Genomic DNA, 53,513 nt, shown 5'->3' with positions numbered 1-53,513 from the left:
GAATCAGGCAAGTTTAAGCAGTGTAAGTTATAACCTCTAAATGATGTACGTATCGCCTTCAGTCAGGCACCGAAGGAGCTAGGTGACCCCCAAAAGTGGGTTGTCGTTCAAATATATAATTGTTGTTGTATATGATTGGATCTTTACAAATGTGTCCTTTATGTAATCTTATTTTATAAAGCACATATATACAAGAAGATTTTATATACAAAAACACAACCATATATCCATTTGCTTGTTGTCATTGTTTCCATACGACTTTTCCTAGTAATTTAAAAATCTGCTATGTCTACAATTGGACTTATTTAAATTCATTGAAAGTAAAAACGATACTTACACACACGCGCACGCACACACAGACACACAGACACAGACACACACACACACACACACATTATGTCGACATTGCTGATGAAAACCAACATAGTTCAAGTATTACATTGATTTAGATTTTAAACGGTATTTTCTAGATTTCTTCTTCCGTCTTTAGAAGTACACATTAAGGGAAAATTGAGACATCAAAATGCCGACATAATTAAACACTGTCGGCATCGCCTTAAGCAATACAGTTATTTTGAAGACTTTGTCTATGGATAAACCATAGATTCAATCCACAATTTATCATTTATTCCACCCCCCCCCCCATCTTATGCTTATTAACCGATTCAAACCACATTCAAGCCAATTCATGCAGTGTAAGTTGTAATAAATACTTCTTTCTAAAGCAAGTATATGTAAGTTATGTATTGCACTTCAGTCAGGCACCGAAGCAGGTGACCTCCAAAAGTGGGTTAATTTGTCGTTTTACCCAAACATTCATGTTCTTAACGTAAATCTTAGCTTATTAAGTACATGTTATACCAGAAGATTGTATAGTAAATTTATATACATGAAGATAGATAGATAGATAGATATTTATTAAGGTTAAAACATACATACATATATACATAATACAAACACTTAAGCATTTTATATAAAACTGATGACACAATTGTAAATAAAATATTTCGGAAGTTTGACAAACATAAATATCACAGACGGCTCATTAAATAATAAAATATTATAACTAAAACAAAATCTAAAACTCTTTCTTTCCTATGACTAGATATCAATTTACTAGTTTAATAAAATGTGACGACGTAAGTGGAAACATGTATAGAGTAGTGTGCAATAACCTCGGATTGCCCATGAAAGCCCGAAGGCTTATTTCCAAAGGGGTCCTTGGATATATACTTACTATGATATACAATATAAAACACAAAAACATTGAAAAATACAAAACTTTGGAAACTGGAAGATGTCATTTACGTAAAATATCAAACTTTAGTATTTCCATTAACTTTGCTAAAAGGAAAACAATAAAAATGATATCAATATCTAGTCATACTAGTGAATTTAATTATGATTTCCTAACTGTTCTAGTAAATGGGCCTTCACTGAGCTTTTAAAATCTCCTATCTTATTAATTTTTTTGATGCATGATGGCAAGGAATTCCAATCATTAATTGCTTTTTGAAAAAAAGTTACATTATCTTTTCCATAACTTCTTTGGACCCTAAAATTGTACTGATTCGCCCGAGTTGAATAAGAATGAATGTCTCTAACAGGTATAAAATTTTCTTTCATATATGAAGGGCACTGGTTATTAACAATTTTAAAACATGATTAAGACGTAATTGCTTAATTATTTCTGTTTTCTACATTTAGTAAAGACATATTAGCAAGAATAACATTATTGACACTATCTCTAGGTCCCATACCGTGTATAAATCTAACAATTTTATTTTGACAAATTTGAAGCTTATTTTTAAAACACTTGTTCAGGCTCGGGTACCAAGAAGAACATGCGTAATCAAGGTGACATTGTATTAGTGCTGAGCATAAATATTTTCTAGTCCTAAAATCTAAAACATTTGCTTGCCTATACAAAAACTTAAGACGTGAATTCACCTTTGTAAGAATACTATTAACAATAACATTTTAAAACCGCAGACCTAACATCCGTATATTGGTTGTTAACATAATTGTCACTGTTTTTATGAATTCAAAAGTTCGCTATTCAAAAACTTGCCCTTGTTTGCATTATTTGTAAAAAAATATGAGACGTGTCACGACAAAACCAACGTAGAGCGTTTGTGACCAGCATGGATCAATACCAGCCTGCGCATCCGCGCAATCTGATCAGGATCCATGCTGTTTGCTATCAGTTCCTCTACTTTTAATAGAGTTGGTTAGCGAACAGCACGGATCCTGATCAGACTGCGCGAATGTACAGGCTGGTCTGGATCCATGCTGGTCGCAAACGCACTATGTTGGTTTTGTCGTGACACGGCTCATATACATATAATGGCTATATACACGTAATATAATAAATGGAGTGAACATACATGATTTTACATTCAGACATTAAACTTCTCTACATCCATGCAGATACTGGCTGTCAGAATTGCATTTAACAATGCACTTTTCTAGGGATACATCAATCAGTTTACAGTTAACCCGGTAGCCTATACACTATAATTATAATCTATAATCTAAAGAAAATGGAAGTGGCTAGCCGTACGGGCCCGTACGGCTAGCCAAAAGTTCTAGCCGTACGTGAGTCACGTACGACTAGCCAGGACACTCTGTATTGGCTAGCCGTACGGCACTTTTCAAAAATATATGGTAGGCGAAAGTGCATATGTTAATTATGACTTTAAGCGAGGATTTTAGTCAAGATTGTTTACATTATAAAGATTAATTGACGTGTTGGCTACAGTAAAAAATGTACTTTGATATCTCAAGACGTCGAGAAAAAATAGCGTTTGGTTGCAGTTAATTAAGATCAATTGAAATAGTTTACAAAATATTGATAATAATCCTTTTTTGTTTCATTAAGTTTAATTTTTAAATTGAAAAAAAAACCAACAACAAACAAACAAAAAAACACCGAAAATAATTGTTGTTGGGCTCTGATAATTGCTTCAATTACCGACGGTAATCGTCCATCATTAAGGAAAGTTTGCATTATTAAATTATTTTTCCTTTTCATCGTTTTTTTTTAATATTCTTTTTATTTATTTATTTATTTCCCTCATTATTTATTCGATCCATGTTTTTAATTTACAGATTTAACAATTCATCTTTCATACAAATCATAAGCATGAAAATTAAGGGCGTTAATTATAACATGCAACTTTGACACTTAATTTTATTAAGATAGATTATACAACACTTACTCGTATTCATTTTTTTTGCAAAATTGCGGAGCATCTTTATTAAAGTGAACACACTAGGACAAAACTCAGAGATTTGATTAAAATTGTCGTTTAAAGACACAAAATAACATATGCATTTTCGACTTCCATATAATTTTGAAAAGTGCCGTACGGCTAGCCAATACAGTGTGACCAGGCTAGTCGTACGTGACTCACGTACGGCTAGAACTTTTGGCTAGCCGTACGGGCCCGTACGGCTAGCCACTTCCAAAGAAAATTACACCTCCATTTATTGGTTGTCGTCATTGATATATACTCTATCAGATCATGGGCGAACTGTTTTTCATGTTTAATATTTTACAGGTAACATGCCTATTAAAGGAAGTGTTAATGATGACCTACAATTACTTATTATTGGTGATACGTTCGAAAGCATGTATATCTCAAGTTTAGATTGCACTTTATTCAGGTACTGGGGCAGGTGACCTCCTAATTTAAAATACACGCGTTGTCGTCTTCATTTTACCTAAGACAAACTATTTATTGGTGTAATTGGTTGAATCCTTTTAAAAATTGTTTGCCTTCACATCAGATGACGACAATTTATGTAAATTCACTAAAAAATAGTCATGTCATTATGTGTTTTGTAAGTGCATAAATCTAAAAAAGCAACTAAAAGTATACAGTACAATTTCACAGTTAATAGTGTTATTATATAGAGACATGCCTATATTGTTTGGTGATGCTATAAGTTGCTTTGGAAACATAACTTGACCGATTTATTTTGTTTCAATTCAACGTAGAATCTAGATCTAATATTGCGATATATTTAAAAAAAAAAAATTAAAACTGATATTGAAAAATAAAAGTACATTTCGCATATATACGTCCCTTTCCATTCTCTTTAGGAGCGTTCACTGAGACGCTCTTTAAACGTTCGCGTTAGCTTATATTTACTGAAAGGGATGTCGTAAACGTCCGCCATGACGTTCAAGAAAATTGAGAAATTTTGTAACATAAACTCGTATTTCATAACAAAGAAGTAAAGATTAATACAATTATCGGTGTGCTTCGTTGAAACAGGTATTTTGTTAACTATTTGTGAAGTATTTAGGCATGACATTCAGTATTTATGTAAATATCAGCTCCCGGCGTCCCGTGTTATGTCATGATTTATAAAATTGGAAGTGGCTAGCCGTACGGGCCGGGCCCGTACGGCTAGCCAAAAGTTCTAGCCGTACGTGAGTCACGTACGACTAGCTAGGACACACTGTATTGTCTAGCCGTACGGCACTTTTCAAATTTATATAGAAGTCGAAATTATACATAGATGTTTTTTCATGACTTTAAGCGAGGATTTTAACCATGAAATAGTAATTGTCTTCGTATAGGCTATTTACTTTAAATAGAGATTAATCGCCTTGTTGGCTACAGTATCCCGAAACAACCAATTTTCAATCACAACCTAAATTCAAACACATTCTTAATTCTGTGGCACTGATGTCATGTCTGACTAAATTGCATAAAGTCCATGTTGTAATATGAAATTAGGCAAAGCCTATGAACGGGGAAGTCGTTGAAAAATTCCTTTCATTCTTTCCGTTTTAAAGGTGTCATTCGGTATTACATGCACCGCTTCCGTTTTCACTCGGAACACTCGACGATTATTATTGATCCGAAAAGTTGAGATTTATTCCGTTATTGGAATACCCCGTCTATTATCATTGATTTACATTGTAAATGGCGGCGCCGGACTAGAACTGACACTGAAAATTTCATTGATAGGTATAGAATTCTATATATTTTTTAATTGTTTTTTATTTGATTTTCTTTTAAATATACACGTGTAGTCTATAGCCGGGCAAGCCAAAGCCCGGACCCGCTTCGCGGGCCCGGTCTTTGACTTCCCCGTATTAACTTCAAAACTTGCAGAAATGCCATACTTGATTAATTGTCAGATGTTATCAGTAAAACAATAAGAAACTGTTTGTTTTAAGTGACACAATATAAATTGTCCAACTTCAACTATATCAAAATAGTCACTTGTTTAAAATAGTGGAAACATTTTTCCAAGCAAGTTAATTTTTTTTTATAAAGTATTGGCTAAAGAGTTTTACCATTTACCTCAGTCCTAGGTGTATTTAAAACATTTATTTATATGATGTACCACTAAATATTCATCAGACTTTACATGGGGTCCTTATTAATAAAATCTTATATTGTTATCAAATTCTTTCATCTGATGATTGTAGAATAATTGTTTTGTAGGCGATAGCAACTGGCAGATCTAGACAAGTTTCCGTATTTGCTAGTAATATAAAGTGGGGAAGGTAAAATGGCTGTAAAGATTGGATGCATTTATCATTTTGCACCCCAAATAGCGTACTAAGAAGTGATACCTTTAACTGCCTTTTTATACACATTAACAGTAGTCATACTAATGCATTGTACTTTACATATGTTATAACATTTAGTGTAAGTTTTTTAAAATCTTGAAAAAACTGTTGAAAATCGTTGAATAGACTGTTGTGAAATTTTCTACAATTTTAAGTGGCCCTGATTTATCTTGAACAAATTATCCATAGTGATTACCCTGCTGTTTGAATTTAGGTTAAAATATTTCTGAGAGTGACCCGAGTGGGTCATATCGTTTTTATTGAATTTCTAAGAAAGATCAAGACTTGTTGAAAATGTACCAACCTTTAAATGAAAAAGTTTTGATAGATGCATTAATAGCTAAAATAAATTTAAAGTATAATTTCTCCTTCCATTTATTATTGGCTAAAAATGGCTTAACTGATTGAATATTGGTTGTCCCGGGATAAAAGAAGTACGAATATCGATTTTTATCATTTCAAGACATCGAGAAAAAATAGCGTTAGGTCCACAGGTAAACGTTGCGTGGCCATGACTTACACTATACCCCCGTTCCCCCTCTACAACCCAAAACCCTAAAAAAAAATTATGAAAAAAAAAAAATTTTTTTATGACTAAAATATTATAAAGGTATTTTACTCTACTTTCATTTTGCATAGAAATATCACTAGCATCTAAATTATCAGCGCATATATTCATCAATTTTTCACCAATCTTAATAATCTTGGTCTCAAATCTTAGATAAATAAATACTCTTTAAGAAAACAACACTGGCACCTTTGCTGATTATACGTAGCAAGAAATATCCAAGCCCAAACTGTCAACAAATGAAACTCGGAAGAGATCTGATTGCACCGTTTCGGTAAAACTCTCACGAGTAAAACACACTAAATTCACCGTGAAAGAATATTTCTTTGTACTGCGTATTTAAATATGATAAAATTAAGTTATTATTTATAATAATTGTTCAATCAAAGCATCTTATGAAACTATAACGCACCTTTTTTCCTATATGTCAAATTCTCATTCCAAAATGAAAGTAAAATGGGCCTGCAGATTGTTTTCAAATGGAGTATTTTCATTGGTCACAGGAAAACCTCGGACCAATGAAAATACTTAAAGGGAAACAACTCTGCTGTGCCAATTTACTTTCATTTTGGATTGAGAATATTGATTAATATATAAATAAAGCCTTATGTCTTCAGTTGTTGTGTAAATAATAACCAGTACTCGGCGGGGGATATAAATTCAACGAATTTGCTTGTTTGGTATACAAATGCAACCCGGCCATTTTTGTCTTTGATCCATTTTTAGCTCGACTATTCGATAAGAATAAGTAGAGTTATTGTAGTCACCCGAGCGTCGGCGTCGGCATCTGAGCGGCGTAACCACTTATGTTAAAGTTTTTGTAATAGTTCAATTATTTTCAAAGTCCATTGACATATGGCTTTGAAACTTTGCACACTTGTTCACCATCATGACCCCAACCTGTAGACAGGAGGAGGTACCTCTATCAAGCATTTTGACAGAATTATGCCCCTTTTTTCGACTTAGAAATTATGTTAAAGTTTTTGTAATAGTTCAAATATTTTCACAGTCCATTGACATATGGCTTTGAAACTTTGCACACTTGTTCACCATCATGACCCCAACCTGTAGACAGGAGGAGGTAACTGTATCAAGCATTTTGACAGAATTACGCCCCTTTTTCGACTTAGAATTTACGTTAAAGTTTTTGTAATAGTTCAAATATTTTCAAAGTCCATTGACATATGGCTTTGAAACTTTGCACACTTGTTCACCATCATGACCCCAACCTGTAGACAGGAGGAGGTAACTCTATCAAGCATTTTGACAAAATCATGCCCCTTTTTCGACTTAGAATTTACGTTAAAGTTTTTGTAATAGTTCAAATATTTTCAAAGTCCATTGACATATGGCTTTGAAACTTTGCACACTTGTTCACCATCATGACCCCAACCTGTTAACAGGAGGAGGTAACTGTATCAAGCATTTTTTTTTTACTATCAAGCACTAAGAATAGTCGAGCGTTGCTGTCCTACCGACAGCTCTTGTTGCGTCACCTCTAAGGAGAAGTGGCAACATACAGGGATCACTTGTTGCTTGTTTTTAAAAAGAAAAATACTTATAAGAGTTATTCCTTAAGGTGAGCCATCATGGCCCTCTTGTCATTTATTTATTTATTTTTAGCTCACCTGTCACAAAGTGACAGGGTGAGCTTTTGTGATCGCTTTTCGTCCGGCGTCCGGCCGTCGTCTGTCCGTCCGTTCGTAAACTTTTATTTTAAATGACATCTCCTCATAAACCACTAAGCCAATTTCATCCAAACTTCACAGGAATGTTCCTTTGGTGGTCACCTTTAAAAATTGTTCAAAGAATTTAATTCCATGCAGAACTCTGGTTGCCATGGCAACCGAAAGAAAAAACTTTAAATATCTTCTTTTAAACAACCATAAGAGCTAGAGCTTAGATATTTGGCATGAAACATGTTCTAGTGAGTGTCTACCAAGTTTGTTCAAATAAAAGCCCTGGGGTCAAAATTGGCCTCGCCCCAGGGGGGTCATTGATTTTCCCTATATGCATATAGTAAAAACTTAAAAAAATTTCTTTTAAAGAACTCAAAGAGCTATGGCTAAGATATTGAGCATCAAACATGTTCTATAGGTGTCTACCAAGTTTGTTTAAATAAAAGCCCTGGGGTCAAAATTGGGGGGTCATTGATTTCCCTATATGCATATAGTAAAAACTTAAAAATCTTCTTTTAAAGAACCTAAAGAGTTAGAGCTAAGATATTTAGCATGAAACATGTTCTAATAAGTGTCTACCAAGTTTGTTCAAATAAAAGCCCTGGGGTCAAAATTGGCCCTGCCCCAGGGGGTCTTGATTTTCCCTATATGCATATAGTAAAAACTTAAAAAATCTTCTTTTAAAGAACTCAAAGAGCTATGGCTAAAATATTTAGCATCAAACATGTTCTAATAGGTGTCTACCAAGTTTGTTCAAATAAAAGCCCTAGGGTCAAAATTGGCAACCGCCCTGGGGGTCATTGATTTTCCTTATATGTGTATAGCAAAAACTTAAAAATCTTCTTTGAAAAAACCCAAATAGCTAGAGTTAAGATATTAAGCATGAAACATCTTATAGTGAGTGTCTACAAAGTTTGTTCAAATAAAAGACCTGGGGTCAAAATTGGCCCCGCCCCGGGGATCATTGCTTTTCCTTATATGTGTATAGCAAAAATTTAAAATCTTCTTTGAAAAAACCCAAATAGCTAGAGTTTAGATATTAAGCATGAAACATCTTCTAGTTAGTGTCTACAAAGTTTGTTAAAATAAAAGCCCTGGGGTCAAAACTGTCCTGGCCCCAGGGATGTCATTGTTTTTAACTATATGTGTATAGTAAAAACTTAAAAAAAATCTTCTTTTAAAAAGCCCAATGAGCTAGAGCTTAGATGTTTAGCATGAAACATCTACTTATGGGTGTCTACCAAGTTTGTGCAAATAAAAGCCCTTGGTCTAAAATTGACCCTGCAACGTTGGGGTGGGGGGCCTATATACAGGTGAGCGACCTCATGTTATTTTTATTTTTTTTATTTATTTAAATTATTTTATTATTTATAATTATTTTTCAATATAGAGATTTTATTATAATTTATTGATAATAAAGTGTCCCTAAAAAATAAATATGAAATTTGACTCCGCCCACTTTCATATTTTTTATTTCATATTTATTTTTAAAAAATATGAAATATATATTGACTGATTTTGCAATATATTTCATAGGTAAAATTGAATAATATGTAATGTTGAGTTACATTGTCTTTTTTAAAACAAAAAGTCCAGCTATAATAATCACTGCTGTCGAAGGCTCAGGGTGAGCTATTAGTATTAAAGGGGGATACACCGGCGTCCGGCGTCATGCATCCACAATCGCCTTCTTCTCAGAAACTGCTGGGCAGATTTACCTAAAACTTGGTCTGTAGCATCTATGTAACAGTCACACTTAAATTTGCTCATGTCATTTCAAATGGCCCCTTTTAGGGGTCAACAGAGCTAAAAATAGAAAAACTTTTAAACATCTTCTACTATAGAACTAAAAGATGGATGATCACCAAACTTTGGCTGTAGCATTCTTGGGTAGGATTTTATCAAGTTTGCACATATTTATTTGATTGGCCCCTTTTAGGGGTCGCTAGGGCTAAAGATAGAAAAACCTTTAGACATCTTTTTCTACAGAACAAAAAGATGAATGATCACCAAACTTTGTCTGTAGCATTTTTGGGTAGGCTTTTATCAAGTTTGCTCATATTAATTTGATTGGCCCCTTTTAGGGGTCGCTAGGGCTAAAGATAGAAAAACCTTTAGACATCTTTTTCTACAGAACAAAAAGATGAATGATCACCAAACTTTGTCTGTAGCATTTTTGGGTAGGCTTTTATCAAGTTTGCTCATATTAATTTGATTGGCCCCTTTTAGGGGTCTCTAGGGCTATAAAAGAAAAAAACCTTTAGACATCTTTTTGTACAGAACTAATTGATGGATGATCACCAAACTTTGTCTGTGGCATTCTTAAGTAGTCTTTTATCAAGTGTGCTCATATGAATTTGATTGGCCCATTTTAGGGGCCTCTATAGCTATAAATAGAAATATCAAAAGAAAGAAAAATGTATTTTTAGAAAAATTGTAACCAGAGTGATAAAATGAAAAATGTGATTAAAGTGATATATAGATAAAATGTAACCAGAGTGACAAAAAGAAAAAATGTAATTAGAGTGATATATAGAAAAATGTAACTTATATATATAATTGATATATATATAAAATGTAACTTGTAAATATAATATTTTGTGACTATTTATTTAAAGGAAGAGGATTATCCATCTATTGTATTGGGAGTGTTTGTGGAGCATCCAACACCATTTCTTAGAGAAGCCTTACAGAAGATTGCAGCATTAGATTATCCTAAACAGAAAATTGATTTCTTTATTCATTCATCAGTGAGTGAACATCTCTTATACTAGATAAACTTGTATTTCTTATTAATTCCATTTATGGCATTCCTGTCTGCATACTTCAACCTTGATAATTATACCCCCGTACAACGAAGTTGTAAGGGGGATATACTGGAATCAGTTTGTCCGTCCGGCCGTCGCCCTGTCCGGCCGTCCGTCCGCACTACCGAATAGGGATAGAGGGCCATCTAACTGGAAACAGAACAAAAGAGAACAATAGAGTTCATTCCGTAACAAAAGAGTAAGGGGCCATTGGCCCTCTATTAAACAATAGAAAATAACAATAACAAAATGACTCTTTATTCCATTTCGGCCGTCCGTCCATCACTAGGTCATAGGTCAAGGTCACAGGGGCCTTGACTTCGAAAAGCTTGTCCGCCAAATAACTTAAGATTCCTTTGACTCACAGTGTTCATATTTGGTATTTAGATTGGTTATGGTTAGTAGATGATCCCTATTGATTTTGAGGTCACTGGGTCAAAGGTCAAGGTCACAGGGGCCTTGACTTCGAAAAGCTTGTCCGCCCAATTACTTAAGATTCATTTGACCCACAGTCTTCATATTTGGTATTTAGATTGATCATGGTTAGTAGATGATCCCTATTGATTTTGAGGTCACTGGGTCAAAGGTCAAGGTCACAGTGGCCTTGACTTCCAAAAGCTTGTCCGCCCAATAACTTAAGATTCCTATGACCCACAGTCTTCATATTTGGTATTTAGATTGATCATGGTTAGTTGATGATCACTATTGATTTTGAGGTCACTGGGTCAAAGGTCAAGGTCACAGGGACCTTGACTCAAAAAAGCTTGTCCGCTCAATTGCTCAAGAATGCTTTGGTCAACAGTCTTCATATTTAGTATTGAGATTATTTATGACTTTAAGGTGACCCCTTTAGATTTTAAGGTGACTATGTTAAAGGTCAAGGTCACAGGGATTTTAATATAATAAGCTTGTCTGATCAAATGCTTACAGTCTTCACGAAAAACTTTAAAAAGCACAGGACATTCGGGCCAGTAAAATTTCAAATCTTACTGGACCTGTTGATTTTTAGCCGGACCAAATACATTCAGATAGGTAATAATTCGATGGGTAAAGGAAAACATTTTATCATGCTTCCCTTGATAATTTTGAAAGAAGCATAATACTTCTTGTATTCTGGGCCATACATGTATGTTGACAGCTTTGAAAAATCTATGAAGACCAAATGTTTAGGCTAAATTGACTAGAATTGAACATGAACAATGCAATTTGCTTCAAACGAATCACTTTCACACAAAATATTTACTTAACTCAATAATAACAAAATCATAGGTAAATATAGACCATAATAAACAATGGTTTAATTTCCGTAACTGTACGGTGCGGTACGGAAAATATCCAAGAAAAAAAATGGCGGTCTCCATTACTCAATAAAATTTAGACATCTCTCGCTGTATTTTGAACATTTAGGACAGAATTGATGGGTTTCATTTGCAAAAAAAACAGTATTTTAGAGAGCCCTGCTTCATTATTTTGATGAATTTTTCTTATAATATATTTGCATTGCCAAAAATCTACTGGCCTGTCGGACCACCAACCTTGCAATAATCACCAGACCAATGCTAAATTTAGTGGCCTCGGGCCTCGGACTGGCGTTAATTTCGAAGACTGTGCTTAAGAATGCCTGTCCGCAGTGTATTGATTTTAACATTTTAAGCATGTAGAATACATAACTTAGCAATGCACTGGCTTAGTTACCTCAGATTTGGCAGGGAGGTTGTCCTTGAGCTTTAAATGGCCACTGTTGATTCTGACAAAGTGGTATGCGGGGGTAGTCATGCCATGGCGGTGGCAGTTCTAGTTATATTTTATGGTATTGGTGCATTAACCATCTAATATAAAAATATTTTAAAGTTATTTTTGATATTTTTATGTGGTTGCCTTGGTTTATTGTGCCCCCACTATAGGGGGGGCATTTACATTTACCCTTCTCCATCCGTCTGTCCATCCTTCCGTCCGTCCGTTCCCTTTTTGTGTAGCACGTAGCTCAAAAAGTAATTGACCTAGAGTCATGAAACCTTATTGAAATATTGATCAGCATGTGAAGTTGTGCACCTGGGTATTTTGATGTGGATATATATAGTATTTATAGAGTTATTGCCCTTGACTTGGTAAAGTTTTCCAATTTTCAACTTGTGTCGCATGTAACTTAAAAGGTATTTGACCTAAAGTCATGAAACTGTACAAGAATGCTGCTCAGCATGAGTAGTTGTGCACCTGGGTATTTTTGTGTGGATATTTATAGTATTTGTAGAGTTATTGCCCTTGACTTTGTAAAATTTTCAACTTGTGTCGCACGTAACTCAAAAAATAGTTGACCTACAGTCATGAAATCTTACAAGAATGTTGCTCAGCATTTATAGTTGTGCACTTGGCTATTTTTGTGTGGATATTTTCAGTATTTTTAGAGTTATTGCCCTTGACTTAGTAAAAAATTACAATATTTAATTTGTGTTGCACATAATTCAAAAAGTTTATGACCTGTAGGCCTGAAAGTTTACAAGAATGTTGGTCAACATGGGTAATTTATAATGCACCTTGGGGACTTCTTGTGGCTTTATTCAGTAAAATTAGTATTTGCCCTTTACTTAATAAAATATTTTTAGTTTTCGACTTGGGCACATGTAGCTAAAAAAATTGACCTAGATACATAAGGTTGACAAATCCGTGGTGTGTGGGGGCACTTGTGTCCTCTGGACACATTTCTAGTTGGTATATAATATGTAAGCCTGATTAATTAAGCATGAACGTTTAACTAACTTGTTTTTCCTACTGCCAAACTGTTGTTGTGAAAAAGACATCCCGCATTCAAAAAATATCTTGATGTCTCTTTGACAAGTCTAAATACTAATTTTAAGACTTATTTTATGTACAGTTACAGCTCTGCATATTGATTAACTTATTTTTAATTTATTGATCTACTGTATGAACTAGTTTCATTACTTTTTTCTCATTTCGTATTTTTATTTTCAGTTAAGAAATCACCAGAATGAGATAGATTTATTCTTGAACAAGGTTGGAATATTGTACAAGTCTGTCAATACTATAGGTTCATATGATAGTATTGGTGAAGCAGCAGCCAGGAACTGGGCCATGTAATACATCTATTTATTTTATGCTTTTCAGTGGATTACTGATTTATCCGTGAAAATTATATTTGATAATTTCACAGTGAAAATTATCAAAATATAATTTCACTTTTTTCAATGACGAAACTACTTTTTTAAGATTTTCCCCATGTGGTACCTCAATTTTATTTTTACTGACAATTCTGACAATGTCAGGCTGTTAAAAGAAATAGCAAAGCTGAAATAGATAAATAACTTAAATGTCAAAAGTAACACAGAGAGAAAACTTACTTCTATTCCTTCAAATTCCAATCACCAAATTTTGTCTCTAAATTTTTTTTGTTTCGTTTTTACAGTCTGAAAAATACATTCCTTCCCCATGCAAAACGGGCTCTTGATGACATTTGGGCATATTAAAGTATCCTACGAGCAATAACTGCCGTATGCTTTATGAAAAATTGAAAAGCATTGATAGCCATCACTCGTAAAATAAGTTAAAACAACCCAGCGTTCTATCAGCAAGCTTCCAATTTTTCCATTTTCCTAGCTCCTTTTCTGAATGTTTTCACTTCTGTCAACACTTATTTTTTGTCTGTTACAATCCTCAAATAAGTTTTCTTTCTTTTAAAAAGGTGTATGACTAACAAATCCAAATTATATCCTTCTGAATCTTACACAATTATTTTCCTCCCATGAAATACACAACTTTAAAAAATGGCTGCCGTTTACATTTTAGAAAGCCAGGTCTAATATAAATTCGCAGTAAGTAACAGAAATATGGATGGATGGTTGGAATTTTCTCCTGCAAAGAATTGTTTGTTTTTATGATTAAAACAAGCGATCATTCATATTTTTTTAATAAAATGAATAAATATCACCGTCATTTAACCTTGATTGGCGGACTTATTTTTCAGCTCAAGACTTCTTGTTTTAAATGAGAAATTCGGTCTAAATGGGGCTCTCAATGGGGAAACAGATTTTAAAAATTAACGTTAAAATTATGGAAATTTCGTTTTAACTTGTTTTTAAGCATAAAATAAAAAGAAAATTTGTCTGTTTGTTGTGTAAGATGTAATTTTATTTCATCTCGTGAACTTTAAAAACAGTATTCTCACTCGTGGCTACGCCACTCGTGAGAATACTGTTTTTAAAGCTCACTCGATGAAATAAAATTTCATCTTACACACAAACAAACAAATATCCTCTATATAATTATTATATACTTATAAATGAAATATTGAGAGATATTGACGAAATAATATGCAGTGGTAAAATTTTCGTATTTTCACCAGTATCTTGCCAGACTACTTTCCTCTACATTCAGCCAGTACACAAAATGAAAGTGGAATTCTTTTGAATTGTAAGATAAAAAAAGAACTAAACAAAAAATTCAAGTTTTTATATAAATAAAGATATTTTTTTTCTTTCTTGTGGTATGAAAATTGCCACATTTTACTTGTGGCTACCACCACTCGTGAAATGATTCATACTGTTTGATGAAAATAAAAAAACTTGAATATGCTCTGACTCTATATTTAAATCTTTATACTGTTGGTAGCTCAATATTAGTATTTTTATATCCCTTTGAAATAGAGTGGACTTTTCCAAATTCAAAGTTGGGCATATCCATCAGACCTATTGAGTAAGTAATGGGTTAACTGAAACATTTTTAAAGTTTAAAATTTATGAGAATTTAGGTGGCAAATATTATCAATTCAATGTTTTTGTTTTATTTTTTATAGACATAGTTTAACAGACTAATTATTTAGCAGACAGTTGGACATCAAGTTCGGGGTGTATGTCAGGAAGATACCATTAATCATGAGAAATTACAGGTTAGTTTATAAAAAAACATACAATTATGATAGTAGGGGTGGCAGGATAGGTGTGATGCCAGAATTTTAAGTTATCAGTTCCCAACCGGTTTAACTGGAGGAAACTAGGTTTACCCTTTGTTTTGTCTTTTCATTTGTCCGTCTGTCCATCGGCATTTTATCTGGAACAAATCACTGAAATCAACAAGAAAATTCATTAACAGGCCTTAAACCATTTCTACTTTTATTACCTTCTAACTTTTTATTATGCTAGAGTTATGCCCCTTTTACTTTGAAAATAATGTGAAATTTTAGGTTTGCATTCATTATCTCCCCAACGGTATTACACATTCAACTTAAACTTGATATATGAATATGTCATGAAAAGATACAGGTCAAGTTCGAATTTGGTCATGGTTAAATGATTTTTGACAGAGTTATGCCCCATTAACTTTGAAAATAATATGAAATTTTACTTTCCGTTCATTATGTCCCCAACAGTATTACACATTCAACTCAAACTTGACATATGAATATGTCAAAAGAATGCACAGGTCAAGCTCGAATTTGGTCATGGTTCGATGATTTTTGGCAGAGTTATGCCCCTTTTACTTTGAAAATAATATGAAATTTTCAGTTTCCCTTCATTATCTCCCAAATGGTATTACACATTCAACTCAAATTTGACAAATGGATCTGTTAAAGGAATGCGCAGGTCAAGTTTCAAGTTGGTCATGGTTTGATGATTTTTGGCAGAGATATTTTTCACTTTGAAAATAATATAAAATTTTCAGTTCCCGTTCATTATCTCCTCTAGGGTATTAATCCCTTTAAACTTTGAAAAAAGAAAGAAATTTTAAGTCTCTGTTCATTATCTCCCCAATGGTTGTACACATTCAACCCAAATTTGACATATGGATACATCAAAAAAATGCACAGGTCAGTTTTGAATTTTGTCATGGTTTGATGTGTTTGGCAGAGTTATGCCCCTTGAACTTTGAAAAAAAAGGCAATTTTCAGTTCCCATTCATTATCTCCCCAACAGTTGTACATATTCAACTGAAATTAAAGATATGAATATGTTATAAGAATGCATTGGTCAAGCTCGAATTTGGTCATGGTTTGATGATAGCTTACAGAGTTATCCTTCTTGAACTTAGAAAAAAAAGAAGAAATTTTAAGTTTCCGTTCATTATCTCCCCAATGGTTGTACACATTCAACCCAAATTTGACATATAGATACATCTTAAACAGTTAAGTTTGAATTTGGTCGTGGTTCAATGATTTTAGACAAAGTTATCTTTCTTGAATGTTGGAAACATTTTGAATTTTCGGTTTCAGCACTCGTACTTTTGTGGAATGAATGTAGCGGTTATTATGGCTACAAATATGCAATATGGCATCAATATGCAAATTACAAAAGGTTAACAATGAATACTTTCAGTGCCTTGAACTTTGTATAAAAATGGTTTGTGTTAACATTGACTAGTTAAGGGCTTTGAACTTAAAATGAAAAAAAAATTGTGCAAACAAATTTGGAACTAACTATTATAACATTTGAAATTTTGGCTGCATGTGTGGGCATTCGTGGCGTGACGACACATTTCTTGTTTCTATTTTTCTTCCAAAACCGCCTGTAGCTACTCCTACTGTTTAATTGAAATATTAAATGCTACCCAAGTAGGGCCTAGTAGAAGAACCATGACCTTTGACTTTCAACAAAGACATGATTGCTATATAAAGAGTGTTACAAGAATAAAGAAATATTTACAAATAATTTCTCATATTCTCAATGTGCCAAATTATTTCAATAATCATCCATGAATTAATGTCAAAGACAAACTAGACACAATGTAATGTTTTGAAATCCAAAAAAATATAACTTTCATATTTCTAGCTGTTTATACTTGGTGTTTGTGTGTGACAAGTTTTCCTAATGTGTCACAATAATATGCCTTGTTATCTTGAATTCTATTAATGAAGGACAAAATGACCAGATATGACTATTTATGTACTTTTATGAAATTATACCTTATAGTCTTAGTTAAACCATTGATCTTTAAGCTTCAAACATGCTTGTACTCATAACAAATTTAAACCTAAACATATAAAATATGTCAATGAATGACAAATATATTGACTGGACATGACTGACAATGCATTACCATATCATGACTTTGGACATTCAAATATGAATTTGACCTTTCGCCTCCTGAACATAATTTTGTTCATTATATGTCATCTTAAAGACATTTTCGGTAGTTTTATTATGCGCATCGTAATGCGCTTCCAAGAAAGATAATTACGGATAATAACTCTTCAAAAAGAAGGTCAAGTTGAATAGTACTCGGATAACTGTTTAAATTCCGGCTATAAGCAAAAAATGAGTAAATATTTAGTATTTTTAGAGTTATTGCCCTTGACTTAGAAATTTTTTGCAATTTTCAACTTGTGTCGCATGTAACTCAAAAAGGATTTGACAAAAAGTAATTAAACCTTACAGGAAGGTTGCTCAGCATATTAAGTTTTGCACCTGGGGTTTTGCTTGTGGATTTAGCCAGTATTTGTATAGTTATTTCCCTTGACTTAGTAAAAACCGTTTCATTATGTTATTATTTGTTCTTGAGTGCTTGAGTTAGAATCAACCAACTTTACAGGAATAATGATCAACATCACAAAATTACAGGAATAATGATTCACATCACTGTGAAGCTATGCACCTGGGACAATGAATGTGGATTTTTAGCTCACCTGTCACAAAGTGACAGGGTGAGCTTTTGTGATCGCTTTTCGTCCGGCGTCCGTCCGTCCGTAAACTTTTACTTTAAATGACATCTCCTCATAAACCACTAGGCCAATTTCATCCAAACTTCACAGGAATGTTCCTTTGGTGGTCACCTTTAAAAATTGTTCAAAGAATTTAATTCTATGCAGAACTCTGGTTGCCATGGCAACTGAAAAAAACTTAAAATATCTTCTTTAAAAAAACCCAAAGAGGTAGAGCTTAGATATTTGGCATGAAACATCTTCTAGTCAGTGTCTACCAAGTTTGTTCAAATAAAAGCCCTGGGGTCAAAATTGGCCCCGCCCCAGGGGGTCATTGATTTTCCCTATATGCATATAGTAAAACCTTAAAAAATCTTCTTTAAAAGAACCCAAAGAGCTAGAGCTAAGATATTTAGCATGAAACATCCTGTAATGGGTGTCTACCAAGTTTGTTCAAATAAAAGCCCTGGGGTCAAAATTGGCCCCGCCCCAGGGGGTCATTGATTTTCCCTATATGCATATAGTAAAACCTTAAAAAATTTCTTCTTTTAAAAAACCCAAAAGAGGTAGAGCTTAGATATTTGGCATGAAACATCTTCTTGTCAGTGTCTACCAAGCTTGTTCAAATAAAAGCCCTGGGGTTCAAATTGGCCCTGCCCCAGGGGGTCATTGATTTTCCCTATATGCATATAGTAAAACCTTAAAAAATCTTCTTTCAAAGAACTCAAAGAGCTAGAGCTAAGATATTTAGCATGAAACATGTTCTAATGGGTGTCTACCAAGTTTGTTAAAATAAAAACCCTGGGGTCAAAAATTGGCCCAGCCCCAGGGGGTCATTGATTTACCCTATATGCATAATTATAGTAAAACTTAAAAAATCTTCTTTTAAAAAACCCAGAGAGCTAGAGCTTAGCTATTAAGCATGAAACCTCTTCTAGGGGGTGTCTAACAACTTTGTTCAAATAAAAGCCCTGGGGTCAAAATTGGCCCCGCCCCAGGTGGTCATTGTTTTTCCTTTTATATATATAGTTAAAACATAAAAAATCTTCTTTTAAAAAATCTTAAGAGCTAGAGCTAAGATATTTAGCATGAAACATCTTCTAATGGGTGTCTACCATTTTTGTTAAATTAAGGGCCCTGGGGTTAAAGAATTGGCCCTCCCCAGGGGATCATTTATTTTCCTTTTATGTATATAGTAAAAGCTTAAAAAATGCTCTGTTAAAAAGCCCAAAGAGCTAGAGTTTAGATATTAAACATGAATTATCTTCTAGTGAGTGTTTACCAAGTTTGTTCAAATAAAAGCCCTGGGGACACAAAATTGGCCCGCACAGAGGGGGGGGGGGGGTCATTGTTTTTCACTATATGTGTATAGTAAAAACTTAAAAATTTTCTTAGAGCTAGAGCTTAGATATTTATCATGAAACATCTTCAAATGGGGATCTACCAAGTTTGTTCAAATAAAAGCCCCTGGGTTAAAATGAGCCCCGCCGCGGGGGCCTTTATACAGGTGAGCGATTTCAGGGCCATCATGGCCCTCTTGTTTTCAGTTTTGTTAGAGTTATTGCCCTTGACTTACAGTAGTATACATTTGCAGTTTTCAATTTGTTCATGCATAGCTCAAAAAGTATTTCACTTGTATGCCTGAAAGTTTACAAGAATGTTGGTCAGCGTGTGTACTTATGCACCTTGGGGTTTGCTTTTGGATTTATTCAGTATTTGTAAAGTTCTTGCCCTTTACTTAGTAAAAGATTTTTAGTTTTCAAAAAATATTTGACCTAGATTAATAAGATTGACAGAACATTGGCACGGTGGGGGCACCATTGTCCTATGGACACATTTCTAGTTATTTCTATTTTTGAATCCACCATAAAAGTTTACTTGATATATCAAAAATGTAGAAAATTCTATGAAAGAAATTTTTGATAGCTTTAATTATTTACAGAATTCATGTCATATTTTTCTCATTTTTTGTTCAGTTAAGAAGCATGAAAAAAAAAAGAAATATATTCAGATTATCATTTGTTTATACAGAACCCTTAGATAAAGCAGGTTTTGTATAAAATTTTGCTTGTTGTGTGTGTAATATACTGTCTTATAACACAGTTTGGCTGTTTTGACATGTGAGGAAGCTATCCAGAAATAATGCACGTGAGGTCTTCCTCCACCAGTAAAGCGATATGACCTATACTGTGTCGATGTGACGTAAAACGCAAAACAAAACAAAAACACAGTTTGGCTATTTTGACAGTTTTGAGATATACGGTTACCATGGAAACTGCCATTTTTCAAAAAATCTAACACATCAACAAATATTTTTGTGCCCCCACGTTAGTGGCGGGCATTTAGATTTACCCTTGTCCGTCCGTCCTTCCGTCCGTCCGTTCACTTTTGTGTCGCACGTAACTCAAAAAGTATTTGACCTAGAGTCATGAAACTTAACAGGAATGTTGATCAGCATGTGTAGTTGTGCACCTGGGTATTTTTGTCTGGATATTTTTAGTATTTTCAGAGTTATTGCCCTTGTCTTAGTAAAATTTTGCAATTTTCAACTTGTGTCGCATGTAACTCAAAAAGTATTTGACCTACAGTCATGAAACTTTACAGGAATGTTGATCAGCATGTGTAGTTGTGCACCTGGGTATTTTCGTCTGGATATTTTTAGTATTTTCAGAGTTATTGCCCTTGACTTAGTAAAATTTTGCAATTTTCAACTTGTGTCGCATGTAACTCAAAAAGTATTTGACCTAGAGTCATGAAACTTTACAGGAATGTTGATCAGCATATGTAGTTATGCACCTGGGTATTTTCGTGTGCATATTTTTAGTATTTTCAGAGTTATTGCCCTTGACTTAGTACAATTTTGCAATTTTCAAATTGTGTCGCACATAACTCAAAATGTATTTGACCTAGAGTCATGAAACTTTACAGGAATGTTGATCAGCATGTGTAGTTGTGCACCTGGGTATTTTCGTCTGGATATTTTTAGTATTTTCAGAGTTATTGCCCTTGACTTAGTAAAATTTGGCAATTTTCAACATGTGTCGCACATAACTCAAAAAGTATTTGACCTAGAGTCATGTAACTTTACAGGAATATTGATCAGCATGTGCAGTTGTACACCAGGTATTTCCGTCTGGATTTATTTAGTATTTTTAGAGTTATTGCCCTTCACTTAGAAAATTTTTGCAATTTTCAACTTGTGTCGCAAGTTTCTCAAAAAGGATTTGTCAAAGTCAATAAACCTTATGGGCAGGTTGCTCAGCATATTTTAGATTTGCACCTGGGGTTTCGCTTGTGGATTTATCCAGTATTTGTAGAGTTATTTCCCTTGACTTAGTAAAAAGATTGACAGAACAGTGTCGCGGTGGGGGCACCCGTGTCCTATGGACACATTTCTAGTTATTTTTGAATTCGCAATTAAATTTTACATATCATAAATTTTTTTTCAGAAAATTCTATGAAAGGATTAAATTTTCATGAAACTGTAGAAATTGTCTTTAAATGAGTTCTTTACAACAGTATTTACAAAAGAAAATTTGGACTGTGTACCTAACATGAAAGATAAGACTGTGCTAAAAGACCTTGATTACATACATATCTCTGAGAGTGAGGTGTTGAGATTATTAAAGGAACTTGATCCAAATAAATCAAGGGGTCCAGATGATATACACCCATACATAATAAAGAGTCTGGCTGATGTTAAGAAAGTCACTTGAAAACAGATTACTTCCAAATGTAATTGGAAAGATGCAAGAGTATCGCCAATTTTTAACAAAAACTGTCGGTAGGACAGCAACGCTCGACTATTCTTAGTGCTTGATAGTAAAAAAGCCTTGATAATGTAAAAATATCTAAGTTAACAAAAGGATAAAAATTTTCTTTAAATCCATGTTACAGTTATAGGCCTTAGAGAGAGTCCTATTATGCTCTTCAAGAAAAGAATAAAATTTCAACTTGATGTCAATGGACTTTAAAAATATTTGAGGTATTACAAAAACTTTAAAGTAAATTCTAAGTAAAAAAGGCGCATAATTCTGTCAAAATACTTGATACAGTTACGTCATCCTGTCTATAGTTCGGGGTCATGATGGTGAAAAAATGTGAAAAGTTTCAAAGCCATAATTATGTCAATGGACTTTGAAAATAAATGAGGTATTACAAAACTGTAACGTAAATTCAGAGTCAAAAAAGGGGCATAATTCTGTCAAAATGCTTGATAGAGTTACCTCCTCCTGTCTACAGGTTGGGGTCATGATGGTGAACAAGTGTGCAAAGTCAAAGCCATAATTATGTCAATGGACTTTGAAAATAATTGATGTATTACAAACACTTTAACGTAAATTCTAAGTCGAAAAGGGGGCATATTTCTGTCAAAATGCTTGATACAGTTACCTCCTCAAGTCTACAGATTGGTGTCATGATGGTGAACAAGTGGTCAAAGTTTCAAAGCCATATGTCAATGGACTTTGAAAATAATTAAGGTATTACAAAAACTTTAACGTAAGTGGTTAAGCCGACACCTACACTCGGCATACTCTAATAGCTCTACTTATTATTATACCCCCAAAAACGAAGTTTGGGGGGGTATATAGGAGTCACCCGGTGGTCGGTCGGTCGGTTGGTCGGTCGGTCCAGACGTCCGTTGCATTTTCCTTGTCCGGAGCATAACTTGAAAACTAATGGTTGGAATTCAATATAACTACATACAATGGTCAAGCACATTGAGAGGAAGTGCAGTGCACAAGAACCATAACTCTATCTTGACTAATTACAGAGTTATTGCCCTTTGTTACTTTTCCTTGTCCGGGGCATAACTTGAAAACTACTGGTTGGAATTCAAAACAACTTCATGCAATTGTCAAACACAATAAGGGGAAGTGCAGTGCACAAGAACCATAACTCTATCTAAAGTAATTACAGAGTTATTGCCCTTTGTTGCTTTTCCATTGCCTTCTTTTTTTTGTCCGAACCATAACTGGAAGACTAATGGTTGGAATTAAATATAACTACATACAATGGTCAAGCACATTGAGAGGAAGTGCAGTGCATAAGAATCATAACTCTATCTAAAGTAATTACAGAGTTATTGCCCTTTATTACTTTTCCATTGCTTTCTTTTGTCCGGACCATAACTTGAAGACTAATTGTTGCAATTCATTATAACTTCATACAATGGTCCAGCACATTGAGAGGAAGTGCAGTGCACAAGAACCATAACTCCATTTTGACTTATTACAGAGTTACTGCCCTTTGTTTCTTTTCCTTGTCCAGAGCATGACTTTAAAACTACTGGTTGGAATTCAAAACAGCTTCATACAATGGTCAAGCACAATAAGGGGAAGTGCAGTGCACAAGAACCATAACTCCATCTTGACTAATTACAGAGTTATTGCCCTTTGTTACTTTTCCATTGCTTTTTTTTGTCCGGACCAGAACTTGAAGACTTATTGTTGGAATTCATTGTAACTTCATACAATGGTCAAGCACATTGAGAGGAAGTGCAGTGCATAAGAACCATAACTCCATCTTGACTAATTACAGAGTTATTGTCCTTTGTTACTTTTCCTTGTCCAGAACATAACTTGAAAACTACTGTTTGGAATTCAGTACAACTTCATACAGTTGTCAAGGACATTAAAAGGAAGTGCAGTGCACAAGAGCCATAACTCCATTTTGACAAAATTCAGACTTACTGCCCTTTGATACTTTTCCTTGTCCGGAGCATAACTTAAAACATACTGGTTGGAATTCAAAACAACTTCATACAATGGTCAAGCACAATAAGAGGAAGTGCAGTGCACAAGAACTGTAACTCTATCTTCAGTATTTATAGAGTTATTGCCCTTTGTTCTTTTTCTTTGTCTTTCTGGACTTATTACAGATTAATTCAATTAAACTTCATCAATGGCCAACCACATTGAAAGGAAATGCAACATATATGAATTATCTTTAATTGCCCACAACCATAACTCTATGTTTCAATTATATTACAAGGTATTCTGTTACTAGTAACATCCTCATTTCCGAAGCAGACTTGTGGGGGTATAAATCACGTTTAGTGATAGTTCTAGTTATCGAATAGTCGAACTGAAAAAGGAACAAAAACAAATCCTAGTAACTATCGCCCAGTTAGTCTAACATCAATATTGTGTAAAACATTGGAAAAAATTATTCGAAAACACATAATGAAACATATTGAGAAAAATAAATTATTATCTGACAATCAGTATGGTTTTCGGACAAGAAGGTCTTGTTCTTAACAACTTCTAAATGTATTGGAAGAATGGAATATTATATGGAAAATTATCAAAGTTGGGACACCATATATCTTGATATAGAAAAGGCTTTCGAAAAAGTCCCACATGTACGTTAACTTAATAAAGTGTCATCTTTTGGAATCAAGGGAAATGTATTAATGTGGATAAAAAGTTTTCTTTGCAATAGAAGACAGTGTCTATCAATTAAAGGTAGTACATCATTGTGGAAAGCAGTGGATAGTGGAGTGCCACAAGGTAGTGTGTTGGGGCCGGTACTTTTTATTAGTTGGGACATTATATGTCCCAACTAGTGCACTTACAAACCCGAAATTTCCAACCATACAGGGTAACGCCCACTGCTGTGACGTTTCATCGCCACTCTAAATGCTATATTGTATTCTAACATATCAACGTAAGCTGAATTCATAGTGATCACCCGACCATGACCGACGCATAACCGCCGCGAGTGAAAAATAGTGCTCTGAATTTCTGAAAACTTCCATTTATTGCGAACAGAAGTGGAGACAAGAAATTTATTTTTTGAAAATAATGTGCAATTGAGCTTGAATTACGGTATTAGAAACGTAGCGGATATAATTTGAAAGGTCACATAATTCTATGAATGGGATAGTAAATTAATTGGGTCATAGTGCTTGACGGCTTGCAATATTTAACTTACTCATCCGCCTTATCATCACATTTTTTTGTATTATATTCCAGAATTTTTGAAAAAGACATTATTTATCGGATAAATTTTGTAGTTTATAATTGCAAAGTGGATATTGAAATAGAATTAGCCAGAGATGTAGATAATCTATTCGTCTCTGAATTAGCCGATAATTAGGTTAAATGAATCCGACAACTTCCGGTATATTTTTCGACCTACTTCACGAGCATAATTATCAGCCTGTTAAGCTCATAAGGTATGTTATAAAGCAAAATATGTTATGAATTTGATGACTAATAATATTATGTTTATTTATTGATGCCCATTTGTTTCCGAGGACTAAAACTTTCGTAAATAATTTCGAAGTAATTTGGAGATCTCGAGTCTTTCGTACCCAAGACATTTCGATCATACTTAGACTGCAAAACCGACAGATTTTACAAATTGATATTACACAGATGTCTGCCTTTACAGGAAAACCGGCATATACGCCTACAATTTTTTGGTCTTGTCACGGCCGTTACGTCTCTACCAAATGGGGCACATTCTTGAATATTTCAGAATAATTTTATTTTGACCTTTATAAATTATTATATCCCGAAACAACCAATTTTCAATCACAACCTAAATTCAAACACATTCTTAATTCTGTGGCACGGATGTCATGCCTGACTAAATTGCATAAAGTCACATGTTGTATTAACTTCAAAACTTGCAGAAATGCCACACTTGATTAATTGTCAGATGTTTTCAGAAAAACAATAAGAAACTGTTTGTTTTAAGTGACACAATATAAATTGTCCAACTTTCACTATATCAATATAGTCACTTGTTTAAAATAGTGGTAAAATTTTTTCTAAGCAAGTTAATTTTTTTATAAAGTATTGGCAAAAGAGTTTTACCATTTACCTCAGTCCAAGGTGTATTTAAAACATTTATTTATATGATGACTGATGTACCACTAAATATTCATCAGACTTACACAGGGGTCCTTATTAATAAAATCTTATATTGTTATCAATTTTTTTCATGTGATGATTGTAGAATAATTGTTTTGTAAGCGATACCAGCTGGCAGATCTAGACAAGTTTCCATATTTGCTAATATTTTAAAGTGGGGAAGGTAAAATGGCTGTAAAGATTGGATGCATTTATCATTTTGCACCCCAAATAGCGTACTAAGAAGTGACACCTTTAACTGCCTTTTTAAACACATTAACAGTAGTCATACCAATGCATTGTGCTGTACACATGTTATAACATTTAGTGTAAGTTTTTTAAAATCTTGAAAAAAATGTTGAAAATTGTTGAATACTGTAGACTATTGTGAAGTTTTCTACAATTTTTAGTAGCCCTGATTTATCTTTAACAAATTTTCCATGGTGATTACCCTGCTGTTTGAATTTAGGTTAAAATATTCCTGGGAGTAACCAGAGTGGGTCATATTGTTTTTATTGAATTTCTAAGAAAGATCAAGACTTGTTGAAAATGTACCAACCTGAAAATGAATAAGTGTTAATAGATGCATTAATAGCTAAAATAAATTTAAAGTATAATTTCCCCTTCCATTTATTATTGGCTAAAAACAGCTTAACTGATTGAATATTGGTTGTCCCGGGATATATATCTATTTAAAGTCTAGCCATTTCATTTTGGGTCATCTTTTTACAATTTGAATAATTATTCTGGAAAAACGAAGTGCGCAAATGATCTAAAGGTTTGTACAAAGATTAGTGTTCTAAACATTCATCAAATGGTACATTTATCTGGAAAAAATATTTCAGTCCCATCATGACAAAATACCTCAATGGAACCACTTTAAATTGAATTACACTTTTTTTAAATGTATGGGTAAATTCCATTTTCAGTGGTTGAAATTTTTCCTCTTTTCTGATTAATCAAGCTATAGTTTCCCATTTATAAAGCCACAGGTTGTTTTGAAAGTTGAAAAAAAAATCACTGCCACCTTGATAATTGTTAACCTGAAAAATCTTCAGGCACTTAAAGGGATTTGAACCCCAGACCTCTTGATTACAAGGCAGACACACAACCATGTCGCGAAAATGTCAACACAACAGCAAGACTGTTGGAAATGATCTATACCTGTTCTCAATACATGGTTGAAGTAATTTATCAGTGTTAATTAGACATTTTATATGATTTAACAATTTTTGACACTACTGATATTCACATTTTTTTCACAAATCTACATGTAAAAAATAGATATCATAATAAAATGATAGAACATTTTCTATTTTAGTGGTAATACTGTGGAGTAATATGAAGAAATATTATTAATATTTTATTATCATAAATTTTTCAAATTTTAATTATGTCATTACATGCTGTACACAATCATATTATAGTGTAAACATATATATACATTGTATAGACACATATATACATTGTATATACCAGAGACGTTAAAATACATAAAATGTATTTATATGTCTCTGTATAATATACACACACTAAGAGAGTAGTATTGGATGATTTTGAAAATGAAATCTCTAAATTGATATTTTCAGGGAAATAAAAGATTATTTACTTTAATATTCACTTGGAAAGGCTGGTACATGTAGCTAGAAAAAAGTACAGTATAAGATTAAAGAAAGACTAGAAGATTATTACAAACAACAGGTACTTATATAATATTTAATGTATATTTCACAAACCAAACTGTTTTCCCAAAAAATTAATGAAAACATGCATTTTTACCAGTGTCACCATGGGTCAGATTAACAGACCCATTCCCAGTGGCAAATAATGCCAAATATGCTTTTTTTCTTTTCCAAGTTTAGAAAAAAAGTCAAAATTCCGTTATCAAAGCTGACAATTTTTCTTCATTCCATTTCAATCCAATATGGTACCAGACAGATGATGTTCAAAAACACATTCCATTGTCAATTTTTTATGTATTTTTTATGTATTTTTTATGCTTTGAATGATATACAATTTGTTGGATTAACAACTTTGTACATGGTACTAAATATTTTTCCCAATCAAGATGCAAAATTTCTTAACCCATTACTTCATGAGCATTTTGTGAAAAATGGCTGTTTCCATTGAAAAGTCTCCCGTTACAAGTTCAAATTGCTATAATACTATAAAAACTGCTTCAACACTAATCAAACTTGGCACAAATGTTGACTGGACCATTGCCCTTGCAACAACATGCTCAGGCTTAAATTTTCTGTTACCATTGGCAACGAGGGGACATCTCAAAATTGCCCAAAATCACTATTTTGCCTCGATTTTTTCAATCAAAATTGATTTCAAAGTGATGCCACTTTTCAATGGATTGAGATATAGTCAAATGCTTTTCAGCGTTGGTTACACGTTACCTTATGATCAATCTGGGGTCATTTACAGCCTCTCACAAGTCCAAAATTTTCTTGGCATCATGCTTAGAATGGTTTCACACAGGTCAGTAAGACCGGTGTACACAATGTACTGTCTGCACATATGTGTCAGAAAAAATATCACAAAAAAGGAATTTAGTATTACTATGAGTATTTATTAAAGAAATTGTATTTCAAATATATTTAAATAGTATTATTGAAAGTCATTTTGTATGACAGACACACAAATCTAGTGCTCTGCATTATAAATGTAAGAAGAGACAAATAAGATAAGCATTTTTTTGCAAATTATTGCACTTCATATAATTTTTATTGCTTTTTTTTTAAGGTGGACATGTGTCACTGTCAAGCAAATGAAGATAAGCATCACACTCGGTGGGAATCCCCAGTTTCCAGATGTAGTGATCATAACTGTATAGGCACCATTAACACTTTGGACTTGTTGGAGTATTTTAGAGGGCTAGTCTGAATTGAATCCCCTGTCAATAGTAAAGGCCAGTCATGAACATTGTGTTGAAGGAAAATGTTAAAACTCGGATTTTCCGCTTAACCAATCATTACTTTACCTTATATTCAGTGCGGTAATGTAGGAAATGGTTACTTTCTGGAACGGAGCTGTCAATTATTTTTAATTTTTTAGCTTGTTAGTGTTATCGTCGGACAGTTGTGAAGTAAAGACATCGCAGTTTGACTGTATACAAGTTGCCTTAAAGAAAGTATGTCAAAATCTTAACAGTTATTCGTTGATTTTGTAGAAATTGACCAGAATTCACCTTTGTTTACACGCATCGCTTGGACGTCAAAAACAACATGCAATGACATTTCAGTGAAATTTGGAAACTTGCTCGTATTTTGGAGCATTTTGTAGGATTTCGATGAAGTAAAAAGTGTTTCTGATACATTATTCCTAGAGACAACCACAAAGATAAAATAGTGATCTGGTGTATTTTTACCGAACAGTTCTTGTTTGTTTTGCATGATATTTTTCTCTCGTTAGGGACCTTTATTCTTTATATATAGTATTATGAGCGTATATATGGGTAAATGTGGTATATAGTGCCTGTGGTTTTAACATGTATCTTAGCTTGCCTGGTGTAATGATAAGTAATAAACCTGAGAATTGAAACTATGAGAATAAATTGTTGTTATTAGTCCCCTTCTATTTTCATTAAGAGGGGACTAAAGGCTGACCCATTTCTGTATGTCAATGAAAGCTGAATTTTGCTATAACTTAAATGGTACAAAAGTAAGGTTCATCATACTGGTATCTGATATAGAACTATACAGAGATTTAGCATGTTATTATAATTTATGCTCCTGAAAGGGAGAGAATATAGTTGCGGTCTTAACCATCTGTCGGTATGGACTCAAGTAATATTCTGGATAAATATCTGTGTTCATTCCATACAGACTTGTACTTTTGGGGAAAAAGGTTGCTCATGGGAGGAAAATATGTTTTTAATGGTGTTTTTGAGATTTTAGTTGATAAAGGAAAAAAAACATAGTCTGTACTTAGGAAGACATTTGTCCTTCACACTCTTGTCCGAAATATGAATATAACTAGATATGTATTGAAGGGATTTTATGTAAACTTCACAAAGTGATAGAGACTTTTAAGAGGAAGTGCAATGTTCAAGAAACATAACTCTACCTTGCTTCATGTTTTAATTATATTCCTTAAGTTAAAAATGCTTATTCCAAACTATCACTGAATCTACATCAACTTGAACGACTCGAATTTTCCAATGTGTCAAAGAACCATAACTCCATTCCTTAGTTTTTAGCTCACCTGTCACAAAGTGACAGGTCAAGCTTTTGTGATCCCTTTTCGTCTGGCCGTAAACTTTACTTTAAATGACATCTCCTCATAAACCACTACGCTAATTTCATCCAAACTTCACAAGAATGTTCCTTTGGCTGTCACCTTTAAAAATTGTGCAAAGAATTTAATTCCATGCTGAACTCTGGTTGCCATGGGAACCGAAAGAAAAAAACTTTAAATATCACCTTTAAAAAACCCTAAGAGCTAGAGCTTAGATATTTGGCTTGAAACATCCTTTAGTGAGTGTCTACCAAGTTTTTTAAATAAAAGCCCTGGGGTCAAAATTGGCCCCGCCCCAGGGGTCATTGATTTTCCCTATGTGCATATAGTAAAAACTTTATAAAATCTTCTTTTAAAGAACCCAAAGAGCTAGAGCTAAGATATTAAGCATGAAACATCATCTAATGAGTGTTTACCAAGTTTGTTCAAATAAAAGGCCCGGGGTCAAAATTGGTCCTGCCCCAGGGGGTCATTAATTTTCTTTAAATGCATATAGTAAAAACTTAAAAATCTTCTTTTAAAGAACCCAAAGAGCTAGAGCTAAGATATTTAGCATGAACATCTTCTAATGAGTGTCTACCAAGTTTGTTCAAATAAAAGCCCGGGGTCAAAATTGGCCCTGCCCCAGGGGATCATTGATTTTCCCTATATGCATATAGTAAAAACTTCAAAAATCTTTTTTAAAGAACCCAAATAGCTAGAGTTTATATTATAAGTTGAAACATCTTCTAGTGAGTGTCTACAAAGTTTGTTCAAATAAAAGCCCTGGGGTCAAAACTGGCCCTGCTCCAGGGTTGTCATTGTTTTTAACAGTATGTGTTAGTAAAAACTTAAAAAATCTTCTTTAAAAAAACCCAATAAACTAGAGCTTTGATGTTTAGCATGAATCATCTTCTTATGGATGTCTTCCAAGTTTGTTCAAATAAAAGCCCTTGGGTTAAAACTGGCCCTGCAGGGTGGGGGGGGGGGGGGTATATACAGGTGAGCAACCTCAGAGCCATCATGGCCCTCTTATTTAATTATCTACCTTTATTATACATGTACTTAATTATGCTTGTCCAGAGAAATGCTGGAAAAGAGTTGATGAAATTTGATTAAACTTTTACACAGCGAAAATAATCAAGTGAAAGAAAGTGTTTTTTCAAAGAACCCTAATTTTTGTGTCGCCTTGAAAAGGTGACATAATAGGGGTTACTTTTGTCGGCGGCGTCTGTGTCGTTGTCGGCGTCCCCTAAAGCTTGTCCGGAGCATAACTCAGTCACTATAAGTCTGATTGACTTCCAACTTGGTATGCATGCTTCTTTAATAACCCGAAGTGCAGTGCACAAGGACCGGTACTCTGCAGTTCTTATTTTTTGAGTTATTGCCCTTTGTTAATTTTCATACTTTAATTTTGTCCGGGCCATTTCTCTTCAACTAAAAAAGCTATGGACTTGATACTTCATAGGATGATAGATCTCATTAAGAAGAAGTGCAGTGCACAAGAACCAGTACTCTGTACTTCCTAATTTTTGAGTTATTGCCCTTTGTTAATTTTCATATTTTATTTTTGTCCGGGCCATTTCTCCTAATGAATAAAAGCCATGGACTTGAAACTTCATAGGATGATAGGTCTCATTAAGAAGAAGTGCAGTGCACAAGAACTGTTACTCTGCATTTCTTATTTTTTGAGTTATTGCCCTTTGTTTATTTTCATACTTTAATTTTGTCCGGGCCATTTCTCCTTAAGTATAAAAGCTATGGAATTGAAACTTCATAGGATGATAGATCTCATTAAGAAGAATTCCAGTGCACAAGAACTGGTACTCTGCATTTCTTATTTTTTGAGTTATTGCCCTTTGTTGATTTTCTTTCTTTATTTTTGTCCTGGTCATTTCTCCTCGAGTATGAAAGCTATGGACTTGAACCATCATAGTATGATAGATCTTATTGATAAGAAGTGCAGTGTTCAGAAACTGCTGCTCTGAACTTATTATTTTTTTAGTTATTGCCCTTTGTTATTTTTCATACTTCATTTTTGTCCTGGCCATTTCTCCTAAACTACATTGTTCACAAGGCGACACATCCGACTCGCGGAGTTCTAGTTTCTAGCTTAATTTTACAATTATCATCTCTTAAAATACATGTACAACAACTTTTAAAATAATGGTTGTCTGGAGTAAATCTTTTCAATGATATCACACTCAAACTAAATACAGTTGTAGAGACTAGTGAGCAGAAGTCTTGTGTCAAATAACCAAAATTCTACATTACTTAGTTTTTGAATTATCTCCGTATATATTTCATGATACTGTTCTGAGAAAGGATTAAAATATTGAAGGAATTTGATTGAAACTTTATAAACGTTATACAGTGAAAGAGATTAGCATGAGAATTGCAGTAAACAAAGGCCATTATACGTTCTAATGACATGGTCACATTCATATAATGTGATGCAAAAAATATTGACCATTTGAATGTTTACTTGATACTGATACAGAAAATTTGATATATATCACAATTGATTATTTTTCATAGCTTTGTCTCCCTTTATAATGTCATGTGTTAAAATAGTCAAGCTTGCAGTTTCCTCTGGTAGCTCTAATTTCACTTGTTGCTCTTGTCAAAAAAGGCCAATAACGATTTATGATCGACCTACACGTACATGTAACCTAAATATTATATTTGAACATGTGTGTCATAGAATAATTGTATCAACTACTGTTCATTTACTGAATTGTGCACTTTATATTTATCAACCGGCAACACCCTTCACTCATTGAAGTATCTGCCCCGAAATAGAAAAAATAGTTACTTGATCCTTCATACGTCCCAACTGCAGTGCCTTCAGCACTTTGATTATGTATGTGAATGATATCACAGATAATGTCAAATCAAGTATTAAAATATTTGCTGATGATACAAAATTGTATACACCAACTAGCAAGTCGGATGCCCTCCAAAATGATAATGACTTAATTATGAACTGGGCAGAAAAATGGGAAATGAACTTTAATGTTGATAAATGTAAGGTGATGCATTATGATCATGCAAATCCACAAAAACTGTATGTAATGAATAACAAGACTTTATCGGATACTCAAGAAAAACGTGATCTAGGAGTTATTTTTGAAAAAGATCTTAAATTTAGCAAACATATTTCTACAAAGATTAATAAGGCAAATAGTATTTTAGGTCTTATTAACAGGTCCTTTAAGTTTTTAGATGAATACACTTTAGTTTGTGAAATTGTATACAGCTTTGATTCGTCCTCATGTTGAATTTGCAAATGTTGTGTGGAATCCATATTTAATAAAAGACATATCAAGTCTAGAAAAACTTCAACTAAGAGCAACAAAACTAGTTTCATCATAAAAGATCTGACATATATTGACCGCCTTTAAAAGCTTAAACTGCCAAGTCTAATACATCGTAGATTATGAGGGGACATGATTCAGACTTTCAAAATCGTTAATGGCTTAGATTACTGTATTTTTGAATTTTTTTAGTTATTCAGCATCAACAAGGGGACATAATTTAAAACTAGAAATACCTTGTAGTAGAACAACTCATTGCCTACATCAGTTTTCAAGACATGTAATTAAAACATGGAATAATTTGCCAAAAAATATAGTAGACTCAAAAAGTGTTTATGAATTTAAAATAAAGCTAGACCAATACTGGACCGGAGACACTCCATATAAAGTTTAAAATGTTATTTATTGAAAAATTATGCTGTTAAAATCATACAGCAGTGTGAACAGATATAGGTATAAGTGTAAAAGGGCTTGGCCCTTCCATCAGAGCCCAGAATCATCCTATAGGTATCCTACAGGTATGAGTTACAAATTATGGAATCCGGGAACCGGACCCTAGCTCTTATTGAAAAGACCCCTTGGTTCTTTTACATGCCAAGTGTATAGCACTGATACATGCGAGGATTACCTGGATTTCTTACGAGTATACCTCTAGGTAGGTGGGAAACACCAAAAGTGTCTCTGAAAAATCTCATGGGTGTTACCCAGGATCGAACCCGGAACCTCAGAAGTGACAAGTCATTGGTCAAATCTAATTTATCAGATGTTACAGACAAATAATGGAACATGTCCTTAAAATACAGTGAAAAAAAACAACACAAATAACAATTCTGTGAAAATTACAAATAACAAGGGGTACGGGATCCGGCCCACGCAAATGATAAAACAAAATGATGTTCGCGACATCCAAGTTTCAATTAAAAATGTCACCAGTGCCATTGTTTCTGAAAGCACATTTTCGAGTTTTCAATGTCTCCGGATCATAATTATAACCATAACCATTTTTAGCTCGACTTTTCTATGAAAAGGGGAGCTATCCTACTCGCCCCGGCGTCGGCGTTGGCGTCACACCTTGGTTAAGTTTTTCGTACCACCCCACTTTATTTCAGAAGTATTACAAGTATGGCTTTGAAACTTACCATACTTGTTCACCATCATAACCTCCATCTACAGACAAGAGTACATAACTCTGTCAAGGTTTTTGACAGAATTATGGCCCTTTTTTGACTTAGAAAGTGTATTGAGCTTGGTTAAGTTTTTTGTACCACCTCACTTTATTTCAAAACCATTGGAGGTATTGCTTTGAAACTGACCATACTTGTTTACCATCACGACCTTCATCAACAGACAAGAGGACATAACTCTGTCAAGGTTTTTGACAGAATTATGCCCCTTTTTGACTTAGAAAATACATTGAATATGGGTAAAATCCACTTATTGCCTTAACCCTTTGAGATATTGCTTTGAAACTTTTAATGCTATTTCACATCATTACCCCCATCTGTACGCAAGAGAAGGTAACTCTGTCAAGGATTTGTTTTAAAAATTAAGGCCTTTTATCGACTTAGAATCTTGGTTAAGTTTTTAGTACCAGTCCACTTTTTGACTGAACTGTTTGAGATATTAATTTGAAAGTTGGAATACTTGTTTACAATCATGATTCCCAAACATGTCCAGGAGAAGGTAATTCTGTCAAAGATTTTATTTGAATTATGGCCCTTAACTGTCAATGTTTTGTATTATAGGCAAGCACTAAAAAACTTAAAAAATCTAAAAAAATTCATTCCTATCCACTTGTTCACTTTACCATAAATTATGTCATAATAAAATAATTCTTCACTAAATATCTTAATGCTCATGGCCATTGTTCACTTTAAAAATACAGAGATTCTTGTATTGCCTTTTACTGCAAAAACTTTTTTTATTGGCAAGCAATAAAAAAGTCGAGCGCGCTGTCTTACGGACAGCTCTTGTTCTGTGTGTTTTGAAAAAGGTCACCTTTTTGCTCCATTTTTCGTATAAAGGCCTCGAGAGTTGACCAGTTTTCGAAGTATAAAACTTACCCACAACATTTTCTAAGTTATTTTCCACTAATTTGCCACCCAGAAAATAGATTTTCACCTTTTCACTAAATGCCACTTATTTTCCACCTTCAAAATAAACTAAGTTTCATTTTTCACCAATTTCCACCCTTTTGCTACCATGAAAAAAGTCTTATGTTCAAATTTCCACTCAATGCCACTTAAATGCCACCAAAGGATTGTGGCATTTGGTGGTAATTTTGCCACTACAGTGGAAAAAGAGTGGAAGGTGGTCATTTTCCAGTTAATGCCAACTTTTTTACACTGAATGCCACCCTTTTTGGTGGAAATAGCTGGCAAGTAGTGGCAAATCTAGGGTCTTTAATCACTTTAAGTTTGGTATTTATACTATTTACTTACTAGTAGATAATGGTATATTATATACCACATTTTGTATGACCAGACCAGTAACTTTAACATTACCATTCTATATTTCAGTGAGGAATATGGGAGGTCATAAGATGGTGAAGGGGCCATCCAAGTTTCAAAAATATCAATTAAAAGATGACCTTGTAAGTAACTATTGTTATTTCTATTTTAACCTGTCCATGAATTAAACACATAATGATGTCATCATTGTAGGGATATTTGATTGAAAATAAAGGAGAAAAAGAGGCAGAAGGTCTGTTATTATGCTCCCCGAAAAAATTCGGGGGAGCATATAGTTGTCGGGTTGTCCGTCCGTCCGTCCGTACGCACGTCCCAATTTCGTGTCCGGCTCATAACTTTGTTATTTGAAGTCGGATTCTAAAACTTTTTCAAAGAAATGATCACCATATTAAAACGACGTGTCGCGCGCAATATTTGGGTAGCTACCTTGAAGGTCAAGGCCACAGCATGACCTTGCAGCAAAATTGTGTCCGGCCCATAACTTTGTTACTTTAAGACAGATTTAACAACTATTTCACAGAGATGATCACCTTATTGAATTGACGTGTGGCATGCAACATTTGTGTCACTACCTTGAAGGTCAAGGTCACAGCATGACCTTGCAGCAAAATCGTGTCCGGCCCATAACTTCGTTATTTGAAGTCGGATTTTAAAACTTTTTCACAGAAATGATCACCATATTGAGACAATGTGTCATGCACAACATTTGGGTTGTTTTTACACTTTGAACTTTGTCTGTGACATAACTTTGACACTACAAGAGGTATACCTTCATGTGTCCAAAACCTATTCGGGGATCACCCGGTTCAACCGGCTCTTGTTTAAAGAGAAGTGACGCTACAGTGTCTAAAGTCATCAGACAAAAATGATGTTCGGATGATTCATGAATGCTTTTTAAATTAATTGGGCACACTTAATTTGTTTGTTTGTTTGTTTCATTTTACCATTTTCCCAACAGTATTTCAGTCATATAGGCGGGGGCCTCTTAGTAAATAAAAACTTCTTACTTAGAATATGAGAAGCAATACTTACTTACTTAGAATATGAGAAACAGTTACTTACTTACTTAGAATATGAGAAAGTATTTGTAAATGTTTTTGTATTCCAGTAACTCTTTTTATGGTAACCACTACTTGGCGCTGCTTGGGGGAAATTTGTCTGTTTCCAACAACAGTTTTTATTTTTCTGTAAAATACTATTATGTAAGCAAGTTTACATGTAATTCGGTATAATTATGTATGTATACCATACTAACATAAATATTACTAGGGCTCTTATTTCACAAATTATGGAGGAGCAAAGAGCATTCAGGGGATTTTTTCAACTGGGAGGAAAAGGTAATATTTTTTAATAAAAGCTCATGTTGTGGGCCAGATATGATCAGCAAAATATTTAATGTGTTTTTGTACCAGTGAAGGCCTTAAATCATTTGGTAGGATTTTAGGTCAAATGGATCAATTTAAGGTTTTCGTTTAAACATATTTTTTAAGCTCAATTGCGAAACAATTCTTGCAACTTAATTTAATCACATCTGAGTCCACTTCCTGGAACCAACCAGTACAGATGTCATATGAACAAATATGATCGTGACCCGATTAGGGCTTGAACCCATGATCCCTGGGGTTGAGAGTTAGACACAGGGTTTTAACACCCCTTCCACATGTAATAATAATATTACTTTGTTGTGGATATCTAATGTGCCTACACTATAGATCGTACACACCCCTTTTAGTTCAAAATTTACACAAATATTCATCTAATAACAAGGCAATGCCCAGAACCTATATCTGTACTGTGCAGGGTCAAGCTCATCTTGGAGGTCAAATGTCATACAATTTGTGTCCTTTCTATAAATCATAATTCTACCGCCTGAAGTTCAAAATGTACTCTGTGAAGTTCCCGAACAAGGGGATTAAAGAACCTATTCCGCCACTGTGCAGACTCAATGTTAAAATCACCTTTCACCCTTCACCTTTGAAGGTCAAAAGTTCGACAAAGGCAATGTTTGCACGATAAATGATATACATGTACTTTTTGAAGGCCAGTGAAAGCCATCAAACAAAAATAATGATCAATTGCACTATGTAAATTCATTTGTCATAGAGATATTTTGAATATTTGTCACTGCTGTGACAGCTACTAAGTTGAGATTTGATGTAGAATAGATTAGTCAAAAGCTATTAATTTGGTTTTATTATAACTCACTGGTCAAAAATGACGAAAATGTACTTTTACCTCTTTTTTTGTCATATCATTTTCCTTCAAGTGGGTAAATACAAAGCACGCTGTTTACCCTATTTGTCATTCAGCCACATTTTGATACTAAAATTGTTATTTATGTTTTATTTCAGTATTATTTCCTAGGGCTAGGAATAATTCCAGCTGGCTTGTTTATCACATATCTTAATGTTACACAAGGTAAGTTGAAATCAATCATTATTTATAGTAAGACAGAGATTTTGTTTGGCTTATTTTATAGCCGTTATTGGGTCATATTCCCATTTGAAAATGTTATATTATTTTTCCAATCCACAGGAAAAAATTCCCAATTGAAAGTTACAATATAAAATTATTGAATAAAATTTCTAAAATCTTTGAAAAAATAAGGGCTTCTTCACTGTAATTGCAGTGCTTAAATGTTTGAAAATGCCATCCTACATGTACATAGTAATTGTTTGCATCCATTTAATCACTGTAAAATTTCACTCATGCATTTTTTCCCAATTTTTAACAAAAAACCGCTGAAATTCCCAATTCCATGGGTATGGGTCATGTTCCCAAAATCCTGGAAAAAATCCCTGTAAGATGTAAGTTTATTGTGTGGGTTTTTTAGTCCCTCTGACACTATTACTGTGGTTACTCTCCTTTGTATAAAAATAGAAAAATAACTAAGTAAATGAACCAGCCTCTGTGGGGGGGGGGTTAGAGTTGATGACTTCTAATCAAGTCACCATTCTGGCGTGGATTCTGCACGGATGCACAGGCTGGTCTGGATCCATGCGGGTCGCAAACACACTATGTTGGTTTTGTCGTGACACGGCTTATTTAATTTCAGGTCCTGCGCAGTTGGTAGACACACCTGAGGGTTATGTTCCAGAACCACACGAGTACCACAGAGTAAGTTCATTAGTACCACAGAGTAAGTTGATTACTACCACAGAGTAAGTTAATTAGTACCACAGAGTAAGTTAATTAGTACCACAGAGTAAGTTAATTAGTACCACAGAGTAAGTTAATTAGTACCACAGAGTAAGTTAATTAGTACCACAGAGTAAGTTAATTAGTACCACAGAGTAAGTTGATTAGTACCACAGAGTAAGTTAATTAGTACCACAGAGTAAGTTAATTAGTACCACAGAGTAAGTTAATTAGTACCACAGAGTAAGTTAATTAGTACCACAGAGTAAGTTAATTAGTACCACAGAGTAAGTTAATTAGTACCACAGAGTAAGTTAATTAGTACCACAGAGTAAGTTGATTAGTACCACAAAGTATGTTAATTAGTACCACAGAGTAAGTTAATTAGTACCACTGAGTAAGTTGATTACTTCCACAGAGTTAGTTAACTAGTACCACAGAGTAAGTTAATTAGTACTACAGAGTTATTTAATTAGTACCACAGAGTATGTTAATTAGTACCACAGAGTAAGTTAATTAGTACCACAGAGTAAGTTAATAAGTAACACAGAGTAAGTGAATTAGTAACACAGAGTAAGTTAATTAGTAACACAGAGTAAGTTGATTAGCACCACAGAGTAAGTTAATTAGTACCACAGAGTAAGTTAATTAGTACCACAGAGTAAGTTAATTAGTACCACAGAGTAAGTTAATTAGTACCACAGAGTAAGTTAATCAATAACACAGAGTAAGTTAATTAGTACCACAGAGTAAGTTAATTAGTACCACAGAGTAAGTTAACTAGTACCACAGAGTAAGTAAATTAGTACCACAGAGTAAGTTAATTACTACCACAGAGTAAGTTAATTAGTACCACAGAGTAAGTTAATTAGTACCACAGAGTAAGTTAATTAGTACCACAGAGTAAATTAATTAGTACCACAGAGTAAGTGAATTAGTAACACAGAGTAAGTTAATTAGTAACACAGAGCAAGATAATTAGTAACACAGAGTAAGTTTATTAGTAACACAGAGTAAGTTAATTAGTAACACAGAGTAAGTTAATTAGTACCACTGAGTTAGTTAATTATTACCACAGAGTAAGTAAATTAGTACCACAGAGTAAGTTAATTAGTAACACAGAGTAAGTTAATTAATACCACAGATTAAGTTGATTAGTACCACAGAGTAAGTTAATTAGTACCACTGAGTAAGTTAATTAGTACCACAGAGTAAGTTAATGGTGAAAAGACACCTTATCAGGATAGAAGAAGAGGAAAAACGTCGCTCATCAATAAGTCCCATTGGCAAATTGTTTTTAAAATGGTTTCTAATTGGTATTTTGTCTTCCATATAAAATTTAAATCATGAACCCCCAAAAAGCAAAAGATGGTTTATCTATATACCAATTTTGTACCATTTTGAGAACTGTTAAGATCGCAAAAAAGCTAAAAGCTTTTTGTGGAACTGATGTCATTTTAGGTCTTAATAAAATTAATGTTTCATGTTTAAATACCTCCAAATTGTATTTTTTGAAAAACCTGACTCAGAAAATGGTGTTTTGCTTACATTAGAAAGGCCTGAGGCTCTGCATATTACTTGTTCCTTATTTTACTGAAATAGACAGTGTCAGGAAAAAAGTGAATTACTTACAATTAAACAGATCTATTTATTTGAGATTAGACAGACTGTTTTTAGTCTCAATAATAATATTACAGTGTATAAGAATCTTACACCGGCTACCGTACAGACCAGAATATCTAGCTCGAGGTGACTTTTTACGGCAGTAATGAGGCTCTGATGAGTTTCCGAGAGCACGTTCTGTTTCACTGCACAAAATGGCCGCCAGAGCTAAAAAATAGAAAAATCTTGTCCGCCCTTCACAGGTCAATCTACTGGTGGGATTTCACCCAAACTTTACAGGAGTGATCAGTACCATCCATAGTTGTGCACATCACTGGCCCGTTATTCTTTGCTGCACAAAATGGCCGCCTGAGAGCTAAAACTAGAAAATTCTTGTCCGCCCTTCACAGGTCAAACTACTGGTGGGATTTCAACCAAACTTTACAGAAGTGATCAGTACCATCCCTAGTTGTGCTCATCACTGGCATGTTCTGCTTTTTTGCACAAAATGGCGGTCAGAACTATAAATAGAAAAATCTTGTCTGGCTTTCACAGGTCAAGCTACTGGTGTGATTTTAATGAAATTTCACATGAGTGACCATACATAGTTTTTGGAGACATGTTTTTGTGACAAAAACCCTTCTCGTTTGAAATAACTTGGCACAAATGTTTGTTATAATAAGACAATGTGTCGTGTGCAACAACTGGATCCATACCTCCAGAGTCAAGGTCGCACTTGCTCCTATAAGTTCAACATTGTCTATTTGAGGGTATATGTGGTGTCTGGTCCATAACATTCTTTTCCATGAAGGGATTTTGATCATTTTTGTCACTAATAATTACTATATTGAGACAATGTGTCTTGAGCAAAAACCAGTCGCCTACCTCCAATGTCAAGGACACAGTAAGAGGTCGTATATTAACAAAGTCTGTTACAGGGTATATTTTGTGTCAGGTCCATAACTTCTTCAAAGATCAAGGGATTTTGAAATTATGTTGCACAAATGTTCACAATAATAAGACAAGGTGTCATGAGCGACACCAGTAGTCTACCTCCAAGGTAAAGGTTACAGTTGTAAACCTTAACATGGTCTTTTAAATGGTATATTTTGTGTGCAGTCTATAATTATTTTATTATTCAATGGATTTGAAATAACTTAGCAAAAATGTTCACAATAATGGGACCATGTGTCATTAGCAACATCCAGACTTCTACCTTCAATGTCAATGTCACACTAGAGTGCCAAAGCTTAACATTGTCTGTTCTTGGGTATATTTTGTATGCGGTTCATCAATCAAGGGATTTTAGAATAATTTTGCACAATTGTTAACAATAAGATGACATGTGATGCGCAACACCTAAACCCTTACCTCAAAGGTCAAGGTCACACTTGGAGGTCAAGGCCTAAAATAGACTGTTACATGGTAAAATGCCAAGTTTGGCCAATGCAAATAAAGGTCATTGGTGAATTAACCACATACATTGATTGATGACTGGAAACGAAATGTACCCTGTAACAGACCATATCCTCTATGTTTGAAATAGTAATCACAAGTATACAAATGGATTTCTTTTGACACATACACAGGAGATATAACAGGCACCATTTTATCATTTTATATCTGTACTTCATTAAATTAATTTGCTTTTATTTATAAAATAGGTACATTAAGGGAGAAATTATTGTTATAATATTTTGTTTATTGCATTTTGTATGGATCCTATGATGTGGATAATTAATTCAATTTTAAAAGTGTTATATACTTATATTAATTAATTATGTTTATATTCATAACTGTTATCTATGTTTGTATGTGGCATATAGTACATGAACTGCTTGATTTTGTCCTCTTTATATATTTTTGTGTCGCCTTTGAAAAGGTGACATATAGGGGTTTACTTTTGTCGGCAGTGTCGGCGGCGGCGTCTGTGTCGGCGGCGTTGTTGTTGTCGGCGTCGGCGTCCGCTAAAGCTTGTCCGGAGCATAACTCAGTCACTATAAGTCTGATTGACTTCAAACTTGGTATGCATGCTTCTTTCAATAACCCGAAGTGCAGTGCACAAGGACCAGTACTCTGCAGTTCTTATTTTTTGAGTTATTGCCCTTTGTTAATTTTCATTCTTTAATTTTGTCCGGGCCATTTCTCTTCAACTAAAAAAGCTATGGACTTGAAACTTCATAGGATGATAGATCTCATTAAGAAGAAATGCAGTGCACAAGAACCAGTACTCTGCACTTCCTAATTTTTTAGTTATTGCCCTTTGTTAATTTTCATACTTTATTTTTGTCCGGGCAATTTCTCCTAATGTATAAAAGCCATGGACTTGAAACTTCATAGGATGATAGGTCTCATTAAGAAGAAGTGCAGTGCACAAGAACTGGTACTCTGCATTTCTTATTTCTTGAGTTATTGCCCTTTGTTTATTTTCATACTTAATTTTTGTTATAAAAGCCATGGACTTGAAACTTCATAGGATGATAGATCTCATTAAAAAGAAGTGCAGTGCATAAGAACTGATACTCAGCATTTCTTATTTTTGAGTTATTGCCCTTTGTTGCTTTTCTTACTTTATTTTTGTCCTGGTCATTTTTCCTCAAGTATGAAAGCTATGGACTTGAAACATCATAGAATGATAGATCTTATTGATAAGAAGTGCAGTGTACAGAAACTGCTGCTCTGCACTTATTATTTTTTTAGTTATTGCCCTTTGTTATTTTTCATATTTCATTTTTGTCCTGGCCATTTCCCCTAAACTACATTGTTCACAAGACGACACATCCGACTTGCGGAGTTCTAGTTTTAATGAATTTTTTATACTGGCATGTGCAGATCTAGAATAATATATAGTATGTTTTTTTTGATAACCTCGACTAGAATAAAATATGCCACTGTTACAGGTAAATGAAGTAAGTGGCATATTCCTCCTATGGACTGTAGTATTTTTATGCCCCCGCCATGTAATGGCCTGGGCATATAGTGTTACCCTGTTCCGTCCTTCCGTCATTCCGTCCTTCCGTCCTTCCGTCATTCCATCCTTCCGTCATTCCGTCATTCTGTCATTCCGTCATCATCAGTTTCCGTTCATTATCTTAGTAACAGTTGCACACATTCAACTCAAATTTGACATATGGATATGTCGTGAGAAAATACAGGTCAAGTTCGAATTTGGTCATGGTTTGATGATTTTTGGCAGAGTTATGCCCCTTTTACTTTAAAATAATATGAAATTTTCAGTTTCCGTTCATTATCTCCCCAATGGTACAACACATTCAACTCAAACTTGACATATAGATGTGTCATGAGAAAATACAGGTCAAGTTCGAATTTGGTCATGGTTCGATGAATATTGGCAGAGTTATGCCCCTTTTACTTTGGAAATAATATGAAATTTTCAGTTTCCGGTCATTATCTCCCCAATGGTACAACACTTTTAACTCAAACTTGACATATGGATACGTCACAGGAATGCGCAGGTCAAGTTCAAAGTTGGTTATGGTTCAATGATTTTTGGCAGGGTTATGCCCCTTTCACTTTGAAAATAATATGAAATTTTCAGTTTCTGTTTATTATCTCCCCAATGGTACAACACATTCAACTCAAATTTGACATATGGATATATTTTTGGAATGCCCAGGCCAAGTTTGAATTTGGTCATGGTTCAATGATTTTTTCAGGCAGAGTAATGCCCCTTTCACTTTGAAAATATTATGAAATTTACTGTTTCTGTTCATTATCTACCCAACTACTCAAATTTGACATATGGATATGTCAAAGGAATGGGCAGGTCAAGTTTGAATTTGGTCATGGTTCGATGACTTTTTTGGCAGAGTTATGTCCCTTTCACTTTGAAAATAATATATAGATACATCTTAGGAATAAGCAGTTTAAGTTTGAATTTGGTCGTGGTTCAATGATTTTGGACAAACTTATCTTTCTTGAATGTTGTAAAAATTTGAACTTTCAGTTTCAGCACTGAAATGTATGTAGCCATTATTTTGGCTACAAATATGAAAATATGCTATTTTCAAAAGGTTATTAGACTGAATAATTTCAGTGCCTTGAACATTGTATGAAAATGGTTTGTGTTAACATTGAAAAGTTTTAAGGGCTTTGAACTTAAAATGAAAAAAATTATTTGTGCAAACAAATTTGGAACTAAATATTATAACATCTGAAATTTTGGCTGCATGCGGGGGCATCCGTGGCATGATGACACATTTCTAGTTATATTGAAATCCCTTCAAGTATTAATGAAAAGTTCAAAGCAGGGTAAGTTCATTTCAGTTGAACAGGTTAAAGGTAAAGATATATATTTATTTTTCTAGCTGCCACTGACAAGGTTACTGGCTAAATATGGAGTTGAACCTATTGAGAAGAAACATGAAAGAACTTTATACTATCTTCATAAAGCAGATGAAAAAAGAAAATCTACGTAAGTGGTGTACATATATTCATCACAATTAACCAAAGCACCTAGTGTAATAAGAGTTTTATGTGATGTCATTTTAATGTGAGGAAGCTTTCTAGCTAGCTATTAAAACATCGGTGGTTCTACTCAGGTGACTGTGTGTGCCTGAAATAATGCATGGAAGTCACCTGAGGTCGCCATATGACCTTTACTGTCTAGGTGTGATAGAAAATCAAATCACAAACGTGAATCATGTTTCTTGAGTCTATATTGGCTTTGATAAGTGAATCATGTGTCTATAGTCAATATTGGCTTTGATAAGTGAATCATGTGTATAGAGTCAATACTGGCTTTGAAGAGTGAATCATGTGTCTAGAGTCAATAATGGCTTTGATAAGTGAATCATGTGTCTAGAGTCAATATTGGCTTTGATGAGTGAATCATGTGTCTAGAGTCAATATTGGCTTTGATAAGTGAATCATGTGTCTAGAGTCAATATTGGCTTTGATAAGTGAATCATGTGTCTAGAGTCAATATTGGCTTTGATGAGTGAATTATGTGTCTCGAGTCAATAATGGCTTTGATAAGTGAATCATGTGTCTAGAGTCAATAATGGCTTTGATAAAGGAATCATGTGTCTAGAGTCAATAATGGCCTTGATAAGTGAATCATGTGAATAGTCAATATTGGCTTTGATGAGTGAATCATGTGAATAGTCAATATTGGCTTTGATAAGTGAATCATGTGTCTAGAGTCAATAATGGCCTTGATAAGTGAATCATGTGAATAGTCAATATTGGCTTTGATGAGTGAATCATGTGAATAGTCAATATTGGCTTTGATAAGTGAATCATGTGTCTAGAGTCAATAATGGCTTTGATAAGTGAATCATGTGAATAGTCAATATTGGCTTTGATGAGTGAATCATGTGTCTCGAGTCAATAATGGCTTTGATAAGTGAATCATGTGTCTAGAGTCAATAATGACTTTGATAAGTGAATCATGTGTCTAGAGTCAATATTTGCTTTGATGAGTGAATCATGTGTCTAGAGTCAATAATGGCTTTGATAAAGGAATCATGTGTCTAGAGTCAATAATGGCTTTGATAAGTGAATCATGTGTCTAGAGTCAATATTGGCTTTGATGAGTGAATCATGTGTCTCGAGTCAATATTGGCTTTGATAAGTGAATCATGTGTCTAGAGTCAATATTGGCTTTGATAAGTGAATCATGTGAATAGTCAATATTGGCTTTGATGAGTGAATCATGTGTCTCGAATCAATATTGGCTTTGATAAGTGAGTCATGTGTTTAGAGTCAATAATGGCTTTGGTAAGTGAATCATGTGTCTAGAGTCAATAATGTCTTTGATGAATGAATCATGTGTCTAGAGTCAATAATGGCTTTGATAAGTGAATCATGTGTATAGAGTCAATATTGGCTTTGATAAGTGATTCATGTGTCTAGAGTCAATATTGGCTTTGATAAGTGAATCATGTGTCTAGAGTCAATATTGGCTTTGATAAGTGAATCATGTGTCTAGAGTCAATATTGGCTTTGATGAGTGAATCATGTGTCTTGAGTCAATATTGTCAATATGAACTTTGTGATATAAAATAAGATTTAGATTATATTGTGCTTTGATTTATAGTTAAAGATCCTGTAACACAATTTTTTCATGGTTTCATAAATATATATGATGCTCAAAATAAGATTTGTCAATATTGTAAGTTCCAATAAGCATTATTAATAAAGATATTACCATTTTTAGCTCACCTGTCACAAAGTGACAGGGTGAGCTTTTGTGATCGCTTTTCGTCCGGCGTCCGTCCGTCCTCCGTCCGTCCGTAAACTTTTGCTTTAAATGACATCTCCTCATAAACCACTGAGCCAATTTCATCCAAACTTCACAGGAATGTTCCTTTGGTGGTCACCTTTAAAAATTGTTCAAAGAATTTAATTCCATGCAGAACTCTGGTTGCCATGGCAACCAAAAGAAAAAACTTTAAATATCTTCTTTTAAAAAACCATAAGAGCTAGAGCTTAGATATTTGGCATGAAACATCTTCTAGTGAGTGTCTACCAAGTTTGTTCAAATAAAAGCCCTGGGGTCAAAATTGGCCCCGCCCCTGGGGGTCATTGATTTTCCCTATATGCCTATAGTAAAAACTTAAAAAATCTTCTTTTAAAGAATCGTAAGAGCTAGAGCTTAGATATTTGGCATGAAACATCTTCTAGTGAATGTCTACCAAGTTTGTTCAAATAAAAGCCCTGGGGTCAAAATTAACCCCTCCCCAGGGGGTCATAGATTTTCCCTATATGCATATAGTAAAAACTTAAAAAAATTTCTTTTAAAGAACCCAAAGAGCTAGAGCTAAGATATTAAGCATGAAACATCTTCTAGTGAGTGTCTACCAAGTTTGTTCAAATTAAAGCCCTGGGGTCAAAATTGGCCCCGCCCCGGGGGTCATTGATTTTCCCTATATGCATATGGTAAAATCTTAAAAAATTTTCTTTTAAAGAACCATAAGAGCTAGAGCTTAGATATTTGGCATGAAACATCTTCTAGTGAATGTCTACCAAGTTTATTCAAATAAAAGCCCTGGGGTAAAAATTGACCCTGCCCCATGGGGCATAGATTTTCCCTATATGCATATAGTAAAAACTTTAAAATCTTCTTTTAAAGAACCCAAAGAGCTAGAGGTAAGATATTTAGCATGAAACATCTTCTAATGAGTGTCTACCAAGTTTGTTCAAATAAAAGCTCTGGGGTCAAAATTGGCCCCTCCCCAGGGGGTCATTGATTTTCCCTATATGCATATAGTAAAAACTTAAAAAACTTCTTTTAAAGAACTCAAAGAGCTAGAGCTAAGATATTTAGCATGAAACATGTTCTATTGGGTGTCTACCCAGTATGTTCAAATAAAAGCCCTGGGGTCAAAACTGGCCCCGCCCGGGGGGGGGGTCATTGATTTTCCTTGCTATGTGTATAGCAAAAACTTAAAAATCTTCTTTGGAAAAACCCAAATAGCTAGAGTTTAGATATTTAGCATGAAACATCTTTAAGTAAATATCTACAAAGTTTGTTAAAATAAACGCCCGGGGGTCAAAACTGGCCCTGCCCCAGGGGTGACATTGTTTTTAACTATATGTGTATAGTATAAACTTCAAAAATTCTCTTTTAAAAATGCCAATGAGCTAGAACTTAGATGTTTAGCATGAAACATCTTCTTATGGGTGTCTACCAAGTCTGTTCAAATAAACAAGTAAAAGCCCTTGGGTAAAAATTGGCCTTGGGGCGGGGGGCCTATATACAGGTGAGCGACCTCAGGGCCATCATGGCCCTCTTGTTACATTTTATGAAAATAAAGGAGGAAATTAGAAATTTATTTTCTGTAAATTCTAAGTCAAATTTTCCAATAAGAAATGAATGCATATAATTGATTGATTACATATAATGTGCACAAATATTTTCTGTACATATTTAACACTTTCTTCGATGTTTGAAAATTGTTTCATTTGCATATATAATTTCTTTTAAGTGTGGTACACATACAGTAACAATATCAATCACAAAACATGCAGGATCTTTAACAATATAACTTTGTTCCGTGTATTGAGAAAATTTATATTCAGGTGAGTTCAATAAGGGCCATCATGGCTCTCTTGTTGTATTGTAGGGGCCTATACAAATGTACTTTTTTGTGTGAGCAGTTGACCTGAGCAATGGATGGAAAAAGAGGAACTAAATTTTCTACAGCTAAAGATCCACGATATATGTAAAGTCAGGGAAAGCAGTGATCCCTCGGAAGCATTTATTAAAAATTTACATGAAAATTTCATGCTTGGTTTGATAAAGTCATTCATGAAGGACAGTCAAACCATCAACTTTATATTCTTCTTTTTGACAGGTTGTTTTCATATTGTCTGAATATTCAAATAGATTTATTGTATTGAAAATGTGTTTATATAGATATATTTTGTAAAATTCAGTATACTGCAAATGGAGGTAAGATGTCTTCAAAAAGAGAAACCTGAAAATAAAGGTAATTGTCTATCTTCATTGTCTGATTTTAATTTTATTTACACGATTTAACACTGTCTGTTGATAGTTCCCTTCTAATTTTCCCACCGTCTGCCATTCTGCATGACAGAATAGGGATAGGGAGCCATTTCACTGTGAAAAGAACAATAGAATTCATTCTGTAACAATAAAGTATAAGGCCTACTGTTATGGCTCCTTATTAAACAAAGAGTATGCACTTTAGTTTTACCTTAACTTCTTAGAAAAAAAGTGGAGAAGTGTTGAATATCTGGACAAACATGACATAACAATGCAAAATTACACTGCATCTGTGTGTGTGTCAAATATCATGACTCTGAAAGTTTGACATAGTTGTGAGTCTTCCCTTACTTAAAAATATGACAGAAATGTACCTGTAGCTTAGTTATTTCCGTGGCCGAGTGGTTAAGGATGTTGACGTCAAACCACTTGCCCCTCACCGCTGTGGGTTCAAATCCCGACAGGGACTTTGGATTGTTTTATGTGGGGAAGCTATCCAGCTAGCTTACGAAACGTCGATGGTTCTACTCAGATGCCCGTTCGTGCCTGAAATAATGCACGGAAGGGCACCTGAGGTCTTCCTCCACCAGTAAAGCTGGAACGTCCCGATATGACCTGTATTGTGTCAATGTCACGTTAACGAGCGTGGGCGTCAGCGTAACCACTTATGTTCAAGTTTTTGTAATACCTCAAATATTTTCATAGTCCATTGACATATGGCTTTGAATTTTTGCACACTTATTCACCATCATGACCCCAACCTGTAAACACGAGGAGGTAACTCTATCAAGCATTTTGACAGAATAATGCCCCTTTTTCGACTTAGAATTTACGTAAAAGTTTTTGTAATACCTCAAATATTTTCAAAGTCCATTTACATATTGCTTTGAAACTTTTCACATTTGTTCACCATTATGATCCCAACCTATATACAGGAGGAGGTAACTCTATCAAGTATTTTGACAGAATTATGCCCCTTTTTCGAGTTAAACTTTACGTTAAAGTTTTTGTAATACCTCAAATATTTTCAAAGTCCATTGACATATGGCTTTGAAACATGTTGAAATTTAATACTCTTCATTGAGAGCATAATAGGACTCTCTCCAATGCCTATAACTGTAATATGGATTTAAAGAAAAATTTTGCCTTTTTCTTTACTGAGAAAATTTAACCTTATTCAAGGCTTTTTCTACTATCAAGCACTAAGAATAGTCAAGCGTTGCTGTCCTACCGACCGACAGCTCTTGTTTGATGGCAAATGGCATGTATACATTCCTTTATTATGCCATGCTCATCAGTCCTACCAGTTTTGTACGAGAATGATGTAAAATATGATGTTAGACTTAATAATTAATATATGTGACGTCATTTTGTCAGTTTTTGCACATTCTGTTGTTCAGGGGGCCGATTATGATTATGAGTTTTTAGGCCCCGGGCCACAAACTCTATATCGGTCATGTGACACTCGTAATAAGTTAAAACTGTTTTCAACTTTGTTGTATAGAAACCAAGTGTATTAATTGATATTTAATATACATTTTGTATAGAAACCAAGTGTATTAATTGATATTTAATATACATTTAATGTTCATTATTTCATTTACAGGATGGTATTATGTACCAACACAAGGTCAGTTTAAAGAAAGGGAAGACATGTACGGAAGTCAGGAGATGGTGAAGGCTAGAGAATTAGGGAAATAACTTGTTACTAAGATATGTCGTACAGGATTATTATGAAACAAAGCCACTTATTATTTAAATGCATTGCTTTTGAACATTTAATGTGGTAAATTGACAAAATTTTCTCTTCACAGTTTTGGACATAATATAGATATATGAGGATTTTCAAATAAACTTTCAGTAACCTGAATTAAAGAAGAATTGAAGAATAAAGTGTTAGATAATGTATGAAACATATTGTTTTGCATCAAATTTTGTGAATAAACATTGAGCAAATATTTTTCCTTATCAATTTATATCGTTGCTGTGTAATGCTTTGGCTATAAAAATGTGTAAAGAACCATATTAAGGTACACTGGAACATTCTCATCATAAATAGGTTTTAGTCTGAAAGGTAAACTAGATTCAGACTACTAAAAGTAATGGTAGAGCTGTACACATTATGTTGTGTATTTATTAAAGAAACATATTCAATTTTTATGTAGACTTTTTTTTAGCTCACCAAAACGGAAGGTTCAGGGTGAGCTATTAGTATCAAAGGGGGATGCTCTGTCGTCATGCGTCAACATTCATCTTTTTCTCTGAAACCACCTGGCAGATTTACTTCCAATTTGGTCTTAAATTTACCCATGATGCTCATTTTTTATCCCCCGCCGAAAAATTTCGGCGGAGGATATAGAAATAGTCTCCGTCCGTCCGACCTTCTGTCCGTCCTTCCGTCCGACATTTTTGTCCGGAGCATATCTCTAAAAGTATTTGAGTTATCAACTTGAAACTTCATAGGTGGATAGACCTCATTGAGGAGGAGTGCAGTGCACAAGAATGATAACTCTACCTTGCATGATTTTTGAGTTATTGCCCTTTGTTATTTTTCAAAATTGATTTTTGTCCAGAGCATAACTCCAAAAGCCTATGAGATATTAACATGAAACTTCATAGGTGCATAGATCTCATTCAGAAGGTGTGCAGTGCACAAGAATGATAACTCTACCTTTCATAATTTTTGAGTTATTGCCCTTTGTTATTTTTCATACCTAATTTTTCTACCGAGTGGAGCATAACGCAAAAAGTGTTTGAGATATCAACATGAAATGTCATAGGCGGATAGATCTTATTGAGGAGGAATGTTGTGCGCAAGAATGATAACTCTTCCCTATACAATTTTTGAGTTATTGCCCTTTGTTTTTTTATGCTATTTTGTCCAGAGCTTATCTCAAAAAGTATTTGAGGTATCAACTTGAAACTTCAAAGGTGGATGGATCTCATTGAGGAGGAGTGCAGTGCTTAAGAATGATAACTCTACCCTGCATTATTTTTGAGTCATTGCCCTTTGTTATTTTTCAAAATTAATGGTTGTCCAGAGCATAACTCAAAAAGCCTTTGAGATATCAAAATGAAACTTCATAGGTGCATAGATCTCACTCAGGAGGTGTGCACTGCACAAGAATGATAACTCTACCTTTTATAATTTTTGAGTTATTGCCCTTTGTTCTTTTTCATACTTAATTTTTCAATTCAATTTTTTTCTCAAAAAGTATTTGAGATATCAAAATGAAACTTCATAGGTGCATAGATCTCACTCAGGAGGTGTGCACTGCACAAGAATGATAACTCTACCTTTTATATTTTTTGAGTTATTGCCCTTTGTTTTTTCTATTTCATACTTAATTTTTCAATTCAATTTTTTTCTCAAAAAGTATTTGAGGTATCAACTTGAAACTTCATAGGTGGATAGATTTTACTGAGGCGGGATGCAGCACACAAGAATGATAACCTACCATGCATTATTTTTCAGTTATGGCCCTTTGTTATTTTCAGCCATCAGTATTCACATAGGTTTCAAATCTGTAATCACTATTGCCATCAGTTTTCATTACCAAAAGACCTCTTAAAATGGAATTATTCCGCTCTACTACATATACATTCTTCCAATGAGCAAACACATTCGGCGGGGGATGGCCATGTTGACATGGCTCTTGTTTTTATTAATTCCCTTCCACGTAGCGGAAGGGGGATTATAGGAATGGCCTTAGTCAGTCCGCCGTCTGAGCTTACATATTAGAGTTATTCGCTTCATTCCGTAGTTAAATAAAGAACTAGAACTAAAGATCAACCTTTATGACTGTCTGAATGTCCAAAACAGTGCCTCAAGAGTGTTAATAAGAGATTTCTATTTTAAGCTCCAGTGACCTAGCTTTTCATGCGAGAAACATGGAAAAACATCTTGACCAAGTTAATAGAAACAATTTATGTAAAAATGTAAACATTAGATTGTTAATGAACTAAAAGTGGACGGACAACAGGCGACAGACCAGCAACGTTCAATTATCCTAAAAGCTCACCCTGCTAGCTCAGGTTGAGCTAAAACAGTTGATTTTTTTTAATATTCTGGTCACAAAATGCAGAAAATTGGTTAAATTACAGGTAACTTATCTAGAAAAGCATGTTTCG

General features: G+C 34.1%; 1 protein-coding gene and 2 long non-coding RNA genes across 4 annotated transcripts; all 3 read left to right on the top strand.

Moving 5' to 3' along the window:
* The first annotated feature begins 4,169 nt into the window (after window positions 1-4,169).
* Window positions 4,170-15,550, top strand: LOC132734032 (uncharacterized). Its single transcript, XR_009626249.1, has 4 exons — window positions 4,170-4,283; window positions 10,462-10,593; window positions 13,621-13,742; window positions 15,458-15,550. It is a non-coding gene; the product is annotated as an uncharacterized LOC132734032 (long non-coding RNA).
* A 9,308-nt stretch (window positions 15,551-24,858) lies between these two features.
* On the top strand, window positions 24,859-29,719 carry LOC132734029 (uncharacterized). 2 transcript variants are annotated; one of them, XR_009626248.1, is made up of 3 exons: window positions 24,859-25,475; window positions 27,747-27,858; window positions 28,909-29,719. It is a non-coding gene; the product is annotated as an uncharacterized LOC132734029 (long non-coding RNA). The 2 variants fall into 2 exon arrangements; XR_009626247.1 differs by having other exon boundaries at window positions 24,859-27,858.
* Window positions 29,720-36,147: 6,428 nt separating this feature from the next.
* Window positions 36,148-51,342, top strand: LOC132734030 (NADH dehydrogenase [ubiquinone] 1 beta subcomplex subunit 5, mitochondrial-like). The gene is made up of 6 exons (XM_060720731.1): window positions 36,148-36,291; window positions 38,521-38,587; window positions 39,225-39,286; window positions 45,238-45,344; window positions 49,313-49,365; window positions 50,989-51,342. The coding sequence occupies exons 1-6, from the start codon at window positions 36,175-36,177 to the stop codon at window positions 51,081-51,083; spliced, it is 501 nt and encodes a 166-aa protein (XP_060576714.1). The 5' UTR covers window positions 36,148-36,174; the 3' UTR covers window positions 51,084-51,342.
* Window positions 51,343-53,513: the final 2,171 nt, after the last annotated feature.

This window comes from Ruditapes philippinarum, unplaced genomic scaffold (genome assembly GCF_026571515.1).
Source record: "Ruditapes philippinarum isolate M1 unplaced genomic scaffold, ASM2657151v2 ctg6066_1_1_1_1, whole genome shotgun sequence".
Lineage (NCBI taxonomy): Eukaryota > Metazoa > Mollusca > Bivalvia > Venerida > Veneridae > Ruditapes > Ruditapes philippinarum.
The sequence above is the reverse complement of the archived record's forward strand: the minus strand, read 5'-3'. Positions and strand labels throughout refer to the sequence as shown.

Coding starts and splice junctions, on each gene's coding strand:
- LOC132734030 (XM_060720731.1), top strand. CDS start 36,175: ATGACCAGACCAGTAACTTTAACATTACCATTCTATATTTCAGTGAGG. Junction 39,287..45,237: donor AACCACACGAGTACCACAGA/GTAAGTTCATTA, acceptor TTATTTTTCTAG/CTGCCACTGACAAGGTTACT. Junction 49,366..50,988: donor AGAGAAACCTGAAAATAAAG/GTAATTGTCTAT, acceptor TTTCATTTACAG/GATGGTATTATGTACCAACA.